The following is a 72,089-nucleotide window of genomic DNA, read 5'->3' on the forward strand; positions in this document are numbered from 1 at the left end:
TTTATTTCATAGACATACTTTGATGGTTTACAACAGCATGTAGCTCAGGGCTGTACTGAGGCAGATGCAGTCTCTTCTAACAAGACGGGAGATGGAGCTGCACATACCAAATGGGCACTAAAAGAAAGCTGGGAATTTTAAAAGAATCTGCATTAGCAATCTAAGCTTTATACAAGCTCTTAACTCTCTCAAATGGAATAATCTTCTGTCAGTATAGTTGCCATGAATCTTTGATCTGTAGCAGGTTTTCTAGCTGCTTTTTAAAACCCTCACAGATAATGAATTTTTAATATCTGGAAAAATAATGCTAATATTGCTCCGGTTGTGATGCTGAATGCTACATGCTGTCCAAATCATAATATCTTATAAGAAAAATAACAATGACAAAAACAAAAGAGAAGAAAAATGCTGCTGCTGAGAACAGGGTTTTCTCCAATGTACTTGCATCTCCACAGCTGTGTCAGTCAGGGACCACACTTCCTGAGACCCTTGAGCAGCACAGCTCTGTGAGACTGTTGACATTAGCTGATTTTTTTTTTAACTTGCCATTACCTCTGACCATGGCAGCACTTCTTGCCAACTTACCTTTCTGGGTGACTACTGTACGTAAATTGATGACACACCTGCTTCTATGCAATTTAAAGCTGGACAAGTGTATAATTCTATATTTGCAACACAAAATAAAGAGACACTAACAGTGGTTCCTTGCTTCCCATTCTGCTAAGTACTCTTTGTACACAGGTAAGAATACAGTCTGTCTTGCTGAGAAGGGTTGTCGGTCCTGACAAGTTGACTGCTTCTTCCCTATGGCCATACAAAACTGCCCAGTGGAGCTGTTAACTGCTCTGAGCCTGGCAAGTGCCTCTTCTTACACATGCTTTTATATGCTGTAGGCCATTCACTGAGATTTCTGAGACAGAGCTTACCTGGAAGGAAGCCAACAAGCATGGTGTGGGTCAGATTCTAAAGTTAACATATGCAAGGGTCTTTAGAACCAAGTTCCATTGTTAGCTTCCAGATGTCTTAGAATTGGTTTTGCTTTAGGAAATACCAGATGCTAAAGACTAAAAGCAAAAGAAACACGGAAATAAACAGGGTTTTTTCCCTTCCCTAAGGAAATTCTGGAAGAAAAGATACCATTCTTATGTGACCAATCACAGCAGATGTCTGTTTTCCTTCAGTCTCATTTATTTAGTAGCATACACACTTCAGAGTAACAAACACTCATCCAATACAGTCAATGTCAAAAGTGACCATGGTCAGCATTGCATTGTAGTGTTCAGAACGGATGCATGTGGATGATACAGGCCATTTGATCCCAGTACCTTAACAAATAATAACAACAGCAACAAAAAAAATAGCAAAAGCCCTCAGAAGTACTTAAGGGTTTGGTCCAACTCCCATTGAAATCTTTCCCTTTAACAGGAACTGGATCAGATGTTAAGTGAATTTCTCCCTGTACAAAACTTAGAGGGATTTAATTTTTACCACTGTGGTTAAGTTTTAGTCACATTTATATCCCTGTGGGGCCTCAACACTCAACATTTTTAAACTTATCTGCTGTATCTCTTTGTGCATTTTTTTCTATATTGCACCTTCCACCTAAGAATCTCACAGCATCTTGTAGGCAATAATGAAGGACAGCCTCACACCATTCCCGTGAGGTAAGTAAGCACTGTTCCCATCTGTAAAATGGGAATAAAAGTGATGCCTAGTTGTCCAAGGCAAAAAAAACCCAAGTCAATGACAAAGCGCAAGGAAAGAATTCCTACTTTCAGATTCCCACAGGAATGCAGCAGCTACAGCAGTAAACATTGCTGCATCTAACCAGTGAGTTTAGAGACCTTGGGGCCTAAGTCAGAGGTCATCTGTTCAGCACCAAAGTGCCTCTGGGCCAGCATATCTCACCAGAGTGTGGAAATACTCATACTCTCAGTGTCTCCAGAGTGAGCCACTATTATCTCAGAGGATGCATTAATGAACTACATTCTGGATTTGCACATGAACAAGTACCTTGGTTACCAGGCACCAGCTCTTCCATGTTACATGTCTGTGCAAATGCATCACATTGACCCTCTTGTAAATACAAGCTTATTCAAGGCAACTTAATCCATAGTGAAAGAAGGCAATGCTGCTTCCTCACACTAGCAAGAGTGTGATACAGACAGGTGCTCTGGGCCATCTGATGCCAAATGGTATCTAACTCACCCTGTGGTAGTTTGCTCATGAGCTCACAGCCTCACTCCTCTAGAGTTCCAGTGCTCAGCTGGAAATCCCGCCCTTGGCAGTTTGCCATGAAAAGCTGCCTCCCTCTCTCCTTTTCTATAACAGCAGCAGATGACTGAGATTTCTTCCTTTCTAATCCCTTAGCAAGGCAAAGAGGTCATTTCAAAACTAACTTGCTAGAACTATGCCTCATCTAGAATGAGTTTCCAGACCAGCACTTGCTTTAGCAGAGATTTTCATTTTCCCCTGACCTTTCCAACTACTGCAGAGGAACAGATCTTTCTCCATGTTTTCCCCCCAAGACTAGTTTTTTTGAAGCTACTGATACCACATTGCTGCCAGTTTTCTTTTAGAAGTGAACAGTCATTCTAAAAGTTTGTCGAAAATTCTCAAATGACATTTCACCACAAAACTTTACTGTATAAATCTCGCCTCTAGAAAATAAGTTACATTGGTGCAAAAGATTCACAGATGTGCTATCAGAAGAAAGAAATTTAACTCTGAAGATTAATTAGGCAAACCACTAAATTAATTATATCTTAACAGTGTTATTTCTAACTGTATTTTTTTTCATTATGGTAGGATTGCTTAGAATTGAAGTTTCATAAAAAAGGCAATGCTATTAAAGTCCTCCCTGTGAGACCTATATACCTACTATTCTCCTTAAGCACTCCTACCTGGTGGCTTAACCTGTTAGCTTCAGGAAAGGAGAAATACTTTGCTTTTAAATTGTGTTGAATTCACCACAGATTCATTTGCCATCTCATAGCACTTCCAAAGTTAGAAGGCATCTGGAATGATATTTGTGCTCACTGTCTCTTCAAAAAAAAAAAGCAGTGTAAACACATCTAAGTGGAAAATTTATTAACATACTATCAGGAATATAAAACTGAAAGACTTCAAGAGGCCACAGAAGTCATCTGAATTTACAGTGAACTGCAAAAATAGTTCCCAGTTTCAGACAACTTCTCGTTTAGGATAAAATGTTTCCACATGTCATTACTTTCTACGGAATACCTACTCTAAGTCATCTAACATGTCACAACCGAGCTTCAATTTTTAATACTGCTGTTTTGTTTGGAGGTGATGAAAAAGTAATTAAATATGACTGATCTTTTAGTACAGTAGTGTGTTATCCAAAGTAACTCCTTTTAGAAGTTATTTTAGGCTCTTCAGTTCTAATTACAAATGGTATACATAGATTTCATTCCAGATCTGGACTTTACAGGGTATTTTTTGCTCATCATAGTGATTATTATTGAAGTAGCAGTTTCTCAAAGCATAGAGTCAGCTTCTTATATCCAAAAGTTCTCAGAATCTCTCCTGAGCACAGGACATCAGCAAAAGACAGAAATTTTTTATCCATGTGCGTTACCAGCTTTAGATGTTGAAAGGGGATTAACCATCAACTAGTAATGCAAGTCTTGTCCACATTTTGGAAACTGCATCATCACATTATTAATATTAAAACCTAGAAAGCGAGTGAACACGTGACTAATGATATATTTATACTATTAGTATTTAAAGGCCTTAAGTATTTTAAGTTCAAGTGACTAGAAGAAACCAAGGAGAAGATGTGTGAAGCCATTACAAGAAAACACTTCAGTCTTTCTTGATTTTAACCTAAAAACTGAATTTTCTGTAGCTGTGCCTGAATCACTGCAAAAGAAGAATGAATCACAGAAAGCCCTGTGATTGCAGACAGGGACTTAGAGGATGTGATATATCTTCACCCAAACTGCCTGGATTTAACAGCTGGTACCTTGGAGGAAGGTTGCCTGGGAATTATCTCATCACTGTGTAATGCTATGAAGGCAGAAACATTACCTGATTGCTGTGCCAGTTTACACTTTAGTGGCAGCATGGTATTTGAGAACAGGAACATGGCCAAGAAGTCAAGTACATTAGAAGACAGTCAAACCATGATCTTAAGAGATCACAGTGGTTGCTGATTACTAGTACGTGCATATGCGTGCATGTGTATAGGGGTCTTACCTTTAAAAATAAACAAGCCTGGAAAAAAAAAGTTCCCTGATCTGTGTGTGAAAGATCATTAGTGATTTTCAGAATTGCAGTTCAGCAGCAAGAGGCCAAACTTGCCCAGCTACTAACATTTCCAACAGCTTACTCAGTTGGAAAGTCAAATAGTTTTGGAGACAATAGGCTGCTATTCTCTCCCTGGAGTACTTGTAATCTCCTGAGAAGCTACATAAAAAGCCAAGGCTGTTCCTGGATAGAACTGAGGCTAGGGTGGGGAAGAGGAGCAATGGTCAACAGCAGTTAGCCACATCAAACCACTACAAACTGCTGTCTCCCTTCGCTCCAAGTTTTTTGTGATTATCACCCATTTCCACCCTGTTCACACTGTAATATAATGCAGCAGAAATTGTTGGTCCAAACTGTAGTATACACAGGAGAAAGAAGACTTGGAATTAGAGAGAAAAAAACCAATCGTGTTTCGAAACTGTGCAGTTCCTTGAAAATTTGTTTTTCCTACCCTGAGTCTCCAAGCATTTACCCTGGTTCACTAAGAAGTAATGTGGAGTCCCATTGTGCCAGAAATTCTGGTTCACCACACAGACCTCTTAACTCATGCTGGTGTGATTCCCAAGTATGGAGATCTTCATTCTCTGAGGACCAGTCTCAAGCTTGTCTGGTGCAATACAGACAAATCTGGAGTTATTTGTCTAGGTCCATAGAGGGCTGATGCAAAGTAATTTTGATCACTAACTGCTGGGTTCTGGATGTAGCTTCCTCTGCACTGATGACCTCAGGAGCTTGGAGTTAAAGGTTTCTTTCTGAGTTTCCTTCTACTTCAGTAAAGCAGAAAATTACAGAGAAGCCCTGCAAGTTTTGTGCCATTCTCAACTCATCTTTCAGTGATGCTTTCAAAGATGCTAATCAAATTGTCCAACCCCAACAAGTACCCATCCTCCCTGTTGCCTTCTTGCCAGGGGATCCTGTGATCCAGTGTCTGCCCATCAGGGAGAAGGGTAGTCTTTCCAAAATCAATCAGCCACACATTAGCATTCCCACTGCCATCATGTACAAAAAGTAGTGAACTTCCAACGACCTGGAAGACAGATTGAGATAATGTGGTTAAAAATAGATCTTCTGCTCTTCCCATAACTTAACACTTCCTGCTAAGAAGACGGCCTCCTCGGATGACCTGTAATCCAACAGACCTTTGGGTTGCACTTCTACATTGACAATTTATATGCCCCATTTGCATAACCATATCAATCAGTAAGGTACAAACGGGCATGTAGATAAGAAGAGAGACTCAGTAGATAAGGGGAAGAAAAGCAATTCTTCATCTCACTTGGCAACAGGTTTCAATTTGAGCAATTCAGCAAGACTAATGACTACTTTCAAAGACAGAAAACAGTCCATGATTAACAAAAATATCTCTAGAAATAAGAGGACATCAACAAGGTAAAATAAAATGTCTAATTTCAAAATCGTGAGCTGTAACAAGCAGAATTTACAATGCTAATGATGCCTTCTGCACAGCAAAGCATACAGGGAGAACATATAAAGTAGAATTATACAGTATTTCAATGTAAATCCATTTTAACTAATACAGCCTTCATTGTCAAACGAGAACAATGCTACTGTACCAAATGCAAGCTTCCACATTGCCATTCCTCTGTAAAGATTCCCACTAAAACACACAATGATTAGAGAAACTGCAGGAAATTGGTATTAATAAGCCATTCTGTGCAGTGGCCGAGAGCCGTAAGTGCTCGGATATCAGACAGGAGGATTTATTTTCCCTCAATTAGTTTAATCTTCTGTATCATTCTGATCACGGCTTTGTGGTATGTGTTGTTAATATGCATGAGTTTTGTTCTACAAACTCCTTTCTACTCATCCAACAGGCTACTCTGAAGTACATCTGAATGACCAAACAAAGAAGCAATGCATCTCCACAGCATTACACGCTCTGCTCACCTCATGTCGCTTAAAGAAGTCTGAGGATTCTAGAATGACATTAATTTCCTGCAGACGCTTGAGGTATTTTTTCTGGAGGAAGAAAAAACAAACAACCCATAAGCATTTAACTGAATACTGAATAAAGATACTCTGTTTGCAAGAGTCAATATAACGAGATCATAATAATTTTAGGCTAGAGGTCCTTCAAAATAACAGGTTTGTCATTTGAAAGTCAATCTGGTTTTTTTTCCTTCTTCCTAAAGAGAAAAAAGTTTCAAGCAACTAAAAATCTTTCGGTTCTCCAGAGTGAAAAGAGAATGAAATTGTGTTAAGAGAGACCAGGAGCTTCAACCATGGTGGGGGCACTGGTGGTATAAAAAGAATCAAGGCCTAACGTATAAAGCTCTACAGCACATTTTTAATGCTTCCCTGTGTTACCATGCTCCTCCTGGAGGGCTAATCTGCCCTCATAATGGTTTCTACACTGCAGCAAAACACTGTGGCATCCTCTCAAGTTTCAAAGACAAAAGATGTGTTATGCCATCTACCACATGCCTGCTGTGGTACCCATGAAGCAGCATAAAGGAATGGCTCTTTGAGACAAGTTTCACACATGACAGCACAGCCACTCATCAATCTTACTTCCTGCCTCTATGTTCTGTTTTTGTCTTCTTCAGACATAATTCCAAAATCACAGGTTTTTCTGTCAACACAACCCTTGCTTAGATATCATCATTGCTCTGATGCAACTAACATCCATGGTGGAAGCTGATGGCAAGCCAGAAGTTAGCCTGAAAACATTTTGCTAGCACAAGGCATTTGGGGTGAACTAACGGCAAGAGCTGACAGAACTGATCAACTACTTCTTAGAGCCCACCAAGTCCCCATGTCCACTCCATATCCTGAAAGTAACTGGAAGTCAAAATCATTTACTTCCTTAGTAGTACGAGTCATATTTCATGTACCAAAGAAAGCATGGCCCTAAAGCAAGTTCACTAGGTCCAAGATCAGCTAACTTGAAGAGTTCACACTTACCAGAATAGTTGTGTTGCCCTCAATGAATTCCAGAAAAACCTGCAGAACTTGCTCCTGTGTCTTTGTAGTTTTGAAGTTTGTGTTACATGTTCCATCCGCTTTCTGCACAAAACCACACAAAGATTATTTATATACTACATGCATATCATTCTCCTCATCAGTCAATCCTCTTGAATCAACAGCTCAGCCCTTGCTAACCAGATAAAAGTGAGTAGTTGAACAGGAAGAACACAGATAAACCAAGTAAGTAGAAGAGATACAAAAGCTGATTGGATAACTTTAAATGGCACTGGCACTTCATTTCCTGTTGAGTGCAAGTAAAAAAAAAAAGCAAACCACCTCATGATATTACCAGCTTGCAGAAGGGTTTTCCCATATGTCAGTGCTAGCAGTGCAAAGTTCAGTGGGGCAAACCACTTGGTTGTCCTCTTGTCTAGATGTAGTGAAACCCTGGCTGAGGGCATAAAGGAACACTTCCAAGCCCAATTTTACCTTTGGCAAAGGACAGTGTAGGCATGCTTCATCCAAGTGGGTCCTGGAGAAATTCATAGTACTTTTGTGCTAGCACTAAGGCTCAGTACAGAATTATCCTGCTCCTGAAAAAAACAAGTCTTTTTTATGTGCTGGTAGTGACCAGCTTGTGTTTCTAGATCTACAAGTAAGAGCAGTGCATGAATTGGAGGCACCTGTCAACACAGACCTTATGAACATGCATGTCTCCAAGAGCATACCTGTTGCTTCAAGAGACACAAATAGGAGACCCTAGGACAATCATGTAAAATAAAGCAATTACTACAGTTGGTAATAAAAGTCCACTAAAATCTTGCAGGATTATTGAACTCTCCATTGCATCAGTCCAATGAAATCCCTTGTTTTCATTATAAGAGTAAATCAGCAGGTCATCAAAATGCATTCTCTCCTCTATATTAAGTCACTGTATCAAAACTGGATAAATTCAGCTCCAGACTAAGCAGGTGAAACACTATTTATTCCACAGTTGAACTTGGCTTCTAATGTGTACATGAAAAAATTCAATAATGCTAAAATTCCGTATCTTTCATGCAAGGGAATGAACTGACTGAATGGCAGAGCCATGTAGAACTGCCTCCCACCTACCAGACTTTCTAGAAGCAGAATAAACAGAATTTTATTTCAAGGCTGTGGGCCAGATACAAGTGTGGCGTGTCAGCCTGATGAGATGTGCAAGTTATGCAAGAGCAGTTCAGCAGGTAGGCAGTGAAAGTTATAAGCCATCTGATCTGATGTATGATAATACTCAACAGCACACAGAAATTTGGAACTTCATCTGATGCCTTGTACCTCTTCACTAGAGTAAGGTTTTAAAAATAATTTCTCCCTATGCCGCAAATCCCAGTGCAGAGTCTGGAATAGCTGCTGTGTTCCCTTTTCATGCTTTTTTGTCTGAACAGACTAGTTGCTTGCTTCCCTGCAGCTGAGAAACACTTCTATGATTTTGCTCCTTTTCAGTAGTTGGCAGGAAATGTAACTGCTGCCCGTGCTTAGCTGCTGTAAACAACACTCAGATTTTAAATGGTACCATCCCTAATATTCTAAACCAGGGCTCTGCAACAACTATGGATGTATCTGATCCCCAGGAGACACTTGCCTGACTCACTCCTGGAAGTCATACTTTTGTCAAGGACTCCACATACATTCCTGCACAGCAGAGCAGTGCATCACACAGTGCAGCTCGTAGGCCCCTTGCAACACTTCTCATTAGATGTGACAGTGACATGGCTAGTAGGAGGGCAGGTTTCACAGCTCCATAAAGCAACGCTACTTATCTTAACCCATGTGATCTTGCTCAGAGTTCTCTGCAGACTTCCCTTGAAGGAGTCTGGATTAACGTAATAGACTCACAAAGATTGATTAACCAAACCTGATGTCCTCCTGGGCATATGGCTATCCCTGATCTCCAGCTAAATGAATGGTATCAACTTTCCAAACTGCACAGAAATTCAGTGATAGAATGGGAAGCCAGAAATCCTAATTCTGGGCCCCACACATCTCAGCTCTGTGAAACTACCAGCTGAGTATTGTAGAGAAAAACGTTTGTGATGCCCAGCCTTCACACAGGCCCTGCCAGAGAGGAAACATGAATCAGAATCAAGCAGGCACAAGATAGCAAGTGTCAGGTTCCAGCTGTAAGAAAACCAAATGGTTTGAACTATTTTTGATAGAAGGAAAAATGATAAATCCCAGAAATGAACCTGACTTGATTTTAGATATATGGAAGCAAGGCAAAGAAAGAGACTGATCAGACTAATGAGAAAAGGCACCCCACTATGAAGGAGTGCATATGGTGAATCAGATCTCATTTATCAGCAGCTGCTTCACAAAAGGACTTATATGATTTCACTTTCTTTGCTTCCACTTCTTACCAAGCAGCCACAGAGCAGGAATATTTCTGAGTGACCAAACACAACACATCTTCTCATCTAACTCCAGGAGTTATCAGTGCGATCAGGGAGAACAGCCCCTTTCTCCCAATAACCACTAGCTGGCACCACTGACTTTTACAGGCTCTCATGCCAAAACAGGGATCCCTGCAGAATGGCTTTGCTTTTCTTCAAATATACAGAATATATTGTTTGGCTGCAGTAAAAGTGTAGGGAGTACTGACTAGCTATATTGTTTGAACAACTCACCTTCTGCAACCATTTCTCCATGTAAAAACATTAGAGAATGATACCTATGTTCCTCGTAACATCACAGAGAGATAGAGGGAAAGGTAATGAAAATACTGAAGTACTCCAAAGCATTTCCTGTGCTTAATCAAGGATTAAGTATTCATGTTTTGCAGAGTTACCGCACTGTCTTATGCAGTCTATGTGCCATACTGCTCCTACCCATTTCTGACAAGCAATAAAACCATAAAGAACAAGCCAGGAGCCATTCTGAAGCTTCCCTGTGCTCCTTTATCTCAGTCACTATCCAGGACTCAACATAAATCTGTACATCTACACTCACCAACTATCATTCCAAGAACATACATGAAAGGTCTCAAGATCATCTGGGTTTCTGATTCCTTTACACACAGCATACAAAGACCTAAGTGGTATAGGAATAAAACAATTATCTTGATAACACCATTAGTTGACTAAAGGGCAAGACAGGATCCTGTGCCTTGGCTGGACTGGAGCCAGATCATTTACCACCCAGACAGTTCCTGTATGATAATGCTTGTGTCTAAAAGCCAGGAGTGGGTGGCACAGTGTACAAGGGGCCAGCACACCATGAGCTGGAAGCCTCATTTCCTGTATTACAGCAGGAAAATCTGTGAGTAAAAAAGGGAGAATACAACACAGGGAAGCAGAGGAGAAGGGGGTATCTAAAGAGCCTCTGTCCATCATCATCACCCTCTTTTATTTGTTTCTTATTTCTATGAGCTTGAATTGTGAAATGGGAGCAAAACTAATCCAAATCATAATTTACAATGTCCTAATTTACGTAAATTAAATGTGTATACTTTGGGAACATTCTGACATTGTACATCGCCCACAATAACTTCTTTATAGCTGTCCTGTCATGGGTTTCAGGTAACAAGTACTCACCCAGGGTGCAGGTGGGTTTGGGAAGCCCTCATCATTCACTCTACTGCTACAGGTACACCTTTAACTAAACCCAAGAAAACTAGTTTAAGGTTGGTTGTGAAGGCCTATGCAAGCAGCAAGTACACTTCTGGATTCCAGCAAGTGCTAATATTCAAGTAACTGAGTCAGGGTGCTATTATGAGAGTAGGCTTTTGGGCAGGTATCTAACATTGCCATGGAACACAACACATGGAGGGCAGGGAGGTGATTCGAGACAGCCAGCACAGCTTCACCAAGTGAAAGTACTGCCTCACCAACCTAGTGACCTTTTGTGATGGAGTGACTACATCAGTGGACAAGGGAAGGGTTGCAGACATCATTTATCTGGACTTCTGTAAAGTCTTTCACATGGTCTCCCACATCCTTCTCTCCAAACTGCAGAGATGGATTTGATGAGTGGACTGCTAGATGGATTAAGACATTGGTTGGACAGTTGCATCCAGAGGGTAGTGGTCAATGGCTCAAACTCCCAGAGGACATTAGTGACAACTGATGGCCCTCAGGGGTCTGTATTGGAATGAGTGTCATTTAATATCTTCATTAAGGACATAGACAAAGGGATGAAATGTACCCTCAGCAAATTTGCAGATGAACATCAAGCCAAGTGGTGTGGTTGACACATCTGAAGGACAGGATGCCACCCAGAAGGACCTAGACAGGCTCAAGAAGTGAGCCTGTGGGAATCTCATGCAGTTTAAGTGCAAGGTGCTGCACCTGAGTTGGGGCAAGCCCCAGTATCAAGCCAAGCTGGGGGATGAACAGATTGAGAGCAGCCCTGCCAAGGAGGACTTGGGGTTGCTGATGGATGAGAGATTGGACATGAGCTGGCAGTGAATGTGGACTTGCAGCCCAGAAAGCCGATCGTGTCCTGGGCTGCATCAGAAGCAGTGTGATCAGCAGGGCAAGGGAGGGGATTCTGACCCTCTGCTCTGCTCTGGTGAGACCCCATCTGGAGTACTGGGTGAGGCTCTGGGGTCCCCAGCACAGGAAGGACAGAGATCTGTTGGAGTGAGTCCAGAGGAGGTCACCAAGATGATTAAAGGGATGGAACACCTCTCCTCTGAGGAAAGGCTGAGAGAATTGGGTTTGTTCAGCCTGGAAAAGAGAAGGCTTTGGGATGACATAATTGTAGTCTTCTGATACCTGAAGGGAGTCTACAGGAAAGATGGAGAGGGATTTAATACAAGAGCATGTAGTGATAGGACAAGGAGGAATGAATTCAAACTGAGAGTAGGTTTAGATTAGATATCAGGAAAAATTTCTTTACTGTGAGGTTGGTGAGGCACTGGAACAGGTTGCCCAGAGAAGTTGTGGATGCTCCACCCCTGGAAGTGTTCAAGGCTGGGTTGGATGGAGTTCTGAGCAACCTGATCTAGTGAAAGGTATTCCGGCCCACAGCATGGGGGTTGGAACTACCAGATCTTTAAGGTCCCTTCTAACCCAAACCATTCTATGATACTATGATTCTATTTAATATAAAGAATTAATGGGTAGGAAACAAAATTGCCAAGGTTCTTCTGTGGCTCTAACATACTATCCTAAGAATGGTACAGGGGCGCAAACTTATCCATCAAGAACAGCAGATGGACTTTGTTGATGGAGAAAATTTATTTTGAATTATTTTGGCTTTATTCCAGTTCCATCTATACCAGGTATTGTCATGTACTTAAAAGGAAAAGCAGTTTCCTTGATCCCAAGGGTATCTAAGCAAATGCTTTTAACATGCCTTGCAAATAAACATAACTGCAACAAAACTACTTTACTGTGATTCAGTTGTAATAAATATGCATAGTTCCTGGATAAAAAAAGTAATTGCCTGGGTAGAAGACGTTAATTCTTCTGTTCTGAATTGCTCCTTATAATAGTCTCATTTTCTTTCTATCTCCACACTATACTTCGTTGAGTCCTTCCTGCAAGGTCTCTGTGGTGGATTTAAATAGGGCTGATGTGTATTTGATGCTTAAATTCACTGACACTGCTCTCTTATAATTACAATGAATGTTTTGAAACTGCAATAGAGCAAACTCTATGGTTTCAGTTAGTGCATTTTCACATAATCCTTTGGAACACTCGGCTACTGACGTGCACCAGCTTTACAATTAATCAACATATCAAAGTTTGGGCTCCAGGAACAGGCAGAAGCGAAACTATTACCTTAATTCCTTCAATCCTGAAGCCCAGGTTGGCACTAGAGCTGATGGTTTCCCTCCACTGCATGTATCGGGGCTTGGTGACAGCATGCTGGGCATTCTCTTCAGCCGTGGGTGCAAGAGGATCCACTTCAACCATTTTTTTGTACATGTCCTTACGCAGCTTTGGTTTCTCTCGTGCCTTAGTCAACTCTTCCTCCAGGTATGTTCTGCAAAAACATCACATCTCAACAAAATTGTAGGGCCTTTCCACACATTCGTTTTTACAACTTACAAACTGGCCTCAAAAATATCAACAAGAAAAGTAAGTGTTACCATTGCCTGAGTTTTGTGTATGGGGAAACTAAAGAACACAGAGTAATGACTGTGCAGACATATTTAATGACAGTTGCAGGACTCAGAAATCATCATTCACTTCTTGTTCTAACTATACCTTTACTTACTCTTACAAGTTATTGTTATGTCCTGGTTACAGAATAGGAGAAAAATTAATTCCTACTGTGCCATGAAATAGAAAGAGGACATTAGGAGAGATCACTTACAATGAAATAAAAAAACAAATAGGCCTGTTGAAGACTTACTGCATTCTCTCATCTCAAAAAAAAATTACTACTATCAGTCATGGGTAATTTTTTAGGCCTCAGAAAGTTTAAGTTTTACTTAATGCATTACAGTGAAAGACATAATCACTCTTCATATAGTAAAAACTAAAGAGTAAAGCGGATTACTAGAGCAATTCCAAAGCAGAAGAGGTAATTAAGAACAGGAAGGTGAAAGGTCACAAACCTTCCCAATTTTGCTCTTATCACTGAATCCATTAATGAGGTAATAATGGACCAACCTGATCGCTTTTTACGATCAGGTGACCCACCTGGTGGATGAGGGGAAGGCTGTGGATGTGGTCTATCTGGACTTCAGCAAGGCCTTTGACACTGTCTCCTATAATATACTCCTGAAAAAGCTGGTAGCCCATGGCCTGGACAAGTGCACCCTCTCCTGGATTAAGAGCTGGCTGGAGGGTCGGGCCCAGAGAGTGCTGGTGAACGGAGCTGCATCCAGCTGGCGGCCAGTCACCAGTGGTGTTCCCTAGGGGTCTGTATTGGGTCCAGTTCTGTTTAACATCTTTATTGATGATTTAGATGTGGGGATTGAGTCCATCATCAGCAAATTTGCTGATGACACCAAGCTGGGAGGGAGTGTCGATCTGCTGGAAGGCAGGAGGGCTCTGCAGAGGGATCTGGATAGACTTGAGAGATGGGCTGATTCCAATGGGATGAAGTTCAATAAGGCCAAGTGCCGGGTCCTGCACTTTGGCCACAACAACCCCCTGCAGCGCTACAGGCTGGGCACAGAGTGGCTGGAGAGCAGCCAGGCAGAAAGGGACCTTGGAGTACTAATTGACAGGAAGCTCAACATGAGCCAACAGTGTGCCCAGGTGGCCAAGAAGGCCAATGGGATTCTGTCCTGTATCAAAAATAGCATGGCCAGCAGGACCAGGGAAGTGATCCTTCCCCTGTACTCTGCGTTGGTGAGGCCACACCTTGAGTACTGTGTTCAGTTCTGGGCCCCTGAGTTCAGAAAGGATATTGAGGTGCTGGAGCGAGTCCAGAGAAGAGCAACAAGGCTGGTGAAGGGACTGGAGCACAAGCCCTATGGGGAGAGGCTGAGGGAGCTGGGGTTGTTTAGCCTGGAGAAGAGGAGGCTCAGAGGTGACCTCATCACTGTCTAGAACTACCTGAAGGGAAGTTCTAGCCAGGTGGGGGCTGGTCTCTTCTCCCAGGCACTCAGCAATAGGACAAGGGGGCACGGGCTTAAGCTCTGCCAGGGGAAATTTAAGTTGGATATCAGAAAAAAATTCTTTACAGAGAGAGTAATCAGGCATTGGAATGGGCTGCCCAGAGAGGTGGTGGATTCACCATCCCTAGAGATTTTTAAATGCAGATTGGACGTGGCGCTGAGTGCCATGATCTAGTAAATGGACTGGAGTTGGACCAAGGGTTGGACTCGATTATCTTGGAGGTCTTTTCCAACCCAATAGATTCTATGATTCTATAATTAGAAAGGCACTACCTGTGTTCTCTACATTCCACTGGATTCCTAAAGCTGGCACTTTGTCAGGTGCCTGGAGCTTACTTGCTTCATCACAGTATAACAAATTAGGATGACATTTAGGAGATGCTGTCACTCACTCCCAGAATGTCACTTACTCTGCATAAAATATGAGCTTCTGCAAATCCTTCTCCTCTTTCTTCTGAGCACACCAGTGCTACATATTTCTACTTTGATTTAGCTGACAATTCATTTAAAATTCTGCATCTATTTGAAAAGGAGTATCTGCACTCCTGTAAGTAGAGTAACTCATTTATGACAATAACTCTTGTGCATCTGAGCTTACCCCCAAAAGATGACTCCGACAGTTCATACCTCTTTGTACTGTTACTACAGGCTCTCAAAAGATCCCTATCTATTTTCTATGCTTAGATAATATTTTTAAGGTTTGCCTCTTAATCATAGACAAGGTAACAGAAACGCCTTGAGATATCAGAGTAGGGAAAAATGCAAGAAGGTCCCAAGCAGATGGTCAACTTTTTACAGAAAAGATCAATACAAGCACTGAAAATGGCCTCTCACACTCCTATTCAGTCATTTGCATTTGGAGATGGGAATTTTACTCTTTGTGGGGCTTTCTGAATCGCTGCATACACAAAGGTTCAATAAACTGGCAGTGAATAAATCGTGTCATTTTTTTCCCATGTATTATTAGGCCACTGCAGAAAAACTTTGTTTTCCATCACCCCTGAAATTTTTTTTGAGGCTATAGATCAGTTAGTTTCCAGAATCCACACATAATCAGGCAATAACAGGACATAATGCCCTCAGGTTGTCCAAGGCCATTGCCACAACAACAGATTGTCTGTACTGAATCCCAAGGATCCAAAAATGTTACTGAACTCCTCCAGACAGAGCATGACCACATTCTTCACCTTCCCTCAAATGCATATGGGTTAGAAAGCACTTTCTTTTTCATTTGCCCCACCTGATCCCCATCTTGCAGTCCATCACACTTGGCCCTTCAAAATCAGTAAGCAAGTCATCCAGCTGAATGTAGCTCTCGCCATCTCTCTCCACCACACCATGGAAGCAAGGGACACAGGAGCGTAGTGGGTCTTTCATCAATCGCTCAAAACACTCCTTTTCGTTCTCTGAGAAGCGTTTGAGAATCTTCCCACTATCAGCTGCCTTAAAACTTCCTAAAAAAAAAGAAAATCAAACAAATGCTGACAAGACTGACATGGAAAAAAGAAAAACTTCCCCCACCACTCCAGCTTCATCTACCTCAGCCTCATGGCACCAGTTAAGGATTTCCTCTGAACACAAGAAACATGCTTTTCATAAAAAACAAAAACCAGGACAAACAGCCATTGGCAGTGAAAGTCCATTTGGATACATTCCCATGTTAGAATTTATAGCTTTAAGGAGTGCAGTTGCTCCAGGTCATTGGGCTACTTGTTTCTTTTCCAAGCTAAAGGTCTTTGCTAGGTTATTAAACAGTACTATACTTGCTAAAATGCACAGGAGGAAGCCACAAGCCAGAATTCATTAATCCTCTGGCTATTTTAAAGCTGCATAACACTGCCAGCATTGGCTTTGTCCTTAATCCTCACAAAGGGTATATATACCTGCTGAGTGTGTATGCACGGAGGCAGCAGTCAATCAGTGATAGTTAAACAACCAGGAACAGGCTGTTTAACTGAAGCCAAGCTGAATAGAAGCCAAGCATTGCCCTTTCTACACACACGCAGTGACCACACAAGCACTTAGCTGCAGGTACTGCCTCATCTCTGGAAACCTGCTAATACCCTGCAGGTACAGTCGGTAGTGAACTTGTGTTTTTTACAGCCCCGTGTCTGAATGGTATCTAGAACAAATGAGCCTGCATAAGCCAGTAGACTCCAGCTGTTTGGAGATTCCTGTCCAAACACTCTACTGCTCTGCAACCTGCCAATAACATCTGAGGAAAGTACACTCAGAGGTACCCTTTAATCTACACAAAATAAATTCGGCAGCAAAGTAGGAGCCTCTTTAAACCCTTGCATAACACTCCACTTTTATCACAGTAGGATCCTTCGGCCATTTCAAACCAGTTCTTCTCTGACAAATCACAGAACTGGCACTGCCTCAGCACAAGGGTGAGTGGTAAAGGCCCATGTTTTAGTTCAGAAAAAAAAGGTCATATGAGAGAACAGCTGCAAAAAGGATGGACTAAACACAACCATAGAAAACTGTTAAAGGGAAACTGGAAAAGTATCTCTCCTCATCAGCTTCTAGTAAACTCTTAACTCTCCTCTTCTACCCTACTACATAAGTCTCCAGAAGGTTATGATTACATGACCAGTACATCACTCCACACAGAACAAGCCAACTCCTTACACTCTGTCATCAAAACTGCACAAAAACATCTCCGCAATCTGTGTCATACAAATCAGCCCCACCAACAACACTGTGCAAAACGCAGCTACTCAGTTTCTAGGGCTAAATAAATTCCTCTGCACAGCTTTGCAGTGCACCATATTAGTGTATTAGCATATAAAGAGGTGGTTCAGGTACTCCATTACATGATGCAGCGTAGGTGCCTGCCCACATGTGTACTAATAACTCCCCCCACTAGCACTGCACAGGAATTAAATGAAGCACGAGAGATGCAAAGATGATGCCTTCCCTTTGTGGTTTTTTTGCCTTACCAATGAAACAAAACCTACATCAGGAACACATTTACCAACGTCTACAGACACAAAACTAGAACCAGCCAACTGAGCTGCTGCTTGCACACATACAGTGAACAATGATGGCCTCACATTTTTCCCCTCTAACATGTATTTTTCACACATCAACTTGTAAGGAGGAACTGGGAGCTTGGCCCCTCCCCAGAGTCTGACCATTGCTTCCCTGCTCATCTGATTATTCAGGTAAATCACTCCCTCTTCTCTAACCCCACCACAACTGAAAGATGTTCTAGGTCACAGATTATGTGATATTGGCTGCTACCTTTTTACCTGAAGGAAGTAAATAGAAAAACACTGTTTTCCTTGCTGCTGCCATCCTGAGTCCAGAGATAAACACACTGAAGATACCCATCTCACCTGTATGCCCAGCCAGCTGCACCCATGAGTAGCGCTTCTTGAAAGGGCTGATGACTGGTAAGTTAACCATGGTTTTAATAGTATGCCATGCCTTTTTCTGGAAATAAAGAAAAGGAACATTAAGTTGGGCAAAAGCTGAAATCCTGACATGCCACAAATGTATCACATAGCTTCATGCACATTGAATGGTTCCTCACCCATTTGTAAGTGCTCAAAGGTGGAACCACAAAGCAAACACTATGATCGCTGTTGGAAAAATACGCACACAAACCCAAGAATGGACAAACAAAGATAACACCCTACCATGCACAAGAAAGCTGTCTGTAAGAAATAAAAAAAAAGTCATACTGCACGTCACAGGCCTGTTCTTAGCCACACCATCCTCCCTGTGCCCGAGTCACATACTATGCAGACAGCAGATGCTGAATGAACATGCACACATATGCACATTTAAGTTTCCATGAGACATGCACATAAGCTGCTTGCCACCGTCAGCAACACTTCCTTTCCCAGAGAACTTCAGCATCGCCTCACAATTAACAGCTTTCTCCAAGTCAGCAGGTAAGTCTTGCTGTGACAGATGCATAGCAAATGCATCTCTAGCTGGACACAGAACTCACCCAGGTCCCTCAGCACCCACCGACAAGGTGCTGCAGAATCTACTCCAGGTCACTAATTTTCCGGTTACCTCCCCTCTTTTCCAGTCCTGTTACTTTTTAACAAAGCTGGGCATTGCTCTGGCAACCTTTGGTGTACACACAGTGCAGCTGTTTGGGTACCGCTGCAGGCAGACAGGGAAACAGAACAGCTGCTCAAAACACACAGCTGAGTCCTCCGTCACAAAAGCAGAAAGGAGAAAAAAATGCAGAAAGTGAAAAACTCTCATGCCCTGGAACTGAAATGCAGGTAGGAGAGAACCACAGCCCACCAGCGTTCATGTTACACTCTGAGGGATCCGAAAGCGCTTTACAAACAAGGGGAGAAGGCTTATTTCTTCTGTCATTAGAACATGACAGTCTGCTGGAGAAGAAAATTGGAGCTGCACAATGCTCATGCATGACAATTCAGTGTTGAGGGGGTTTTGTTGAGATCAAGTATAGCTGGGTATTAGGCTGCATTTACAGAAGTGCTTATCAATAGCCTAACTGGAATTCACAAAAATTAAGGGAGGTATTGATATCACTGAAAACAAGTGTAGGTGCTTGCTTATCATCTGAAAAATCCATACTCAAAACAACCATGTCTTCACTAGCATGAATATTGATCTGACAATTTAAGTGCTTAGGATACGTAATTTTTATTGTCTTCTCTGTTGTACTTCTGTAGAATTGAAAACCAGAAAAAGTGAAATTGCAGACGACAGAGGCAAAATGTTGCTCTCCAGATCCTACTCTGACGTTCCCCAAACTTGTTCAGTTATATCACATTTTCTATCCTTTAGCAACATTGGTCACCATGTGAGGGCAAAACTCTTGCAGCTATCTTAGAATGTATCATAATACCTGGATATGCAAACTCACAGACACAAGCTATTTTTCTTTCAAGAATTTGCTTCAGAAGAAAGTTTTAATTATCCTGCAAATTAAACTGACATAACAATATAATCACCATGTGAGCATACTTACTCTGAAATGACATTGCTTCTTCCTATTAAACTCAATTTGGTTTTGAACAGAGTTCAAGATGAAATGAAGTCTCACTCTCGGTCAGACATGTGCCCCATGCATCAGAAATACTTTTGAAAACACTATGCCAGTGCAAAGAAGCATCCAGAGAAAATCCTGGATGTTTTAGAATATGAAGACTTGGTTGCACTTTTTAGAACTTCACAGTTGTTACTAGCTCTAGCTAAACTCCACTTTCAAAAATAACTTCTGCAAGTTTAAATGACCTTTTCATAAACTATATTATTTGGATTTCGTATTTTATACTATTTGCCTTAAGCTGTTCCAAACTGCAGCCTGGCAGTGCTAAACAGCAACTTGTCTCTATTGCAGAGAGACTGTTTCACACCTCTTAAATATGTCCATGGCCTCTTTCTGGAGGAAACTGCAATGCAAATATTGTTATTCAAGTAGCAAAGATGTATTTATTATTTTTGTATAGTTTATTTGCCAAATTTAAGTCACAGCAGAAGCCCTTCAGTCTACTTTGCTGTTTCTACTCCGGAAGGACATGGCCACAACTTATTTAAAGAATAGTTGAAAGTAAACATCATTCAGAAGTAAAATGACCTCTTTGAATGTAGCTCCTGCTAAAAATTTAATTTTTGAAGATTCCAGACCAATTTTCAGGGTAACATTGATTTTTTCCTATCCCTTAATCAGAAGTCAGGATTGTTCCATAATTCTCCCATAAAGATCACAATAAACTCATCATAATGTTCCACTTCTAACACTTGCATCCTCTTTCCCAATGATATACCATACTGCTATATCCAGCAGTAATGAGAAGCACAGGTTTTCAAGGAATGCACATCAACTGTCAATGGAACATCACACTCCAGTGGCTTTCCCACCTCCTCCCTCCTACTAAACTCTAAGAAGCTGAAGCTTTTATTTGTACTGTGGGTGTAAAGGAGAGACAATGGGCCAAATTCAGCCCCAGCTCAAGTGGACTTTGGCTGCTTAGGTTACAGCTGCCTTGGATGAGTATGTTTAAGTTACTCATCCAATAAACAGACAGTGACAATTTTTATTTACTCTTTTTTTTTAATTTTAAATAATCTCTTCTTACAAACCTTTTTTGCTTCCTCAACACAGGAAAGCATAAGGCTCAAGCTAGATGGCAAAGGATTGCTTTCAGACCCATCCTGTGGAGCATGCTGCCATCGGCAGGGGTTCAGCAGTCACTCTTTCCTCTGCTGCAACTTCGAGTCTCCCAACTAATTCAACCCAGGATACAAAACTGCCAGGATGCAAGCAGGGCTGCATGCTGTTGAAGGAGTGGTATGAGTGGGAAGATGAAAACTTTGTGCCTGCTGTAGGAGGAATTTTTCTCACTTCTATTTCTAAAGCAAGATTTCTTCTTCTTTGTTAGCAATGGTAGTATGTGCTTTTCAAATCTCTGTTTAATGCTGCAATGGCAAAGAGGGCTTCCATCACTGCCCATCTGTATTTGCAGTGCTTTTCTCCCTCAGTTCCTGTTTCTTCCAGATTCCTGCTCAGTCTTTCATGATCTTTTACTCTGCCTGCATCTCTTCAAGACCTCATTTCTTCTGGATTCCCAGGGAAAACTCAGGTACCTCTGCATTGTATCTGCAGTTGGCATTGCCAGAGTCAGATTCTCTTGACATCACTGATGCTGTTTTATATGCCTCTTGAGATCAATATACTCAAGAGTTTTCCAACAGTAAAATGGAAAGCATTCCAAAAGGGTCAAGAGGCAAAGATGAAAAGTTTTGACCTTCTGAGATGCTGCATACAAGTTCCTCAATGTGAATTGTAACTGACACACTATACAAACCTCCTTAAGCAATAAAAGGTGTGCGACACCAAAGGAGATAAGCCAGTTTCCTGCCAACAGGTCAGCCCATGCAACAGGCTGCGACACAGGAAGTGTATCCCTGGCAGCAAATGGACAAAAATTGAGGAAAGAGAATGGGAGAACTGACTCACACAATGCATGTAAAAGACTGTGGCTTGGTGTCTGACTTTGAAGTGCAGTTCTGAAGAGAAGTGTACATACATGCAGCAACTGTGGCTCACTTGCTCTGTGTTAGCACAGCATATCCAGACAAGATGCTGGCCAGACAAGGTATTCCCAACCTATTCAACCCTGGAAAAAGGTGGCTGCTGCCATCATGTCTATCCCTTATGAAAGAGCAGCAGCAACTGAGCGCCACTGGTTTCAGTGAGTACAGCTTTCTCCAGGTCTTTTCTCATGATAAGTGCACAACTTAATCTGTTACTAGTATGGAGAAGCACAGCCATGACCACAGAACATGCTGAGTTGGAAGGAAACCTGCACAAATACACCAGTAGAATTTACCTGATGAAAAAAAAAACAAGAAAATCACTGGGAGGTGTTTAATCCATTTCAAGGGGTTCTAGCTCAGACCTCACTGTTTCCAAGAGTTAATCTCCAGGGACTACTAGACTTTTCTGAAACCCTTCCACCATTCAGGACAAGAACTATAACATCCTAAAAACCAACCTCACTGAAGAGATTAGAGAAAACTCGCCAAATTGGGCGGGGGTTTTTTGGTTGCTGTTGCTGTTTTACAGGCAGTATAGAACAACCAACATGTCTCTGAGCATATGCTGAATACCTCAGCAACAGGAAATCCACTCTAAATCATAAAGGCAATGAGGGATAGGGACCTGAATCATCTTCTGCTGTTCTGTGGAAAAATAAATAAAATCACTCCCTTATTTAAGGGTAAAATGAAAACAAGTATCTCAGCTCTTCAAATGTCTTAAACACATGTAATTACCCTCAGGCAAGCTTTGACAAGCAGGTAACATACACAAACATTTGTTTTACTTACTACTTTTCAGCAATTATGATAATTAAAACATCAATCATGTCTAAAGTAGTAAGTATTGGGGGAGGGGGTATAAGAAAAATCTTTTCTTCAGAAAAGAAAGTAATTCAGCTTTAATAGTTCCAGCACATCACTTGAAACTATAGTGAGCTAAAGTACAAAACAACACCAAAATGTAACATGAATCAACAAGGTCTTTAAAAATGTCCACGATTCCATCGGCAGCAGAGTGGAGGAGTAGATTCTTGCTTGAGCTCTTAAATTTTCATGGAGATTCTGCTAAACTACAGTAAACAATGACCCTTGAATCCTTCTTTTTCAGGGAAATTTCAGTCGTTCCTTATCTGAGATCCGGTTGTCTTTTTTTGTGCACTAGTACAAAGCCTACACAAGCCTACAGAAAGCTATTATGACAGCAAGAAACAAAAGGAAAAAATGAGAAGGTTTTTTGTAATTTTTTTTCCTAAAAGGCTTTAAGAAAGAGTACTTAATTGTCAGTCATCATAATTTCCTGTTCTCTTAAAGTCTCTACATCATTTAGGCTAAATTCTGCGACTCTGGGACACGGGGGCTGAAATGTGATCTATAATGCTGGTTGCCACAACCTACTCAGTGCCTCACTAACTCTTAGAAGGAACAAAGTTTCTCCATAGGGACTTGCAAGAAGTACAGAAACTATAATTATCAAAAAGTAACTACATGCATTTCAAAATAATTCTGTAAGAGCCATATGCCTAAAATGCAGAAGCACTAGAGGAACACCTTGCCTGGGAATCTTGGCCAACACAGTGAGCAGCAAGTGCATGAGAAGGTGATCAGTGTTGGCCTCTTTTGGGGCACGGTAACCATAATAATAGTAACTGGAAAAATAACACCTGAGAACCCATCAGACCAGTAGCTGGAACTGCCTTTTGCAAGCAGGCTCTAAGCTAAGAATTACTAACCTGGGTATCAGTTATGACTTATCTGTGCACAGTATTAGTCATTCTCCAGTGGTTCACCTTGCTGCTGAGGGTTTTATTGCCCCCCTTCTTTTCCTTGTTCCTTCCTGGTCACAAGCTAGCACCAACATTACTCTGAGTGACACAACAAAGTGTCATGGGGTCTGTGTCTTAAGTATCAGTGTGAGCAGGTGGTCACCCTCTGTTAAAAACTGTTCCTTTTAACCTCTGTGTCCAAACTCCCTGCTCAAGCAGGGTCATCCTAGAGCACACGATTCCATCCTGATGGTTCTGTAATATCTCCAGTGAGTGAAACTCCACAGCCTCTCTGGGCAATCTGTTCCAGTGCTTGGTCACCTGCACAGTAAAATTCTTCCTTATATTTAGGTGGAACTTCCTGTGCATCAGCTTCTGTCCATTGACTCTTGATCTGTTGCTTAGCACCACCGAGAAGAGCCTGGTCCATCCTCTTGACACTCTCCCTGCAGATACTGATGGACATCAACGAGGTCCCCTCTCAATCATCACTTCTCAAGGATGAACAGGCCCAGCTCCCTCAGCCTTTCCTCATAAAAGAGATGGTCCACTCCTAATTATCTTCATAGTCCTCCTCTGGACATGCTACAGGATGTGCAGTCTGTCTTGTACTGATGAGCCCAGAACAGAACACAGCACTCCAGATGCAGCTTCACTAGAGCTCAGAATTCTCTCTCGACCTGGTGGCAATGCTCTTTCTAATGCACCTCAGGATACCACTGGTCTTCTTGGCCTCCACTTTTACTTTGTGTAGTATATATTTAACCGAAAATGTTTTTAAAACCCTCTGAGTTAATTTTATTTACAAAACCCCTGTTTCATTTATTGTAGTTTATTAAAACTGAAATCAGTTTGAAACCTAGTTTGTTTTCTTAATTCTCTATGCCATTTTATTCAATTACTTAATAATTTAGAAAATGAAATTAACATATTCAAATTCGTTCTCTGTTTTCATTAGTGTTTGCCACTTTATTTTAATTGGCTTTGATCTGACATACTGGACCTATACAGGTAAAGAAGCTCAATGTAGTTCCAAAGCTACTAACTATATTATTTTAATGAATGCCTAGCCCCAAGAAAACTTTGTTTTCATTTGTTTCAATGTAATCAATACCTGCCACTGCCATAAAAAGCTTCCATAAGGAATACATTTTAAGAGAACCACAACCGAGACACTTAGCAGCCTAATTTAATTACTCTGTCATTAGATATGCTTCTCTCAGTGAGTGCAGTCAGTAAGTACAGCACTGTAATTACAACCTTTTAAAAACATAATCACACAACACTTCAGCCACTCAAGTGTATCTACTACCACTTTGTCAAAATCACAATACTCTACCAAGTTCTCATCAGCACCACTTTCTGCAGACTAATGACTGTTCCATGGGTGGAGCTTCACAGCACTCAACTTCAATGGTTTTTAGGGACTTAATTTTTTCAAGGGAGTACAGCCCTGGGACAGCCCATCATATGGTTTAATCTCATGGAGAGAACTGGGCATTTGAGTGATGTTATACATATATAAAAAATTAATAAATAAAAAAATAGTGAGAGTTGCTCAGCAACACAGTATCTTTCTGGTTACAGTCACAAAATTTGCTTACTGAGGGATTCTGGTTTTGAGTTCTTTCAGTTTGAGGCTTAGTGTAGTTATCTTTGCAGATCTGAAAGAGGGAGGTAGTTGACTTGGTCAGATCCAGATCCTGAAACAGCAGATATTTTTATGCCAAATGTAAGCAAATTATAATTAATCCTTGGTGTTTCTTCTAGTAATACATACAGATACCTACACACATACTCATGCACATTTTTAAATACCTAAAGTACATAGTAAAAGCTTTTCATTGCAGTTGATCAAAATTTCATTACCTTTTTCTTCAATTGTCCACACTGTAACAACTCCTAGGCTTGGGATCATTTGATAGTTGAAGAAACTTAGGACACTTAACAAGACATAGAGAAAGTGAAACACACTTCATTTTCCCCTTATTTGTTGGGAGAAATATAAATTAAATATCCACAAAGGTTCTGCGCATAGAAGCAAGGTGCAAGTTTTCCCACAGCTAAAATAAAAATGTTCCAAATAACAATAACAAAAATTCCTGAATTTGTCATACAAAGCACTTCCTTTACAATTTCAGCAGCTGGTTTCTGTGCTTTTGCCCCTTATTAAAGGTTTCTGGAATCCTCAAGCTAAGGAGATTCTTGCTGCCAAGTTTACTACCCACTTGGCTGAATCAGACATGAATCACAAATTGAGACAAAGATCTCAATGGGTGGGAGGTGAAAGAGCAAGTTAAGAAGAAGAATGCTCCTCAAGCATATGTAAGCAATCTCTCACACAAAGCTTTGTAACTAAGTTTCTGAGTGCAACACTTAAATCAGCTCCTAATATAATGTAAGGCTTCAAACTGACTTAGTCTCCTTCTTACCACATTTCAATCTCCCTTCGTCCTGGGCAGGAAACAGGTTCCTGATGCACACACACACTAATCCATACAGCAGTAACTGTGTACCACTGGACAAAAAGGTATTTCAGGCCAGAATGTTTCTCTGTGATAAGTACATCTGGACAGCCTGGTCAGAGTCCAGAGTTTTGAGCATCAGCTTTACGAAGTCTGTGCCCTGACATGCAACGGCATCATTCTTCACTGTCTGAGGTGTTCTGCCAACCCAAATGCCAACTGATAATGTGGCCAAATCACTGCAACTGGCCTTCTGCCAGGACAGCTGTGTTACTTCAAATGCTGTCAGCTGTCACTTAGGGAATACAAGCAATGTAACCAATGTCCCTGGTCAAGGATATCCCTGAGCAATCTCCACCTGCCGGATGCCTTGGCAGCCTTAACCATCATTGTATCTGCTACAGTCCCCCAAGGGAACATAACACTCATTGCTTTGTCACACAGTTGATCTTCCTGTAGTGTGTGAGTGCCAGCTGAAGCTGTAAGAGTGATAGCCAACAGCAAGAGGGAACACGTGTTCCTCAAGAATGGCAGTTTGCAAGCTACACAAGCAGCTTCCTGATCAGCACCTCTCATCAGACTGCCAGGCAAATTGTGACTACACCTTCATCTCTCTCTCCCTCCCTCCCCCTCTTTCACCAATCAGCCTCCAAACCTTTGAGGAGAAACAGTGCTCAGCCTGCACTTAGCGCTTGATGCTTCTGGCTTTGCACTCAGCCATGGGTGAGGGCCACAGCTGCTCACCCAGCATTTGGCAGGTGTATCCTCTGACTGCAGGGTTTCCATTTCCTGTTTGTTCCGCACTCATTATGGGCTGGGCTAAATCTTCAGTGTCTTGAGAAGAACTTAATGCAGTAAGCAGAACCAATATTGCAAGTCAGAAGCATGAGGTTCCTGTATTTTCTCCTCTCTTGTGCCCCACCATGCAGTGAGATGCACACATTATCTGGTTTTGCTACCCTTTAGGATATTTGGTAAGCTTGCTGGGTGTTCATTACATCTGGACCAAAGGAAGAGGTGAAGGCAAGAGAAATGGATGGTTGGTATCAGACTGAACTATCAGGAGCACAAAATCCCATGTTCCACTCCATAGCTGGATTATATTTGTAACTCCAGGTGCAAATTCCTCTCCAAATCAGAGGAAAATGAACTATGAAGAAGTGAAAGCACTGCGTGCCCTCCTGGAAACTTTATCAAGAGCCACAATCTGCTGACTATTCCGTTTCTGGTTATAACCAATTGAATTATCTACAACCTCTACATTATACCCAGGTCAAAAGACAAAATAATCAAGCAATTAGATGGCCTTAAAGCTGTACTGTGACAAGGACTTCCTTCACTTATCTCACAGATATGTTGACTGATACATTTTATTTCAATACGAACAAACACTTTCTGTTCTAAGGGATACTGAACTGTCTACCTTTCCTAGCAGGCATTAAGCATGGCCATTATGGTTACTTTCACAGCTCGTGTTCTGCTCTGAAAGATATTGGTACTCTAATACGATGGAGCTCTGCCACCTGTCCCTACTGAACACAGGAAAACTGAACCAAAGACATTCTGCCCATACCAGGGTTCCACCAGAACGTCAGTCTTTGCTGGAAACTGAAATCTTATTATTCAAGAAGTAAATGGAATGTTCCTTACTGTAGGAAAGTTGATTCACTTTCAGAGCCAGACATCTGAGATTTATTCAGGCTGTCCATCACCCAGAACAATTTTGTGATAAATCAAACATCACTTTAGCAGATGGTGTGGCAGAAGGAAAGAAATCTTTCTTAACCTCCAAAACAACTGCACTTTAAATCTTCAGAAACTGTTCAGCAATTTGACAAGTCTCTGCCCATCCTCCACTTCTCCTCCACCTGTTAAGGGTCACTGACTGACATTACCAGCCATGAGAAAGGAACATCTAGAAAGACAACACTCTTTAGATGATAAAATAGACCTAACATCCTATTAGGTAGGACACAGAATTACCAGTTCCAAATACGATGAATATTTGGGAATACTTAAACCCCAAACAGATCTATACTTCTCTATACACAGACCAATAAACAGGTTTAGCCTAAAGTGTAAGCACAATTTGTTAAGGCACAAACATGTCATTTGTGAACTGTGCATGACCTCAAATCCAAATGTACTACAAGTGCCAATCCACTTGAATCAGGTATAGTTTCTGCATAACATCAAGAGAGACTGTGTTCTGGCAACAAGCCAGGAAATAATTTCAAGAAGCTAATCTCCCCTGAGTGAACTCGGGAAGGAAGTTGAGTATGCGCTTCATCTTACTTGCTGTGGTGGTGCAGACTGTTGCCCAGAGATACAGCTCTGCTCTGCCTGCCCAGCAGCTCAGGGCTGGGCTCACCCCCAGTTTAACACCCCAGCGATTCAGTGCCCACAGAAGAATCTCCAGTCTGAACAGATAAAGAGAAATACAGAAAATTTTTATGCTTATCCTTTATTGCACTTTCCTACTCACCAGAAAACACTACCCTTAGACAGAAATTGCAAAATTGTCTTTACCTAAGTGGCCAGAGACTCCTCTCTTCCCTATACCTAGCAGCTTGGGTTGGCAGACACATGTTGAGAGCCTCCTGTGCTTTCAACACGTGGTCATGTGAGGGCCCCAGAAGCCGCAGCCTATACAACTTTGAGATTCTGCCTGTAAGAAATGTAACATTGTAACAGTGGAAGACTACTGTGCTACAATTAATTTTTTTCTGTAGGAAAGGATAGGAAGCACAAGGATAGAATTAAGGTTGCTGTAAATACGTACTGGTTATCTGTGACGATTGTGCTCCATTTTGGTCACTATTCCAAGAAAGTTTTGACAAACAGGATGAAAATTCGGGGAAGAATAACAAACATCATGTTGCTGAGGCAAAAATAATTCTGTTTGTTTATCCTGAGGACCAAGCATGGCAACTGTTTTCTACTATACAACAAGAGTTCATAACTATAAGAGCAGTCGATTGTTCTCCATGACCAGTGGGAAAGGCAAGAACAAAAGGCTTCAATTTGCAACAAACCCAAAATACATGGGTGAGAAATGAGAAAAGGACTTTCTGAAGCATCAGTGAGTTTTAAAACAAGCTTGACAAATGCCTGTAAAATTATAGTCTAGCTCAGACACAGGAGAGACCTGCCACCAATACAGAACTGGGCTGCACCCAGTGTCAATGAGTTGCACTGCTTTTAAAGGAGTCCTTGTCATAGGCACCAAGACAGTTCATCATCAATGGTCTTATGTCCTGCAGGACAGTGAAGAAAGTTACATGAACCATTTCTGTGCTTTATTTCCATTTCCTAAAAGGTAGTAAAACATTCATTTAGAAAATTAAGTCACTCACACCAGTATTTGTCTACAGATCAGAGTTTTTTTCATTATGGTACATGTATATATCCATATACATACACAGAGGTTACTGAAAGGTATTGATTTTTAAAATGTTCTTACATATTTTTTTTTCTTTTCTACCATGATAATTCAGCTTGTAACATCCTAAAACGTCAGACACTCATTTGTAAAAGATCTGAGCAAAGTCCACTGCTTCAATATGGGATCTAGGTCCAGACATGTGCCCTTTCTGCTCCAGTTCCCAAAATTGCAGGCTGTAACAGCTCTACTTCAGAACACTGTTGAATAATTTAATTAATGAGTAAACTAAATTAGAGATACTCAAACAGAACAGTAAGTACTCAAATAAGTACTAATGTAGTGTTAAGTGAAGAGGATTATTAGAGTCTAAAAATGTATCATATAAGAAACAGATCAGACATACAATGGTAGCAGCTTGCCATCTGCTCTTCTAATCTATCACAAAACAAAGTCCAGTACTCCATCTCTCCATCCTCATCTCCTCCAAACTCACACCTCCATTATGCTCTAAAGAAGCATAAGCAGTTACTGCTTTGCCTATCATGCATTCCACTGTTCAAACACGGCCCATCCTTTCCAATGGAATGCAAGTGTCAACATGTGATAAGCACTATCATTTAGAGGGGTGTGGTATTTACCTTGGGGAAAGCCACATCCCTCAGCAACCACTTTAATAACTTTGAGCTTTAATAGAGTAACTGTGAGATTACTGCAAACCACTATGCTGAAAGGATTTTAAAATAAAAAAAAATAAAAAGACAAACAGAAATCCCAAACACACAAATGGCGAAACCAACCAAACAAAAACAAAGCAGAAAATCCCCCAAACATAAACAAACAAATAACCATAATCATAACGCCAACAAAAAAACCCCCTACGTTCCTATTTAAATTAGCATCAGAACAGAACATGTGTTCTAGGCGGGATGGGAGCACATTAGCAGAACAGGGCAACGGTGAAGAAACCTAGAAATAAGGATCCTTCACAGTATACCACCTGAGGGAGAGGCTAACAAGGTAGTTGTTTCGTTCTGCAGCAAACCTAACATTAGAGAACCTCTTCCTGCCCCAAGTCAGCCCTAAGAACTATGCAAGGAATGCAGAGAAAAGATGCTTTCTCCCTTGAGCAAAACTATAGGATTAAAAGAGAATTTATGTTAACAGAACATAAGAGAGGCAAGCTGAATTCCTCCTCTGTATCAGTAGTAGGTAGCCCCAGAGACAAGGGATTATTTAAGATTTCAATTTCCATAATGCAGTCTTAAGAAAGAGAATCAAATTCAGACCTTACATAAGCAGCAGTGACTCAACGAAAGACTGAAACTGAAACACGGCATCTGTCTTCCTGAAGAGTTGTGGGTGTTTGAACAATAATGATTGTGTTTTACAGAGCATGTTTCCTCTGCCCTAAAGGTAAACACATGTGCTTATGATCAGGACACTGGAAATCTCACATTTTTAAAAGTACGAACATCAATTGCTAACTACTAATATGCAAACCTACCTAAAGAGAAAGTAAAATAAGCAGAGTGCAATTTAGATAAATCATTTATCTACCAAAATTTTTATCATAGTAAAAGAGACCAAAAACCCCCATAAAACTTCAAAGAACTTCATACTGTTGGCTCCTAGCAACAGGACTGGAAGCCACACTCCCGTATCTCACACAACCACCTACACCGGATTCTTGAAATATGATGCAAGCAGCAGCTTCTGTGCCAGATTAGACACAGGTAGCAGAACCCAAAAACGACCAACATCAATACATCAGGGCTCAACAAAGACAAGACACATTTGAAATGTCATTTGCAGGTGGTTGGTGACCTACACTGGGCACAGGTGGACAACCCATGCAGAGAAGTTACTTCACAAGCCAAGACTGTTTTTTCTGCCCTATCTGCTCTTTTTCTCGCAGAATGCAATGTAAAAAGAATACTGGCAACTTGGCTACATTCATCCTACAGCCATCCCCTGTCCCAGACTGGATTGTTGCCTATAAAATCAGAACTGAAAAGGCAGACTAGGATCAAGACACAAAATTACAGCAATGGAAGAGGATGTGTTTCTAGAGATAATGCAGAAAATCCCAATTGATAGAGACAAAAATATATGATTGGTTTTCTGTCACTCCAGTTTTAACATTGGAATGGGAAACCATGATTAGGCCAATAGCCAGTCCTACTGTTGGCAAAAGACTTGGAGACTGTTGGCATAGTGATTAACATGCACTGGGCTGTTAGAAAGCACAGGACTTCCTCCCTTCCTAGTCTCTTTGCTGAAGGCACACATTCTCTTTCGTCTTGCTATAAATTTTGGGAAAATAAGCCATTAAACTATTAGAGATGCCTAATTAGTACCCAGATTCAGACAGATCACTAGGCCAGAGAGAAGTCTAGAGGCTCACTTCTTTCTAACGTAGTTAAAATAAGACTTCATTATTTTTATTACTGATTGCCTTTGCTAGCTATGGTGGTGTGATGACCAAATGATAATCAAAAGCAGCTGGACATCAAGAGTCTCCACATTAAAATCCTTTCATAGGTTTGTCAGCAGAATGCCAGGATCTGTCCTGAAATGAGTACCTTGGGATTTAATTGCTTGCTCCTTCTGGGTTAGCACAAAGAAGGCAAAAAAAGTTCTTTATCTAAATTTCACAGAGCAAGACAATACAAACTGTATCCAATTATCAGCTTAAAATACTGATACTCAGCATTTACCACTAGGGAAAAGTGAGAGCTGAAGCACAGGAAGGTTTCCTAGTTTATTCAGATGATTTACCTCTAACCAAAGCTTACCCTTTTTGTAGGGTCAATGACATTGTTCCTACAGAAGATACATGGGTGGCAAAGGAGAAAACCCACAGCAAACAGAGCTTATCATGATTAGAACATTCAGGTCGAATGCACTTAACCAACAACCCACTCAAATCGTGCAGAAGATAACAGGCAATCTGCATGCAAGACACAGATTTTTATCCTTTCTAGTGCATCACATAAGCACACAACAACGGAGAAGAACACAAAGGACATACAAACTTGCTCTAGCTTTGTCTCTTTCAGAAGATCAGGGTCTCAAAACCCAGATGTCCTGTACAGCCATCAAAGCACCAACACACAAGAACTATTTATGTATGTTTCATCCTCTTAGGTTTTTTTTATTTGCTCTAGGTTACATCAAAGAAGGGCAAAAATGGCAGTAACTGGTTGTTTCAGACTAAACAACTCCAACAAAACTTGAGTGGTTTCCAAGGCTATAAAAAGATTCACATTGACCCAACTACAAAATTTCTAGTGAATCCTCTGGCAAAGCTTTTTAACCTTGAATTTTGAAGAAGAAGCCTGAAATCTAGGAAGAGAAGACTCTTCAAAGCAGAAGCAAGCCATATGGACAACGTAAGTCAAACTGACCAATTGTAGGAACCCCTAATTAATTTGCAGTAGGCCCTCATTAGTATTTAATTACCTTCTGTGGAGACTCGGGCACAGCATAGACAAGGGATCGATGGAGCTCAGTTATGAGGGATGTGTTCAGCCATCCCACTCTTCAGATCAGTGAGCTTGAGGAGGCTCAGCCGTGCACAAGGTTACCCTGATACAAGAGGGCCATGTCTCATGGGGCCTGAAGAGCCTCTCCATGTACAGCACTCCTGTGAGTGCCCCTCTAGCACAGGCACATTAACTGGCCAGCCAGCACTGGGCTCATTCTGCAGCATGTGCCTGGGAAATGGAAGGAGGATGAAACATAAGTGCCATATGTCAGCACTTGCAGCTACTGGAACATGTTCAGATGCAGAATTAAGTTTCCACTGGAACTTTAAAAATCTCTTAAATGCAAAACTGCGTACTCAAAAGTTAGTAATCTGCAGAATTTAAGTTTTTGATGCAAACAATTTATCCTCTTCGTGGCAATGTCTACCATTTTCTGCAGAGCTTATGACACAGCCTTTAACAATACAGTAACATACTGTAGTTCCTATTTATTCAGTGTAAACAAATAATTCCTGACTCTCAAAAAGCAATTTTTTATTCTGCCCTCATTGCCTTCACCGTTTTTACTTCATCTACTGAAAACCTACTGCAAACATGGCTACTGAGTTGCGCTTTATGACAGCCATCTCTGCAGTAGTAGAGCGTTTTCCAAATTTTAGTGAATCTGCAAATTGTAATGTGAATAGTTTTATCTATATCTTATAGAAAAAATACTGAAGGAAAGATAGTGAGTACTTTTCATATTAACCTAACCTTGAAAGCTTAATCTGAGGTGTCAGTTTTTGCTTTTCCTAATACCCAGCTCCCATTAACTTTGGTTGCATGTACACCTGTTTAGCATTTCTGCTAGTAAGACCCACACTCTCAAGTCAGACAGTAAGAGAATGAAAAAAATATTACTAGGGGCAATGGTGAAAGTCTGTATAAATAACTTGCCTATTTTTTTCCCAGGGACACTATGCAAGGCAAGTAGTTCTCCACATCAGCATTCAGCAGTATTAAATCAGGAAGTCAGTCTTTCCCCTCCTGTGATCTCCTGTCTACCTATCTGTGAAGAAACAGAGGTCGTCCTGCAACACATGTCGTCAGTCACTATGGAACTGTAACTTCTCCTTTGAGTTGATGGGAAATATGAGACAGTTGAAAGTCATGAATTCTGTGCATTGAGTGCTATGCCTGCTTGTAATTAAAGACTGTAGAACATTAATATACCCACGCTGCATGCACTTGAGTTCTTTTCTTACATGTATTTTCAATGCTTGACTGATGATTTCTTAATTTAGTTGTCACATGTTCTCCTGATCTGCTTTTTTTGAGAATGTATTTTCCTTGATTTTTAAAGCAATAATAGTCTGCTTACCACTAATTTTTTATCTTCCCTCTAGTCCTTCCTCTCTCACTTCCAGTGGCCTTCCCAAACACTTCCAATCACTCCCCTTCTGTCTGCCAGTACATATCCTGTACCTATCACAAGTCTCTTACCTCCCTTATGTCCAAAGTTTGCTCTTGACTAGTCTGCATTAGAACCGTGCAGCTACCCACCACAACATGTCTGCCCATAATACTGGTCATCTTAAAGCATAAGAGAACACTGTTACCTGTGCCACATGCTTAGTGGACCTTTGAGGATTTTCAGCAGGGGTGGTGATTTCAGAGCATCTGAAGAGGTTCCAGTATTAGAAGGTGTTGACACATGGCAATGATGCTCTCTCCATTTCCAAAGCACTTGCTGCAGAGTGAGCCAGCACTGGCTAGTCTGGTTAACAGGCCGGTGAGAGACAGCCCCTTGTGCACAGCTGCCCCTCCTCAAGCTCACCTCCTGTGTCTGGAGAGGGGTGGCTGAGTACAGCCCTCACAGCTGACCTGCATTGATCCTTTGTGTGTGCAGGACCTACAGACTTTGACAAGCACCAGCACCTCAAAGGTAAAAGTAGAAGCCTGCATTCAATTCAGCACTCCACCACAGGAAGCAAAGAAAGTAGAGCACAGAAAAGATGTGCTGTCTAGAGTGAACATCACTGAGAAAAACTGCTGCAGTGTTCTCAGCTACATGGAGCTGCTTCAAAAGAGCTAAGACACAAAGAAAGCTGTGTTCTCTCTAGTAGCTCAGAGTAGAGAAGGCAGCTATATCTAAAACTGGATCACTTTATGCTGGGATGTGGCAGAAACCAGGAAGGAGAAATCAGTTATATTGATAATGAATGATGAGTTCCTAACATCACGGGAAAACAACGGTATTCTGTTTCTATGCAGTGTTCAATGTAATTTATCAACAGGCATTATGCTTAGTACATGAAAGTTGTAGGAAGACTACAGCAGTTTCCTCTGATACATCACAAGTAAACTGTGCCATTCCCACTAACTTGCTTACATAGTTCTGCAACATCCTAGCTTCCTGTTAAACGGATAATCCTTTGGTGGACTGATGAATCACACACTTTGCAGTACCAATTACACACAGATATAACATGTATCTATAAATATTCTTTATCACCTGTAACCATGCCTCTGTTACAAATGTGGCTCAAGTACAGATGAGGTCAGAAGGCTGAATAAGAATGGTAGATTGAAGTTGAATGTGAGTAAAATAAGGTGGTATCAGTGGGCTAGCGCAAACAGCTTAAAGTGCTTGCATTCACTGCACCACTTCACTTGAACATTTCAGTCAGTAGCTATGGAGTGTTCCTTGATTCTGGGTTAATGCCAAGCTCCCACAAAGCAGCATCTGTGTCATGCTTCGTACAGTCACCAACTGGCTTGGAGATTCTGTCCCAAGCTCTAAATCTGGATGATGTCAAGTCTATGATAACTGCTTCAAATGACTGGCCAACTGGTGTTTGGCTAAGTTCTTCCCAATCTTGCCAAGGAATAGAAGATTTGGTAACAAGCAATAATAGCCAAGCCTGATGGGTTCAGAGTAGGTTTTCTACAGCATCAATATCATACCTCCATGTTTTGGAATATGAAAGAAAATTTCATTCCTTGTGAGAAGCTCAACATTTATCAATATAAAAATCCACTGAAATGCTGCTGGTTATGTGTTATCCCAAAAAGCACTTTCCATTACTGACAGGAAGGGATCAGTTAAGCATGAGAAACAGTATACCAGTGTATTTGCTAGTCTGACACAGGATGAATAGGTAACCTCTCCCCCTTCCCTATGCTTTTCTTCAGAACGAGCTGATGGAGACTAACACCAGCTTCCCTTCTCTTACCTTTTTTTACTGTATTTTTCCCCAGGTATGCTATGCTATGGACAGACAACGTCATCTTGCCCAACTTCTGAGCTTTTTAGATGAAGCTCTGTTGGTAGAGAAGGTTGAGAAGAGCTCTTAAAAATGCAGTTTAAACCTACACTATGTAAGATCCAAATTAGCATGGAGTGAGTGACAACCCAATTCTCTTTGCCTCAGCCCCCTTTCTCTGCAAAAAGTACACTGATGGAGAAGGTAGAAGAGAGACAGACAGTGAATGCTGCTGCACATAAGATCACTTTTTCTTTCCAAGATGTGTAAGGTTAATAATACCTTTTCTGTCATCCCATTTCATAGATAATCATCACAAAAGGCTGTATGATGATCCTTAGTTCTTCTCTCAGTTACTGCTAACCAAACAACTATCTAACACATAAATACAATGTGCATTTTTAGCTTTCAGAAATATTAAGTATATTAAAGTGACTCACATTGTGAGCATTTAATCAAACTGATTCACTTTAACCTATTCCATTTATAATAAACTTTAGATGTGACTTGAGGTTATTTTTGAATATGTTAACTACTACACTAATCAAATGTGGTAGTTAAATTAATCAATTAAAAAAGTTCACCCTAATTAAACCAGTCTAACAGGGTTATAGTTTCAGAACCCAAAAATATATAGACATACAAAATTTTAAAACTATTGCTCCAGCCACTATCCTTACTCCTTTTGAGACTGGCATACATTTTCAGCAATAAATCTGCTGAGTCAATGATAGCTTGAGAAAAATATGCTTAGGTATGACCTCTTTAAATATGCATTATCCAATGACGAGTAGTTACTGTTAATTTTTTCCCCTCTTTCCAGGGGTAATAAGCAGTATAAGGATGTTTGAACTGTAAAAGTGCACATATAAACTTCCAAAACATATGCAATCCAACAGGTCCATAAGAAAAAAAATCACAGAGCTCTTTCAATTTTAAACTTTATGCCCACAAAAACATCCTTTAACATCTGAAAAGTGAAATCTATCAGAGTGAAATTGATTCAAAAGTGAAGAATCTTGTAGCCTCTAAGTCACCATCTCATATACCCAGGATCAGAAACTCTTAACTGATAAGACAATTTAATTGCCTCTCTCTCAACTCACTTGGTAAGAGCTAACTCATTTCCTCATAGACAAGAATTCATATTATTAAGAAGACCTGATACTGCTGATGTTTTGATATACTTCACCACTTGAGTGTACAGTGGCAATGAATCAATCTCAGACCGAGAGAAGGCTCTCAATTCACACTTTTGTTCCAATTACTGTGCAATGTGCAAATGCGGACCATTACTGCTGTTCAACTTGTATTTGCTCAGTAACAATAGGCAGATTTCAGTACATGGGACTGTCATTATAAATCTGCAATTTTTTAGTAGTGTGAAATGTATTCCCTCAAAAGTAACTGTTTAATGAGCAGCAAAGTAATGAAGCCTGGTTCTATTTGAGTGGTATCTTCTGTCCTGCACCCTTATCAGAGTATCTATAGTCACTGTCCTCTATAAACTTGTTCAAAAAGCCCTCCAATCTTTCTCACATTTCCAGACCTCCTAGAAATGTCCTCATCTTTCTCCCCTGTCCCTCAATTAACACATTCCACATTCTCTAACTTCACCAGGCTGTAGCACTCCATACTTCCTCCCATGCTTTCTCCTAATTACCCACAGTACATGAGACTACCTGATGCAGCTGGATCAAGCATGTAAGCACCTATGGACTAGCCAGTATGCATATGCCAATTTGCTAGTCAACAAGCAAAACAGAAGACAATTGTTTGACTCCTCTTGTACCTCCTCCCCCAGAGAAGAAAAAGTATGCACTTGGTTTCCTCTCTTCCACCCAGAATCAGACCTTTGTGGAACTTTGAAAAGCTCTTGAAGAAACTTTGAGATGTCTATGACACTGCCAAATCAGGCTGAAATCTACTAAAGTTGTTAAAATGGATTTGATAGAGTGATTACACAAGCTTTCTTTCCTTTTGAAAGTAGGCTAAAACCCCATTAACAGTCTTACTTATGTCATCTCTTCATTCCTATTCTTCCTTTAAAAATAACAACTTTATTCTACCGCATGAGCTTATGTAACCCACCCCTGAGCCAAAGTAGCTGAAACTTTCAGTTTGTATTTATTAATTTATTTCATTAATTACTTACTAAGTGTGTGTGCCTCTCTATACATTTGTCCTTTCTAAAGTACTTGGTGTTACAAAATATAACAGCAAGAAGATTGGTGAAACCAAATATACTTTACTAATGGCTATGCCCCAAAGTTTCTGGACTGGTATCATTACAGGCAAGAACAGAACTGCTTTTTCTCTAGCAAACTGTCAGCTGTTCTCATGGTTACAGTTCTAGGAATTTGGAATGACAGGTCACAGTTATGAAAATGAGTAGATTTGGCATGTTTCTATCTAGTAAATAACATTCTCCTATGAAGCGGACAAGAGGCTGCTGTACATTATCATGGTGTTTTATTTTGTGTGAAAACCACTTTTTAAAGTCTCTGTCCCAACAAGGAAGGTGCTAACCAGACTTTGTATTTCTTAAAATTGCTCATTCACAGAATGAAGACAAAAATATATAGCTCTTGTACTCTCTCCATTACTATAAATGCACCACTGGTGTTTACACTGCAAGATTCGACTGTGTGTATACACCTCCCAGATGGCATGAAGCAAGGGTACCAAAGTATGCTTCCATTTCAATGCAAGAATAGGCAGGAATGTTAGCTGTTGCCATAGGGTAAAATCTATTCTGTCAATTCGCTATTTGAAAAATAACCAATATTTTTTCATGATTTAAGAAGCTTCAACTATTGGCACCATGTTACTTCCATTAGCACCGCTTTGCACAATTGGTTTTCACTGAACCACAAATTGAACAAACAGGACTGCAGCAGAATAGGCTTCTCTCACACCTCCAGCTCTGCACTGTTGGAAGGGTCTCCCTTCAGGAAAGGCAGGACAGCCCGGATTCCAAAGCCTCTGCTGATTACTACAAAATGACATGCCTAATGTATGCAGAGAAACTGGAACACCACCCACTGAGCTTCTCTCAAAGGTGGGTCTGCCCAGATGAAAAATGGCATTTTGTCCCAGAGGACGCGCTGGGACTGCACTAATCCTCAGCCATCAGTCCCAAGGTATTCATGCCCCCTACTCCTCGGGCCCTATTATGTGTCAATCCATCCAACCCAGAACGCTCTGTGAAATGCTTAACTGAATCACTCATCCTCCTGAAGAGCTGTTTGCTAAGTGAGCTGCCAAGGAAAACTGTCCTCCAAGGGGTACAGTCAGGGACAGCACTTCCAGGCATACCATCCTGGGATTTAAGGCTTGACAATTCCAGGACAGCAAACTATGGACACAGAGGAAGGGCTCCAGAGCTTCCCATCTCTCACACAGTCCTGCACAGGCACCTTGAGAGCTCACACGATTTTGAAGACTCATTGGGGTCTCAATCTCCAGATCAGCAGTAGAGGCCTTGGGAGGACCTTCTTCAGCTTAGGTCTGAAGTTCCTGGGTCTGCAGATGGAAGCCTTGAATCTCTGATAACAGGAACATTATCAGAACTTCTACTTCTGCAGTTGAAGTCCTGGGCAAATTTCCAAGGTCCCTTCTAGGTGCTGGGGAGCCTGGTAGGCTTGACTGCCCAGCAGTTCTCCAAGCACTGGTCTGAGCTTAATCATAAGGTGCCAGGTTCCAAAATAACTTCTAACATTTTCAAAGGAAAGTCTAACAGAATTCCCCAATACCAAGGAAATTTTAAAATGCCAAAACAGTCATTTTGGCCCACCTTTGATTTCAGTTTCCTTCAGAAAAGTCTCTATCCTTTGTGTTCTACTCTGAGAACAAGTCTTCATGTATCAAAATACACTAAAACCTGTAAATGTGCCAGAATACCAGCAACTTCAAAATATAAAACCTTTCCTTGGGTTATCCTACAATTTGTAGTTCTTTTCACATGTATGTGCCTGCCTTGAACCCAAAGCCTTCCATTCTAAAACACACACATTCATCTTGCCTCATTAAAGAGTAGAAAGGACACAACCTGTAAAGTTGAATCCTCAAAAGTTCAAAGCACAGGCTCTCCTACTTCAGCATGGTATGCAATGTTTGGCCCATCTAATTTATTAGGCAGTGCCATGAAGTTCTTCTGTTTTAGAGTTCTAGGTACCAGATCCCTGCTCTGGTTTGACGACTTGCCACAGGAAGCATAATGAAATAAAGAACATCAGTCAGAATGCAGGCTCATGGTGGGCAGTTTGCCTCATCCTCCCCTACCCTACAGGTATAGAAAAGTAACTCCAACTTTTAAAACATCAAGTATTTTACCAAGGAGACACTTAACTATCCTGCAGCTGCACTAAACTTGGCAAAACTGAAAAAACTTTTTCAAAAACTGAATTATTATAATACTATCAAAGTTCCAAATTTCCCACACACCTTAATGAATAGGATAGTCTCTCAAAGTTAAAATATTTATAATACAGATATTTTTAGTTTGTCTATAAATCATTGTTAAAGATCTGCTCCTTTGAATATTATATTTTCCTGTAATTAAAAGGTGACTGAAGTCTTTTAAAAGGCTTAAAAGACAGTAATACTGCTCACACCCATTTATGCTGTATTAGATACATGCATGTTAGGCCACAGGGAAGGACACACGTCTAATCATTTAGAACTCAATATTGCATACAATACCAAAGACTTGCAGAACCTCAGAGGTACCATGGCTTCTTATCTGCAGAATCCGTTTTGCTTCAGCCTATATTCACAGACAAGTTAACCAGATACTCCGATGCCATCCCAGAAGTTGTCCATATTGCTAAAGTGTCATCACTTAATTCTTTTTCCCCATTAATCACCCATACAGCCCACTGCAATAGCAGGGATATGGCCCTTTTTTATCTTTATTTTCTATTCTCCTGCTACTTTCACAAAATCCCTACTAGCACAGCATGTATTTTAGAAAAGAAAGCAAAATTACAGTAATTTTTCCCCCTACAAACCACATTCTATGTCAGAATCATAAGTACAAACTAAATGTTATTATTACAGGTTTCTTGATATTCAGCATGACAAAGTACAAAACCTTTTATGTTCCTTTTCCTCTTCCAGCAATAGGCCACAAGTTGATGCAAACAAAACCAATATTGTGCATGGCATTTTAGCTCCTGTACTATGTGTCCTCTGAAGCAGTAAACCCACAATTACCATGAGAAAAGTCCAGCTGGAGGTATCATCTATAAGTTGCATTACTTCTTCCTTATACATTTTTTATTAAAGCATATGTTCTGCTTGAAAACAATTCAGCGTCAATGAGCTGGCAGAAGAACAACAATTTAAGTTGCTGTGTCAATAAAGGTAGGAGGAGGAATTCACTAAAGCTACATATTTCAGGTACAAAAGCCTGGAAAACACACTGTAAAGAGTCAGGCAAATATACATTAAAGATCATGAAAAAGCAACTAACTATATGCCTTTAAAAGTGCACTTCGTGGATGAAAGCTGCCAAATTACAGAGGGGATTTACTGAGAAGAACGTGTTGCTGCGAAGGGACAAAAGAATGCATTCTATCCATTCCAAGCTCCTCCCCATCTCCTGTCATGCTCACAGCAAGAAGCAGCTCAAAAATTGACAACCGCACGCTCCAGGATTAAAGACACAAAAAATACCTGCCGGTTAATGCCCGGACAAATTTTATTTTTAACATCTGACACAGGAGACTGGGAAAAAAAAAAAAGAAAACACAACTCACTTAGGATCAAAAAAAATCTCCCCATATTCTTGGGACACCAAGCACAATTCCAGAGCAAAAAGAAACAGCGCACACCTGGCCGAGTTTTAGAAGAGCCAACGTGCAGGAGCGCTTTTCCAACAGGTGCGAACAGCCTGTGTACGGCACCGCACGCCTGCCGGCACCAGGACAGGAGTTTCCCGGAGTTTGCGTGGAGCTGGGTCACGGAAACTTCACTCCAAGCGGGAGCGCCCGGTGGCTCCGAGGCGCCCAGCAGCCCCGCCAGGCGCGAACCGCTCCCCCCGCCCCTCCCTACCTGGCTTGTGTCCTCGCCGTGCTCCAAGTGCACGATGCCCTGGCTCCTGCACTCCGTGTCGCTCAGCACGTCGTCCTCCGAGTCCTCCAGGAGGGACGAGGAGCCGGTGGAGGAGAGCGAGGAGTTGGACAGCCTGCGGGACTGCAGATGCAGCGAGCTGCCCGTCCTCAGCCCGCCGCCCTCCGGCTGCGGTGGCCGCGCCTGGGGGCTGCCCTGCGCCTCCTCGCTCTCCTCGGCGGTGACGGTGAGCCGGGGGATGACGGGCGGGAGCACCCCATTAGGGGGTCTACAGCCCCTCTTCGCCGGGTCGGGCAGCTGGCGGGCGGCGGCGGCAGCGACGGCGGCACAGCGAGCCTCGAAGAGGGAGCGGAGCTCCCCCACGCTCAGCCGCTTGGCCAGGCTGAGCTCCGGGCTGCTGTGCAGAGCCGCGCGGGGCTCCATAGCGGGGTTGGCGCCGGGCGCCTGCCGAGGATCGGCGCCCCAGGACCGGCGGCCGGAGGCGTGCATGGGGAGCGCCGCGCCGCCGCCGGGCAAACTTCTTTGTGGCTCAGTCTCCGGCCGCAGCCCGGAGCCCGGAGGCGAGGCGCATCCCAGCCTGCCTTCCCTGGGCAGCTCTGAGTCACCCGCGGGAATAGCCGGGGGCGGCTCCTGTGCCCGCTGACCCGCCGCCAAGGCCTTGGGGCACGCTGAGCCCGCCCGCCGCCACCGCTCTGCTCCGCCTCGGCGCCGAGGGGAGGAGCGAGCGGAGCCGAGCCGAGCCGCGCCGCGGGGAGCCCCTGCCCGCCCCTTCCCGCCGCCACCCCCTTGTGGTTTCGCTTTCCCTGGGGCGGCCCCCGGGGAGCGGCCTCGGGGTGTCCTGGAGGGATGTCCCAGTGTGGCGCCCCCGCCTCCCGCCTTACCTCCGAATGCTGCCGCCTCCGCCCGCCGCCCCTCGCCGAGCAGCGGCTCCCCGGGCACGGCGGCTGCGCAGCGCGGAGCGCCCCGGCCGCCCGCGGGCCGGAGGGGCGGTACGGCCCCCGCCAGCCCCCTCCCAGCCGTACGGACCGGGGGAGGTGGCCTTTGCGCTCTCGGGAATTCCACCCCCTCGGGATCCCCGTGGCGCTCTGGAGCCCGCGTGTGTCCCGCTCGGTGCGCGCCCTCCCCTCCGGGGCTGCCGTGCGGGACCGCGGCACCCGGCGGTGGCCCGGCGCGCCCCTGCGGGGCGGGGGTGGCGGGGCTGTCACCACCCGCGGGGACCGGGGCGTTGTGCGTGCGTGGGTGACCGCGTGGTGAGTCAGCCTCGGTGCTCGGCGCGGGGCAGCCGCCGACTGATTCTCCGCAGCACGGGCGCTACCCCGGCCGCGCTGGAGGGGCTGCACGCCCCGCGTTCGACACCCCGGCGTGCAGCGGACAGGCTCGCTCGCGTGTGCCGGCGGCTGCGGCCAGCGCCCGCCTCCCGGGAAGCCTCAATCTTCCGTCAGTCAGCGCGTTACCTGCTGAGCTGTGCTTAATCAGGTGGCCTTAAGCCGCATGTTGCCGAGCTATCCCAGCCCCCTTTACGAATTAATTTCAGCCTTTGACACCCCCCGCCTTGGTACTTCCTACCCCCTTAACTCCCACTCTTCACCCAAAATGTAACCCGTGCTGGGCTGAGGCATGTGTTGCAATTGTAGCTGTTAAGACCTTTGGAACAGGAAAGGCATTCTGATGTACAGTTACATCAGCTGAAATGATTAGTAAAATTAATAATTTTGGAACCAAATGCTAAAGTCTTTAGCTGAGTTTTTGTTCATTTATCTCATTGTTTCCTCGTATGTTCCCATCTGTCTCTCACCATCTGCTGTCTCTTGCCTGGTACTTGGGCTGTGAGTTCTTGAAGTCTGTTTGCTCCACACATAACACAGTCCCAGCCTGGGCCGCGGCTGGGACTCCTTGGTCTCTTGGTGCTAGGAATGATTTGTTAACCTGTCCTGTGATTTGTTCAGGTTATTCGGCTGCAGTTGACTATATTACTGCCCAATCTTGAAGGCAACCTTTGAAAAAGCCTGTTTCAAAAGGACATGCCTTCTCCTGAGGTGACTGCTGCACCACTCACAGGGCCTACAGCTTCTCAATGCTCTGGAGCAGACAGGAAGGCAGCTGGGAAACTTAAATAATAATTCAGGCATCTTCAGATGCTTTTCTAGAATTTGGTGGTGCCTAGCCAGGAATTTGGCAGTCTGAATTTCCAGTTTAAATGGCCAAGTCTTGTGGTGGATTTAGTGCTTTGTGTAGAAACATTTGTGGGAGTTCTCCCGAAATGTATGTGGTGGACAAGGCAAGGGTGACAACTGCTGCTTAACTATGTAAAAAGACTACCAGTAAAGTGCAGAGGAAAACAGTTGCCAGTGCAGCTTTTCTCCAATAGGCACAAAGAAAGCCAAAGCACCTGTGGGAGGGTATTCCTTGATGGTAAACTGTAACAGATTTAAGTTCTTTTTGAAAGAAGGTAGTCACTGCTTTTATTATTGACTTGTTAAGTAATTTCAAATTTCGTGGTGCAGAAAGGCAGTCTCAAAACAAAAAGTCTTATTGAGCCTCCTACGTACCTAAAGTCATAACAGTTTAATTAAATGCATGATTTTATAATTGATGGTTTTCTAAGAAGGCTCACAGCATTAAATTTATAGGTAGAGCAGAAAATGTAAAGGCCAGTTTTAAATATCCAGGATTCCACATGCACAGGTTGGACCTGTGTAACTATTTTTTGTCACTGTGGCACCTTCCATCTGTAGACAAGCAAGTTAGAAATATGTATTTGTTCACGTGAGGTGAGTTAAGTGTAAGCTTTCATAGGCTAAACAAGAACCCTTCAGAGGACCCCTGCTGAATTTGGAAGGACACTTCAGTTTCCAGTCTCTTTTAGCCGTTGCTCTGTCTGCTGATTCTGCAATTACAGGATTATGTGTGGTCTATGATTAGGAAACCTTATTTAGGAAACCTTATTTAGGAAATCTTAACCTTGGCAACGGCTCTGAGACTACCAACTCAGTTATAAAATATTACTTTCAGTTAATGAAGGTAGAAACAAAAATACCCTGTGCATTTTTATTTTAATAAATGTCAAAAAATAGAAAAATGTCTTCTTAATAATATTGGTTAATGGTGATTGGATAATATTAGGCAGGTTTGAATTCTTTTAGAGTATATATGCTTTAGAGAGCCACCGATCTGAAGTTTGTAAGATTTATTTTGACATCTTTTCAACACTGCCAGGAGAATAAAGATGTTCTTCAGTCAGTATCACCACATTTGCTTGTAAGTGTACAGCTGTTTTAACCAAAGGAATGGTTCTCTACGTCCTGGCAAAGTGCTAATAACTTGGACTTTCTACTTGTGAAATCCTGCATTCCTGACAGGACAGGGTTATTGGTGTCCATTAATGATGCTTGGCAAGAGTTGGCTCTGATGAGACACAGATATATATGTCCCTGTTTTACAGATGGGCAAACTGATAGACAGGATGTAAATTATCTACAGACATAGAGTTAGTCAGGGGCAGAAACGGGGAGCTTCAAATTTGCTCTGTCTCTGTAACTGCCAGATCACGTTCCCACCTCCAGGGGTAAAGTGTTTTGCTTATCGCAGTCATTCTGATTCATATCGGTACTGCTTTGCACTGCCGGGGTTTCACATTTCACACACTCCTGCTAGAAAAAGAGCTTTCTGCCTTTATTTATATTGGCAAAAACAAGAGTCTATTTCATTCCCATGAAATCCCTTTTAAACATTGTTACATTAACATATTGCATATTTCATCTTTCTTTCAGTTTGCATTCCCATAGGGTGTCTAAGCCTTGACAATACAGAGGCAAAGATGCGATGGACATTTCTAAACAGATTTGAAAGATTTCATGAAGACAGCTGTATAAATATGATCTAGAGGGGAGTCTTGGGTTTAACGTGGCCTGTGTAGCACAAAACACTTCGCTGCCCACATGAGATTTCTCGGAACCTCAGAGCATAACATCTGAGAAACACGATGTTCTTTAATTCCAACCCAAGCATGACATAAGAACACCTGAAAAGTACTTGAGAGCTCCAATTCCTGTGTCTCTGGGATGCAAGAGATACAAGCCAGATAACTTTTACAAGTAGTTATAATATCTCTTTCAGGATATAACTGGGGAAAGAAAAAGTTGTGTGTGTTTTTATACATAAAGGCCTTTTTTTCCAGAAGAAGAAGAATAAAGGCACATTGCCTGAGTGCTGGCTGTACCTAAGGAAAGATCTGAGCTCACCCACAGGCCATTCATGTCTGAGGCAGAGGTTCCCCACGGTGGCGGAGATGAAGACCACATCTTTTCCCAGGGAGTCAAGGGGGAAAGCAATGGGTGGGCCGCCTGCTCCTCAGGAGTGGTGCCAGGAGCAGCTCTGCAGAGGGTGGATGCCTCTGCACAAAAGAGGTGGGAGCAGAGCAGGAGATGGGGTGGCCAGCAGACCAGTCTGGTGCAGCCAGCAGAGTAGCAGCAGCAGTGACAATGACAAGGAGCAGCTTCAGTGGCTTGATATCAGCTATAAATGTGTTGGGGACCTTGGCCATGTTTTAGTTCTTCTCCCTTTACTGCTCATTAGATTAAGTGAGCAAGTTAGTACATGTTACAGTTGCATCCTCTTTTTGTCATATAAACACAACCAGATCAAATTATGCAAGTACACAGCTGCTGCATGCAAGAGGAGAATGAGACTCCAAACCAAGGTTACTTGATGTGGAAACAATTGCTTCAATAAATGAGAGCTCTTAATGTTTCTGATAAATTTTTGTAGGCTATTTGCCAAATTTCTGTATGGGGTCTTTTGGATATAAACTCTGGACACCTGCTAATTGAAAGACATATTTAAGAAAAAAAGAAATCCTTTTTTACCTTAGAAGTAGCATAGCTGTAACTGAGGCAGCAATTTTTAAAATCATACTGTAGCTGGATTATTAATATGTGCAGTGGCACAAACACTGCTTCAGCTGTCCCCCACCCTGGACCTCTGGCCCGTAATCTATGGATCAGAACAGGCAGAAATAACTTCTTGCATTCCCCAAGCCTGCTGTCAGCTCAGTATCCCATAGTATTGCCCCTGAGCAACCCAGAAGCTCTGGAAAGTTGATGACTTGAAAGGGAAAACCAGAGCTACTGGGGAAACACAGAAAAGAAGCTGCGGTGTTTATGCAGTGGAATAAAGTTGGGTGTGGGTTCCAAGGATATGACTGTTGACTTAACAGGGAGTAGTGGGATTGAACGGATCCTCAGCTAGGAGGGAGATGTAGTGTACTGGTGGATGTGAGTGTGGTTATACAGATCTAAGTACATGGATCAGATGAGCCTGCCGGAAAGAGACAATCAAATACGAAGGTCCCCTCGTGGCTAAAAGTAAAATTACATTTCAAATTCACATGCCTGCACGAAGTAACTCTGACTATTCAGCTACCTTATATACTTAAATAGAAGGAGGGGAGCTAGTGGGGGAGACAATATGTCTCAGACACAGCCAGATGCACTCCTTGGAAAAGGCGTTGCAAGTGTTTGAGATCATAAGGTGTTGGCAGTCATGACAGTGAGAGAACACACAAAGGATAAGGCCGGGAGGATGAAGGAGTGTGCAGGACATCTCTGCTACCAAAATGACTCAGAGTGGTCTGCTGGTATATAGAGCGTAGTGTTACTCTGTAAGGAAAGGTAGGGAAGTGCTAGGGCAAATGAGAGCTACACAGGAGGTGAAGATCACAATAAGAGAGAGGAAAAACCTGAGAGAAAAAACATTTTTCTCTCACATCTGCATCATCTCATGCTCCAGACAGCTGCTATTCTTCATGAAAGAGGAAGAGAAAGACCTTTTCTTCTCACTTCTCTCTCAGCCTGTTGCCACTACTTTTATCCCTCACATTCTTACTGCTGTCCTGGGGGCCAACATATCCAGGGAATAGAATAAGATGGAGAAGGAGAAACAGCCCCAGGTATACTATTCCATGATGGCAAATGTTGTGCTGAAAGGAGCAATCAGGTAGCAACATCACTGGCCACAGGTTGTTAGTTTGACATGTGAATTGTGTGCTCCCTCCTCGAAGTTCCTGTAGCTTTGCCGAGGAATATCTGAGGTACTCATGGTTTCTGCTTGCATTTTCCCTGTTCTTGTCATAAATTAAAGTTTTCTGACATTTTAGCAGAAAATCCACACAAAAATGTCATAACAAAATAAAAGAAAGTTTTGCTGTCATGTTTGAGATTATTACAAGTAACAGTCACCCTAACAAACAGGTCCCTCTTAGTTCCCTGCAAGCTGACAGGGGGAACTTCAGAATGAAGATTTGAATTAAAGATAATTACTCCAGTGAAACCCTTCTAGTTGTTATTTTTGGCAAACCATTTATGACCCCTCAGAACATTGGGACATATTTGCCTGTATTTACAGAGATGCTTACATTAAATTTTGTGGATTTATTCTTGGTTCATAACAGTGTAAAGAAAAGCAGGATATGTCTCATTGTGAATACAGACAGACTGTTCCAAGAAGTTTGAATTCACCTGTTCATCTTGCAATCTGTGGGTTTGCTTAAAGAATAAATCATGGTTCTTCCCTACCAGAAGAGATTAAAAGATATCTTAGCAAGGTGCTATTCCACTTCTAAGACATTTAAAAGAATAAAATATTGTGGTAGTTTGATCCTGACCTGATGACAGGTGCCCACCTAAGCTGCTCAAACACTCACTCTCCTCAATTGTACAGGGAAGAGAAAATATGATGAAAGTTCATGAGTTGAGATAAGAACAGGGAAAGATCACTCACTGATTACTATCACTGCAAAACAGACCTGGAGAAGTCAATTGGATTTATTACTAAGCAATATGGCAACAGGACAATGAGAAGTAAAACAAATCTTAATAAACATCATCCACCACCCCTCCCTCCTTCCTGGGCTTAACTTTATTCTCAGTTCTCTGCCTCCTGCCCTGCAGCAGTGCAGGGAGATGACAATGGGAGTTCTGGTCAGTTCATCACATGTTTCTGCTGCTGCGTCCTCCTCAGGGAAAGTCACCCTTCCCCTACTCCAGCATGGGTTCCCTCCCACAGGACAGAGTCCTCCATGAAATTCTGCAGTGTAAATCCTTTACACGGACTTCAGTTCTTAAAAAAATGCTCCAGTGTGGGTACCTTCCTATGGGATGCAGTCCTTCAGGAACCGGCTGCTCCAGAGTGTGTCCACCATGGGGTCACAGGTCCTACCAGTAAACCTGCCCCAGCATGGGCTCCTCTCTCCATAGGCCCACAAGTCCTGTCAGGAGCCTGCTCCAGTGTGGGCTTCCCACCAGATCCCAGTCTTCTTTAGGTCACCCACCTGCTCCAGTGTGGGGTCCTCCAGGGGCTGCAGGTGGATATTTGCTCACCTAGATATCTCCCAGATATTTGAGCTGCAGGGGAACAGTCTGCCTCACCATGGTCTTCAGCATGGGCTGCTCTGGAATCTCAGCTCCAGAGACCCTCCTGCCCCTCCTTTTGCACTGACATTGGTGTCTGTGTAGTTGTTTCTCTCACATATTCTCACTTCTTTCTTCTGTGTGCACAAGTACTTTTGTGCAGTAACATTTTTTCCTTCTTAAATATGTTATCCCAGAAGCATTACTATTATCACTGATTGACCCAACCTCAGCCAGTGGCAAGCCCATCTTGGAGCTGGCTGGCATTGGCTCTGTCAGACATAGGAAAAGCTTCTAGCAGCTTCTCAAAGAAGCCACCCCTGTAGCCCTCCTGCTACCAAAACTTTATCATGCAAACCCCATGCAATTATAAAAACCTCTCTAGATTACAGAAAAAATCCTGAAAGTCTCAAATAACTAGTTTTTCATGAGGATTAAAGCCAAATTTGATGTGTTCCACAGAAACCATTGCTAGTAGTATTTGTTACAACAATTTGGTATGGGAGCCAAATTGAAATAGTCTTTTCAATGAAGGGTATTACTACAAAAATGTGGTAAAAAGTTTATATCTCATCAGTCACAGGCTTTTATTTCCCTTTTCAAGAGGGAAATTTCTAGAAAACCCTTAAAAATTCTTACAGAACAATTGACTATCTGGAAGTCGGATGGGGGATCTTAATAGACTAAATATTTCTTTGTCCATGCAATTTGCTTTGTCAGTTCATTTGACAGTGCTGCACTAAAAATCAAATACATCCTGAAAAGTCTTAGACACACCCTAGTGAAATTAATGATGCCACTTGAGTGTATTTTAAGAAAAAGTTAAACAGAAGTAACTACTAAGCAAGGAGCGAGCAGCTTTGTTTTAACGTAAGGGCCTGATTAGTGTTTCTGCCAAAGTAGTCAAAATGGTTTGTAGAGGATTTTTTAGGATACAAAAGTTCTCTTTGGTGTGACTTAATTGTAAATTAGTGCCAATGTGTCTATAACAAGAATCACTTTTCCCTGCATATTCCCAGCATGCCTGTTGGTGCACATAATTGCCTAGCTTTGTGGACTAGACCACATTATGATGAAGAACTTGAAAGGGATTTTTATTCACAAGTCTTGATTATTTGTCCTCTGGAATCAACTGGAATATAGAATAAAAGTATAAATACAAGATAGAATAAAAAGTGAAGCAATTTGCAAAAAATATTTAGGAAAATCCTTTTGATTTTTTGTCATTATTGTTTCATAAAATTAAATATTTGCATGCTTTATATTTATTTGCCTCTAAGAAGTACTTTCTTCACTTGAAGTCATAGAAACAGATTTAGCACTAATACAAGTATGTGTACATTGTCACTCTTTTCAAGGGGTTATTCACAACACGATCTGGGAAATTTTTTAGGCTGAGAGTGTTGCAGAAGAGCTCATTGCATAATAACTTCCTCCAGTGGTTCATAAATGTGTCAGGGAAAAGCGTGACCTATGAAATTCCCCAAGAGCAGCAGAATTAAAATCCAGGCTGAGAGGAAGATTCCCACCCTGGCTGGTGACACCAGCGCCATGCCGGGCTGTGCCCCGCAGCCGGGCGGGCCGGCTCAGCACCGCGGACAGCTCAGCGCCGCTCCCGCCGGGACACCGCGGCTGCCACACCGCGCTCCCCACTCCAGCCTGAGCCTTCCGCCTCCCATACGAGCTGCGGAGAGCTTGCTTTGGGAGCGACAGGTATCACGACGCGATTGGTATCAAAGCAGTGTTTAAAACTGATGCAGGAAGGATTTTTGATCTTCACATTTTATAGATTTTAAGAACACAGTAGCTGTAGCAAAGTAGATTTAGTGGGTTAATATTTCCAGCAGCTTGAGGTTAATGCCTTTCTATCGCTACCCCTGTCCCAGAACACGGAGCTCAAATTCCACAGGTGTTTAGTCTCTTTTTCAAGGTACAAGATTGAAGTGTATCAAAAGAAGATATAAACACAGAGCAGAGTGACCCAGAAGAAAGAACATTGGAAGAACTCCAGGAGCCCGAGGAAGAGGAGGACTGATGAAGAGGGGGTCTCACTGCCCCCAGACCCAGTTCCTGGGGGGTGGAACAGGGGTGGGACTGGGGCAGGACAGAGGTGGAACTGGAAATGTGTAAAGTGATGATTGGATGGATCATATTATAAAAGCCATGGAAATTAAAGCTTGGACATGCACACGTTGACGTATTCCTGGGCAAGCCTGGGTACTCATTGAAGTCACTACCCTTTTATCTTATCTCCTGCCAAAATTTGGTTTGGAGTCTTTTTTACAGAATTTTAAGGCATCAAAACCAATGCAAAACTTAATGTTTGTACTGAGTTAGGTTAGTGGTTCTGTCTTCTAAACAGAGAACCTTCATTTTGTCCTCATCTTGAAATCCCCAATACTGCTTCTACTAGTGATGCCTCTCAAAAATTTCTTAAACAGTGTCCTCATTTGGACTGGGACAGGGTTAGTTTCCTTTGATGCTGAGTAGTGGTTAACCTAAGCCAAGGACTTTTCAGTTTCCCATGCTCTACCAGGGAGGAGATGCACAAGAAGCTGGGCAAGTGGGAAACATAGCCAGGACAGCTACCCCGAACTGGTCAAATGGATATTCCGTACCACAGAATGTCATGCCCAGTATTTAAACTGGGAGGAGCTGGCCGGAAGGAGCCAATCGGTGCTTGGGTACAGGCTGGGCATCAGCCAGAGGGTGTTGAGCAATTGTGTTGTTTTTTCTTGGGTTTTATTCCCCTGTCTCTTTTTGTTCTCCCTCTCTTAATTGTTGTTACCATTAGATTTTAACTTATTTAAATTATTATTTTATTCTTATCTCAACCCATGGGGTTTATGTTTTTGAGGTCTCCTCCCCACCCCACCCCAGGGATGGGGGGAGGTGGAGTGATAGAGCAATTGTGTGGTACTTAGTTTTCAGCTGGGGTTAAAGTACTATAAACAGCTGAGCAATGATAACATAATGATGCTGCTAATGCAAGTGTGTAAGTCACAATGGACAGCCTATTGCACTAAACCCTACAGGATTAAATTAGTATAAAAAGTGGGTAAAAGGTATGCTTAAGGTTTGGTTCTTCCAAGCTTCTTCTATGGTTATGTGTATGAAGTTTCAATTTTTTTTCTTATTATTTAGAAAGTATAGCAGGTAGAAGGCTGAATGGAAAACAAACCTCGACTTTTGCATTAAAGAAATGTTAACTCTCAATTTCTGCTGAAAAAGTTTTATAATGAGTGTTATGGGAAACCCTAGGACCATGGATCTTTTTCAAATCAGAATATAAATTATGTTGTCTTCTCGTTCAGCCTACAGAAAATCTTCTGAGATTTCCTACACCATTGTTCTGATGGATTTCTCAAATTATACAGGGCTCTGCTGCAAAAGTTAATGCTGCCACTGTGTGCTGATCTTGGTGTCTGGCACTTGTGTTTGGTGTTTCTGCCACTGCTGAGAGCACAGAGTTCTCTTCAGTAACTAAACTGGGATTGCAGATTGTTATGTTGGGTTTCCATCTCTCTTCTCTTCCCAAGACAGCAGATTGCTAGAAAAAGACACTGAAAACAAGACAGGATTAAGCCAACCATTCTTCCTTCTAAGGAACTACATTACTATATTACAAGGCAGGGGTGGTCAATCTTTCAGCAAATTCTTCCGATTGTCTCAGAACCAAGAATTCCTCCAATCTCCTGAACTCTAAGTGCTTTCCACCATTTAATCTTTTCTATGGGACTAGATGCACAATTTGTCAATAATGATAAACAAAGTAGCCCTGGAAAACTACTAGGGAAAAAAATATTCCAAGCTTTTACTGGCATAAAAAACCCCTATTAACATGGTCTTTAATATCATGGGGAAAATTACAACAAAATGAAGAATTGTCAGAGATATTTTACTTATGCATCCAATACATCAATGCCTCAGTTGAGTACAACTTTGCAAGGGCAGACAGGGAGCAAAGAAATACATATCTGCTTTGAAAATTCAAAGAGAAGAGCTCTGGTTCCCTAATGAGGTCTCCATCAACCTGAAGAAACACTTTTTGGTTTTAGCTTGGGGTTTTTTTGCTGTTAGTTCGATGTTTGTGTTGGTTTTTCTTCCTTTACAAAGATGATTAATTAGCTACGATATTTAATAACTGGCACCTAATGTTTTTGTAGGTTTTTTCTGTATATCAGTTGGAGGAATGATGAATCTTATTTCTTTTATAAAGTTCTTGCCAAAGAGTTTGAGAAATCACCACACAAGGATGTAAGGACCTTCAGAAATGGAAAAAGAGCTGAGATAATACAGATAATACAGAGATAATAGAGGGGATTTAATATCCAGTCTAGGAATTGCATTCCCCTTACAGGAAGTTTTTTGTAATTTTAACGAAAACATTTCCCCTTTCATGCACATGCGCATGGATTGCTCAAAACAATGTTATTTGCAGCTTTCATCATGTAAACATCATCAGAATTTTGGCTGACATTAATAATGGAGGTATTGAGCTGTATTTTACACAGAAAATGCCTAATGACAGGTTAAATGTTCATACATAACCATATCCATATGTGTTTTTCAGATTGTCAAATGAAGATACAACTCATAAAGAGGTATCCAAAGAGGGTGAATAGATAAATGTTTCCCTGAAAAAAATGACAGAGATGAGTCACAGCACACAAAAGAAAATGCCTTTCCAAATATAGTCAAGTGAATACTGTCTTCGTATGTCATTTTTATATAGCATTGAACCACAAAGTTCAGTTAGAGCTTAATTATAAATCCAATCCATAATACCATATTTCCTTGCTCAGTTGAAGGTGGGGAGGGGGGGAAGAAAAAGTAGGCTCTCACCATGGAAGAAGCTGTGGAACACAGAAACAAGAAGTTCTTGCTGGAGCAGCACAATGTAGCTTCCACTGTCAGCAGCTGGTCAGCACCCAAAACCCACCAAATTAGGGAGGAAGGCTTGTGGCAAACTGGTGAAAAAACTACTGGGAAGAAAGCCACTAGCAGCCAAGTTGAAACTGAATTCTTGTTACAAGGGAAAGAATGAGATAATCAGAGGGACAGGGATAGAGAAGCAGAGAGAGAGAAAGAATAGGCATGGGAGTCTTGAGATACAAAACTTCAGGTAAAAATAATTTCAATACAGCATCTGTAAGGTACTTCCCTCCAGGCGATCCTCTCTCACCGAGCCCCGCCTTCGCCACCAGATGGCCCCATAGGAGCGTGGATGACAATCTGTTACTTGCTCCAAAGACAGGGCGTTTCAATGTCTAATTTCCAAGCGTACTAGCTGCCAAAAAGAAAAGCAAAGAAAACAAAACAAATACAAAAATACAAAAGTCTGGCCTCATGAGGCTGAAGAGTTCGAACAGGTTCGGGTTCAAGAGCTTGGGCTGGAATACACATTTCAAGTCCTGAGTATCAAGGTGGAGTCTTTAAATCATAATAGGTGACACACTCACACGAAAGTTGACAATGAATTAACATTGAATGGACATAAGAAGTTAATTTGTGACATACCTAGGTTCATGTTTTCTATCTACATGGCACTCTAAGCTCACAAAATCCAAAGTTTATTAGAACACAAACTGGGGGGGAAAAAGAAAATAAACAAAGCAAACAGAAATTGCAATACTCTGTCTGGACAAAGGATGAAAAACTTAAATTCGTGTCAAGAATCTGTAGAGCCATTTACAAATGAAATTAGTGGTTGAAACAGCTATTTCAGACCCATTTTTTGTGTACATTACTACTATTTTAGAGGTACTAATAATTTTCATCTCCTAAAATTACAATTTGCAAAATGTGTAGACCAAATCTGTTTCAGATACAAACAATATCCCAAAACCTGATTACAATGAAAAGCCTTGGCAGAGGCTGTAAAAAATGCTGAAACATAGCACACAGTCAGCTCCTGGTGTGCCTGAGTGTCCTGTGGCATGTAAACCGCAGCAACAAGAACTGAGGACAAAAACACAAATGTTGACATGGTATACAGCTAAGTGGGAGTCTGGCTTTGTGCAGCAACAAAGAACATTGCTATAAATAAAAGCATCATTGTGACTCTGTGTTTGATATTCCAAAACCTAAAGGGCTCTGCATGTAGCAGTAGTGGTTATAATAGCAAGACAAAAAAAAAAGGCACACTCTAATAAAGACCAAAAATTGTACTATTCAGTTACCGAATACCAGAAATCTTCAGAATAATAATTTGCTTTTATTAATTTGATCAGTTTTCGCCTGTTTCTTACCTGTGATGTCTTTGTGCAACAGGATGGACCCTAAATAAATTGTTTGAAGTTTAGATGTCCATTGGACTCTCTCCTAAATTCATCACTCTACTTCTCCATGCTTTTCTAAAGCTAATAGTGTCGAGGAGCTCTTTTACCATGTAGGCATCCCTGAGGACCAGTCCCAACCAATCTCTGAGTGTTAACAAAACTCAACTCTGCAGAGAACCATGTTCCCTCATGAAAGAGGGTTTCCTGCCTCTTTTAGTGTATAATTAACAGAAGCCTCTGAGAACTGATGTCAATGATCCCAAAATTAGCTTTCTCCCTTACCCATCAAACCTATCTGAATGGAAGATGAGTTCATTTTTAGTAGGGAAATGCCTTCAAAACATCCTTCACTTTATATCTCTCAGCTTGTAGCAATATCTCACTCATGGAGCAGGTGCTTAAAGAACTTAATTTAGAAGAAGCTTTAGAACTTAAAGAAAAAGCCTTTTTACAATGGTTCCTGTAGCTCCAGAAACATACACCAGGCAACAACTGTACTGAACAAGTCAGCATCTGCAGCACTTGGAGGGCCCTAACTGTGGGAACTCAGCAGGAATCCATACATGCAGTTCAGGTCAATAATGAAGAAGGGATCTGGGAAAAAGAGGAAGGACAATGCAATCAAGTGAGGTGGGAGTCAGGATATTAGTCACAGATTTGTAGATAAAAACTTTCCCCATAGTTCTGCTAAATCATAGAAATATAAAACAGGGTATGCCTACCTGTCTTTGGGTACTCATGCTAAGTTCTGCTCTGAGCTCCACTTATATCTGTACTGTTGTTCCTTTGGTGGGACACCACAAATGCTGTACAATCTTGTTTACAGTGTCTCTACAGGGTGGGATGACGGGGTGTTTTAAGAAAGCCTTTTCATCTTTTAGAACTTTGGTGCCTCCAGAAGAAGCCATAAAAATGATCCTAAAAATACAAAAGGAAGTGTTTCTAGTAGTGATGACCAAAGGTGAGGTGTACGTGGGTAGTGCTGAAACAGTGTTGAGCCAGTTTCTTTTCAAAAACGTGATCCTGTGATGCATCACTCATTTTTGCTCTACTGATTCATTTGGAATTTTAGTCTCAGTATATTGATTGAGATTTGTGATCACTTGAGCTTTTCCTTTTACAATAGTTCTTATTAGAAGCAGCATTGTAACTGCCCACCTGTGTACATTTCATACTTGTCAGAACTTCCAGAAGAAACTTCCTGAAATTTCAGACACTTCTACTGATTAAATTTACTGACAGTTTTGATTTTATTTGGTTTGCATTGATTCATCTAAATTATGTCATTCACTAACTTTTTGTTTTATGCTAAATCATGACCTAATTTATAATTCTGAAAGGAAGGAAGGTAAGAACTGCTGTGACAGGTAGGAATCATGTCAGGCCTACAGCACAATCACAGAGCATTGGTGTCTTTTTTTTTTCCTGTTTCCTTTTCTTTTTCTACATTTATGACAGACAAGTCAAGAAAATGGGAGATTGTAGAACTAAAAGCTTTTGCCTTATTAACACTGAATGCAGGAAGGGAATAACCTTCTAGTTGTGAGCACTGAGCACTGCAGTTTGTTTGATGCACAGTGACTTGCACAAGTGGTGTTTACTCTTTTTCCTGTTAGTCAGAGACACTTCTGTGGAACAGTGAATGCTTGAAGTTTCATTGCTCACACTTTTTATTCTGCTCACAGCTGTTCTGCTTTGGAAAGTTCTCTGAACAAGAAACCACTAATCACAGTTTATCTGTTCAGACTCACATTACAAACTCTGTGAAAAATTAGGACTGCTTAGAGGTGGAACTAATCACTTTTAAGTGGAGGAAACATCTAATTCAAGGAGCAACTGATGACATGGTATCTGTTGCTGACATATACTGATCAACTGTCAGATCTGTTATAATTTCATGAAGAAATTATGATGTCAGGTTTTTGGATACCTATCCTGAAAGTGTGTGTGAGGATTTCCCTGGGAATGGGAAAAGTCTCTCTTATTTTCTCACTGTTGATAGATAGATTTGTAGGAAAGATACAAGCAAGATTTTTTTGGTTTTCTTCCTTTTTCTGCTTCCATTTTTATGTCCCTACTGGAGCACACATTAGTATTTGCTGATTCTTTCAATTCTTTAAAAGCCCCAAGAGACAGGTTTATATTAATGTAACTTGGCAGAGCCAAGTGGATTTGTATTTATTGTTGTCTAATAGCATGTGATCTATGTTATGATTTGATAGAACAATTTTGAGGTGGGTTTGTTTTTAGACAGATGTTATTGAGAAGGATGACCAAATAGATTAATGTGTTAATTCACTACAGTTTATTAAGGTAACTAGGAATGAAACATAGCAATGGTCATATTGCAGGTATATAACAATAAATCAGAAGATGAATTATGGAACTCCCCTATTCAAATCCACCCCAGGACCTGAGCCCTGAGCCTCACCACGCCACCTCCACCCTTACTCCCAACTGCAAGCACCCGTTTTCCTCACAGAAAAACATCACCCCAAATTAGCATCCAAAGGAAAGAAGCTCCTCTGGAGGTTCTCCTCTGAGCAAAAGCCAGGAGGGAACTCAGCTCAGCTTAGAGCCTTGTTCTGGGCAGTGCCCTTGTAGGGAAGACAGTAGAGGAAATCTCTCAGGCCACGAAGAGACAGTCATGTTACAGTTTTCATCATAAAATTTACAGCTGTTTTGCAGTTCTTGTGGACTGAGTAGCACAATGTCCAGAGCCATTGTCAACTTTTATTACATTGCAATATCAAGAATAATTTTTTTCTCTTTCCAACAGATATCAACCCACAATTTATACCATTTTTGTACAATGCTCTTTCCTAAAACTGCTGGTATATGTGCACACATGCACACACACGGTCTTTTTGACAGGTTTTTTTTCAGCCCCACACCAGCTAAAGAGCATTACAGCAGCCAGTGATTCAAGGCAATATGCTACTTACAGTTTCCTGTAGGCAAATGTCAAAAATCAAAGTCCATTGTGAATAGTTACAGAGATTTTTCTGCTTCACTAGATACCCTTCTGCTACTGACTAGTGCTTGTGATGAATGAATAGGCCACCAGTTTTCTGTCACCACTGTAGGAAGAATATGTGATCCTGTGTGAAAGAGGAAACAAGAATAGAAAACCACTCACATCTAACAGTAAGAAGCTGTAGAGGGTGTTAGCACTAGAGTGCTGATAGCAAAGACACCTATCAAACTCTGTCAGTGTAATTTCTTCAGAATTTTCCTAGGCTGGCTGGTGGTTTCAGGAAACTAAAGTATTTTTAGATATACTTACAGCTTCAGATATCCTTGGAGCTCTGGAGGACTCTATTATGTAGAAGCAAGTTATGAAGGAAATCTTATTCCTCTCTACCTTGCATGATGTGTCAAAGCAAGCAGGGGAAGGATGTAGCTGGAGTTGGCTCTGATTCAGGAAAAAGAGAGAGAATCTGCATCCTTCTGCATAGCCTTAACTTTGCTGGGAGTCATTTCCAGCTTCCTCTGCCTCAGCAAAAGTAAAAAGTAAAAGAAATTCTACAGGAACTTCAGGGTTGCCAGGGTGGCATGAGCAATCCAGTATTGGAGTATCACAGAGCTGTGGGGACACCAAATATAGTGAGAGTAAAATCCAGAACCATGTATCATTCCTCATAATATCGCAGGCTATTTAAAACAAAACAAAACAAAACAAAACAAACAACAAAAAAAACCCACAATTTTTTAGCTGTTCTTGTTAGTCTTCTCACTTTGGATCTCTCCTTGTGCCAAAGCTGCCCCTTTTATGAAATACAGCAAGGCAAGACCTGCCAGATGTACTGAATGGTAGTCCCTGTTCCTGTACCACTGCTGTCAAGGAGGGATGCAGAGAGCTTCTTTCTCTGGCCATCACTGTCTCCAGCTGATGTCTAATATATCACTGCACCTTCCCTCTGAAGTAGATAACCCCTTGTGGGGTGAGAGCCCTGATAAACTCTTGATGAGTTGAGGGAAAATGTCTCAGCCCCCTGGAGGGATGCTCTTGGGACCACTGTCGGAGGACAAAGACATCCCAGTTACTTTCCAAAGGTGCTAAAGCCAGACTGACAAGATTAATAAAGGGCAGAGTGTTGTGGAGATGACATGACCCTCCTTTGTGAAATCTTCTGGGAACATAAGGAGCCCTTCAAGCCCGTGTCATGGTCATCTGTCTATCACTCCAAAACCAATTATTGACTAAAGCCACCCAAACAACCTAAGAGAAAAAAAAGGTATAAAAGCAATTGGGCACGAGCAAAAACTGGGGAGAAATGCCACCGTTTCTGGGGAGGTAGCTGAGAGCAGCTGCCCTGTCTCCTCACACGTCTTCGGACAATGTAGGGGTGAGAAAACCATGTACACTCTATATTTTATATCTTACACTTTACTGTCTTACAAGGCCTATACCTTATATCTTACCTTATATTCTTATAATATGCTTTCACTTTTACCTCACAGCTACTCTGATGCTAATTTCACTGGGATATGTCTTTAAAGGCACTTTGTTTACTAACAGTGTTTTGCTACTTTAATACTAATAACAACAATTTGCCTTACACTTTGCAACTTAGTAGGTATATACCTTACTTTGTATTGGCTAGTGTGTTTGTTTAAGGTGTGTAGTTCCCTTTTTTTTAACACATGTGTTAGTGGGACACAGCTCTATTCTTTCCTTTTCCTTTGTGTTATAGAGAAGGTAGTGTGCAGGTCATTTTGTTGCTCCGTGTTACCGAGATTTGTGTTTTAGGTTGTTGTGTTTCAAGTTAGTAGTTTTCTGTTGTTAGTTAAGTCTGTCATGGAGGGTACACCGCTGTATTGAAACTTAAGTTTGGGGTGCTTGTCTCTGTAGAATGTGTTTTGTGCTGCTTTCTTTTGGGGTTTTTGGTCATCAGTTAAATACAATCATGCAGCTAAATGTTATCCCCGGCAACGCAAAACCCACAATAACTGACACATACTTGTATTAATAAAAGTTATTTCAGGACCTGCTGTGGAGAAAGTTATTTTCTTCACAGCAGAGTGTCAAAGACCCTTCAAGTCTGTGTGCTGCCCATTGTTTGACAGGTAGGGTCAGGCTTATAAGACCTCAATGTTCTGGGACGCTTATAGCTAATAATTTCATAGAGAAAGTTCTCCTTGGCTATTAAGTGTGGTCTCATGGCAGAGGTCAAAGACCCTTCCAAACTGTGTACTTCCCACTGTTGGCAGGCAGTGTTGGGTTCATAAGACTTCAATTTTCTGGAGATGCTTATGGCTAGTAAGTTCCCTGACTGAAGTGTGGTCCTAACAAGAGTGTTGATGAGTTGTCCCATGGTGTTCTGTCCAGTGTTAGACAGGCAGTATTGGGTTCATTTAACTTCAACATTCTGAGAGTGCTTATGGCTAATAATTTTGTATTAATACAGGTGGGACAAGAAACCTTTGCATTTCTGTCCCTCCTTTTCATGTGACACCCCTTCATCCCACTTTCTGCACTGGGAGGTCTCTTCACAACCCTCATAACTTAAATCCCATTGCATCCATCTTTCAGTCTCCTTTTCCCTCTCCCTTAGTCATGCTTCTAACAGCAAAGGCCATACATATTGCTGGCTGCAGTGTGATTAAGTTATTTTGTCCCTGCCAGTCTTTCTACACTTGCAGATATAGCTGAGAGAAACTAAGTGTGTTTGAGAGATTTTCAAGTGAGCTCCCCAAAGACCGATGCCCCCTAAATGTGGTGATAATAGTAACAACTAGTTTGTAAACATTCTTACAATCAACATGGTCACAAAATAATTTTTAATGTGATTAGGCAATAGATTAAAAAAAGAAAGGGACAAATCTCAGGCTTAATATCGAAGAAGATATAGACTCCTCAGTGATCTAAAACCAAAGCCACCTAGGAATATAAGAAGTGACTAATGGTTTGAGTTTCTTCTCTAATGTTTCATTGTTTCCCTTACCATAATTCCAAAAGTACTTGCACTCATTCTCCCGTGAAGTGAGAAAGCAACAAGTAGAACAAATGTATTATCCAAGGTTACCCAGCTAAGTGCCATGCTCAGGTAAGTCCCAAGGGCTCATGGGTTCCACCAACAGGCACAAATGGGAAAGCCCGAACATTGTCCCCACTGTGTTGAATGGCCAGTCACTTCACTGTGTGGTAAGTGCTTTTGGAGAATTAAATAAGAGTCACCTTTCCACTGAGATTTTAGATCCTGCACTACCCCATTTGTACAGTTTAGAAGGTACCTCTAACAATTTATTAAAAAAAAAAAGAACCATTTGTCAGACTGTCCCTCGAAAGTCAGACCATAATGCTCACAAAAGTGGTGAAAAGAGTTTCTAAAGTCACCATGAATACCAGATCTGCTCATCAGAAGATTTTTAAGAGCTTTAGTGGAAACTCTGTCTGGATTTCTGACAACTGTGCTGTGTGAGGGATGAGGCTGGTGGGCTGTGATGAGAACACAACTAGAAGGGAATATAATCAGGCATATAATCAGGTTCTGTGAAATTCAGCTTCAAGCATCTGAAGTTATTTGCTCTTTTCCTACATGATTCATGATTAAGGCTGTTGCAGATGAAGAGTGGTTTGACTTTGAAGCAGATTATTTATTGCTTCTTATGTCTTCTAATTAAAAAATAAATAAAAATGGTGTTCTAAAATATTCATCATTAAAAACTACATTCTTTATCCTTCCCAAGTCTCTTACCAAAGGACGAAAATCTATCACTTACAAACAGTTTTCATGACACTAATATATACCAATAACAATCAACAGGAAGACAATCATTTCAATAGGTTAAGTACTGTATGATACAAGAGATCATGTCAGGGATTTTTTGTAAGAGTGCTTAGGATGATAAACTGTATCTACAATCTCCAGGAAAATCTCAGCAGCATTCAGTCACCAACCCATCTGTCAAGCACCCATGAGTCAGCCCATTTTTGTACAAAGGAAGCTGTTCTTTGTTTATCCTACATTAGTCATTCAGGGAAAAATAATCCTCATATTTCATAGTATAATTGAACAAAAAAAAATCCATTTGATACAATTTTTTGATCTTCTCAATTTGTTCTGAGGTTAATTGTCTGAGATACTCCAAGGTGATATCACCATTTGTTCGTTTCTCTGACCTGTATCTCTTCAGGCTGGGGAACTGCAGGCTCTCTGGTGCTCCAATGACCTTCAGAACATGCTCAGAGTCTAATCCAAGAGTTTCATACTTACCCAGAATATCATAGTGAATGTTGCAAGGATCGCAGAGCAGAAACATTGGTTTCCAGTGAATGTCAAGAGTGTTTGGTGGTTTTGCTATTATGAAATTGACAAACTCCTGGAAACTCACTTTTTCAGAAGAATTTTTGTTTTTCCTGAACATTGCCCTAATCTCATTAGCAACAGCAATACTGTAGTATGGCTCAGAGTGCAGAAGTTTGTCTCTGTAAGCTGAAACCAGCCGTTCCAAGGGATGTCTGGTGAACATCACTTTGGTGTAATTGCTTAGAAACTCCTTTTGTATGGCAGGAGGGTAAGACACCAATTTTTTGATCAGTGAGGTTTGGTGAATGTGGTTATGCTCAATTTCAGAAGCTTCTGCATTCAAGTCTGCTTGCAGAAGAAAAATAGTTCTCTTCCAGTTGGAGCAGCCTACCTTGGGCACCTCACAGTAGATAAATTTATGCTTGTGCTCCACAAAGAGCTGGTTTGCAACACGAGAATCCAATTTGCTTTTTAATTTGTTAAGGTTGTTCTTCAGGCAGACAGAAGCCAGCATGCTTTTGCGATCATTTTGAATCGCCAGCCAATTTTCAGAGGGACTAGAAAAAGCACCTGTAATGAAGGAAGAAATTTAAAACATTTCTGTGAAATAGGCTTATTTAAGTCTCTTTATTTGTGACAATCAGAACACTCAATCTATCACCCTGCATATAAAAACTAATGAAGATGCTAAAATCAATTTTTTGTTTACTGTCACCAATCTCCACTATGGCAAACATGCAATAAACTACCTTGCTTAGTGAAAAGTTTGTTAAAATGAAAACTTCCAACATGTTAGCAGTATTAGGCTAAGCAAGTTTGATGTTCTACCATCATGTTTTTGTAGTAGTCTTCCTCTCACACGATGCTGTGACAGCTGTCACTATGACAGGGATACTTACACTAGTACTGTTTATCACTTAGGCTCCATAGTTACTTCCTAACATATCTGGAAAAGGAGTCCCTGATTATATAAAACATTAAGTCTTACTGTTGGTAATTTCTCTACTCACCTGTTAGGGGTTTTTGTCTCTTACAGAAAAACCCCAAAAGAAACATCCCAAATATAAAATTTGGGAGAAGGAAAACTAATACTTTCTGGTTCATATTATTTTCACAGTAGTATGGCGTGATCTTTAGAGTGGAAATCTGTCTTTCTGTCAACAAGGAAAGATAATACAAGTTAGATTTCATACGACTGATGTAACAAAGAAAACATGTAATTCTCTTACGAATTTACAATAGCAGAAAGACCTTTCAAGCCCTATAAAAATAGGCTTTGTTAATAGTAAAAATTCTCTTATGGAAAAGACTCACTACAATCATACTGTTAAATCAAACAGACAAATATTATGACCACTTCATAGTATTCCAAAATTTCCCCCTTTCTCAGAACAAAGAAATTATTTTGAGCAAATACTTCTTTCTTCTCTTTTAAAACTGTTGTTTCTGCTAAGCAAACTCTCTATCCTTTCACACTGGGTAACAATAACTTCATTTAGGATTACTCTTAGAATCCGGAAATACGAAGTTCTCCATAACCTGTGACAGGCATATCTGCAAAGCCTATGACACCTTCAGAATGAGTTTCTTTCCATCTCTTGCCCTGACGCTTTCCACTTTGTACAAATAAATCAATATTCACTGCCGGAGAAACTCTTCCCAATTCCTGCAGAGAATCCTAACAACTAACAGAGGATGAATTCTCCCATTCTCGTTCTCCAAAGACACTGAATCGTGTATGTGTTTGCTGCCATTGCTGGTGCAGTGTAAGAGCCCCAAAATGTTCATATGACAGGAAACGCACAGAAGCAGCAGAGAAAACAACAGAAAAGGAGATTTTCTGCATTCACAGACAAAAGGAGAGAAGGTAAATGCAGTCTAATATGACATATTCCTTTTCCTGTGATCACTCAGTCTGTCTCCTTGCACTTCATGGAGAGAACTATCTAAGTCGTCTGTGCAATTTTACTGTGTTTCCCCCAGTAGAAAATTCTTCATTGGTGTGCTTGTACTTGAAGTTGCAAAACTAAGTGCAAAACAGTAACTACTGGAAAATGTGAGATTCTCCTCCTGTCCCATAAAGTCTGCACTATCAAAAAAGTCAAGCAACATTGTTTTCTGCTTTTTGATTTTTTACCCTGAACCTGATGGCAATAAAAGAATAATTGCCTGGATTTCTCAAGGGTGCAACTTAACTTTTTTCAATTTTTCATATTTTGTTTTGATTTTATGAGATACAATAAAAACCTCTTGGAAGTTATTTGTGTGCCATCCATTGTGAGGATGTACATAAACCCCAGCCACCATAATGGAAACTGGTTTCCTGTGTGTTCTGAGGCAGCAGTAGAGGCAGCACTAGTTAAATTGCTGAAGTTGTACTTACGCTCAAGGCTTCTTCCTTTCAGGGCTGACAGGTGATTTTTATAACTCACATCTATACCAGAATGCCTGCAGACTTGCACAGTTAACAGCAGTAGTGGTGACTAAATCTCTCTTAATGTAAACATGACCTGAGAAATGGAGAGGGATGATATTTCACTATCTCTATATTAAAATTTACTTATATTTACATTAAACTGTTACAATACTCTTTCAAATTACTGCAGTACTCTTACACATAATGGCACTTCCTATATTTTCCTGGTTGCATAAGACCATTGTAAGGGCTATGAGGAAAGTTATGGGATGATCTTCTTCCTCTAACCTTTTCCTCACTCCACATCAATTCTCACTTCCCTGTGTGATACACTGAGTCATAAGGCACTAGAGGCTGTTTTCAAGGCCAGTTAAAATCAGTCAGATTGGCCATTGATCTCATGAGGTCCAAGACTGAATGTTCCCTTTTTATTCTTTCTTAGAAGCAGTTTAAAGACACAGTTTCACATTGTGTAGCAATTAAAATAAATATGACACTAAATTATTCTGTACAGGTACTCCTTGTTAGAATGTGCTTAGGAGAAAGAGGCCAGGATTCAGTCACTTTAAATGCTGTCACCTCAGAGAAATAATTGCTATCATACATGTCTCAGGAATCAGAACATGAACTAGATTATTTTTACCCTATTTAGGTACTTGTATCATATGTATTTGTTAATTACACTACTGGTAGAGAACAAAAGGTCTGCCACAAGGCATATTTCATGTTGAAACATGTCAATGTGTCACCAGAGGGTAATAGAAGAGATATGCTTCCCTGGGGGAAATAACCTTCTTAGGAGCTAGTTAAACACAGAAGACAACTCTTTTGAGATTTACACATATTTGTGGAAGCAAAAGAATCCTTAATTTAATTCAGAGCAGTCAGAATGTAAGGGAGGCTAGAATGAGCTCCAAGACGACAGATGAAATCTGTCTGGACTCCTTAGAAAACTTAAAAGTGCAGACCGGTGGTAAGAGCTATCCCTGACCTCAACAAATGAGGTCAACATGCTAATTCAGTGAAGTTACCCTAAGGTGAAGTCCAAAGGCTTCTTCAGAAGACATTTTCTGATGGGAGACCTCAGTACAGAATTCTGTGTAATGTAAAGCTTCCAGTGATGAAAATCACCTAAGAGAAAACTGGGGAATAGGAGGAAAGAAAATTCTCAGAGCCAGAATTTTGTCAGAAGAGGGACAAGTCACCTGAAAATTTAAAAGAAGGGAAAAAAATCCAAAATGAATAGCACCTTTTTCAGCAGGTGTCAGTGTCAGTAAATCAGATGAACTACTCCTTTTATTTATTATGTCTTTTCAGATGCTTTTAATTGTGTTTGCTATTTTAGATGTAATAAGGTAATACTTCTATTTGCATTTTACCTCATCCTACCTTGAATTAAGTGTGATTTTAGGTAACTACAAGGCATTCCTAAGTAAAGGAGTGGTGAGTCTATTAACAGACCTCCATATTAAATAGAGTAGTTTTGCTATGACAAAAGGGCAGTGGTATGAGCTCCCACAGGGAAGATGGAGAGGCCGTATCCTAAGATTCAAAAAAACCCCAAGAGAAACCTCTTCTAGTGAAAAGTAACAATGCAAGGAGACAGGGATCTAAATGTCTCTTTGGGGCTAACATATCCCCAGAGGAAAAAGTACTAAAAATTAAATATAAGACATTAATCTACTTTGTTCTTGTTACAAATAGTTGAGGCAGGGGGTGTGAATTATTGGAGAAAGAAATGGCAATCATCTCATGCACATCCATGATGGGAAAAAGACCTGAAGCCCTCATAAAATGAAAAATTTGTATTGAGTTCCAATCTTCTTTGGTCTGCTGGTAAGTCTACCATTTCCATCTACTATTCCATTGTTAAGATTCTTTTCTTCCTGATATACACACTCCTTGTGACAAAACAAAATAAATTGTATCTTGTTGTTCATATTTTGTTCTTATCTTTGCTGACCATAAAATATTCTTTCCATCCCTCTGTTTACTTCAAGAAATTTCTGGCAAATCTGCTTTTAATTACTTTCAACATCTCCCTTTTCTGTATGCTACACTGGGTATGGAGGAGCGGTTGGAAACCTACTTGCACATCTTCTGTATGTCAGGCTAAATTGTTCGACTCAGCAGAGCTCTCTGTCTCAATTATGAGATTGTACTTTTTCAGGGGTCTCATGAAATTGTCATATGCTGAAGTTACTGGATATTTTGTTCTGTTAAATTGCTTTCTCTTGGTTCATTTGTCTCATACTGGAATAACATTTGTGATACTAAACCTTCTGCACCAATCCCACACATCTGTTACCAGTCTGGACTTTAACTCTTCGACCATGTGTAGCTACACCACAACCACTCACACTTACCCAACCATCAGCTTTGCTTTTGTAAAGAGATCTTTTTCCTCCAACTGAAACAAGGCCTGATATAGCATCCCTAGTACTCTTTCAATTAGAAAATATTTAGACAGTCCAAAGATGATAAATGATAAAGTCATTTAATGATGAAGTCATGTGGTTACACAACCTAGAACTTCACACTCAGACTGCCATGCAGATTGATTCCTAGAACAGGCATCAAAAGAAAAGACTGCAAGGCCTTGAACAGGTATCACTGGTACATGGTTTTCTCCTTGAACTGCTGAAACAATCATTCATAATATAGCATTCCCTCATAACATAGCATTCCCTAATTCCTCTCCAAGAACTGCTGAGCTACTGCAATTGAAAAATCTGCAGTATTTAAAGAAATATTAACTTTAAAAAAACAGATTGAAAAAAGAGTATTGGATACTTATATAAACAATAAGAAGTATTATAGCTGGAAATATTGAATATTAGTCTTTATGTATGGCCTTTATGTATGGCCTCAGCTACAGAAACATATGTACACATGTGTGTGTGTGTGTCAAATGCATGTTTCATTCAGAAACATTAATATCAGTTACACTGGCATATTATTTGCTCCAAGTAAACTAACTAGGTAGATTGATAAGGGTTTAAAGTCTCCTGGTGATAAACTTACAAAGGTGTGTCTCAAGCTAATTTTTCACAGACAGACCTTGGTCAGAGCTGAGCATATGGGGTGATCCTCTGCACCCTACTTGATGATAAGTGGGACTTCCCAGATTAAAAGAAGGAAATTACAACAATACTTATTTGTGTTTCTGACACATTTGAAGCCAGAAGTGAAAAAAGGTACCATTAGGGCAACTCAGTAGGAAGGTAGGGAAAATCTCTGGAAACAGATAACATTCTCAGTTGCTAAGCCCTATTCTGTACTTAAGCTCTGTTAGTCCCTTCAAAAAGACAACTGCAAATACATACATACTGATATGTGCATGAGTACATAGAAGGTGAGGAGCAGATGACGTGTAGAAATCCCCCAGTAACAGCCAGAATAATATATGAACAGAAAAAACAGGCTCTGCTGGATGCAGTTCTGAGTGTGCTGTTGTATCAGGGTGAATTACAAGAGCAAAGACCTTTGCTCAACCAAATCTGCAGCCCCCTTGTTCCTGTATGATTTGTGATGGATGAACAGGAGGATTAGCTCAGTTGGTTAAAACTTGCTTGTAATAATGCCAAGGTCATGGCTTCAATCCCCTGTGTGGAGAGCCATCGACTTAAGAGTTGGACTCGATGATCCTTTGTGTGTCCCTTCCAACTGTGAATAGTCTGCGATTCTGTGATATGCAAAGTCTGTGAGACAGACCCCAGAAACCAGCAGCCAGGTTGGCCTGGTCTATGAAGCAGAAAATCACTAATGGATTAGGAGCCTCAAGGAGGTTGCAGACAGCCAAGGCCTAGAAAAACCATCCAATCTGGGTCATTTTGTCAACAAGAGACAGGGTCTGATATCGTCTCACTTGCAGCAGCAAGGGCTGAAAGGTGTTGGGTGAAAGCAGGTGCAAGCTCAGTGGGAAGGCAACATATGAGCTAGGCTGGGGGCTACTGAGGAAAAGCCTGACAAAAGTGTCCCTGAGAATAACACACTTCAGAGTACTGAGATGGGCACAAAATCACAATTTCCATTACAGCCACAAGCTAAATTCTTGTTTTGTGCAGTGACCATCTTAACCCTCCATTACTGCAGCAGATTTCTTTCTGGTCTCAGCAAGTGTAGTGCTACCTTCCTCATTGCCATCATTAATCTGCTTGTTAATCTCATTACACCACATCTTATGCCTGTCTTTTAGCTTCTTCTTATCTATTTCATTCCATGTCATCTTCTTATCTTGCCTTCTAAGATTTTTCTTTATCTACCATTTCTAATGCAGCATTAAAATCTCAGCTTTACCTTCTGATCAGTCCTACTGCTACCATTAGCCCCTGCTAACAAACAAATAGCTCCTGTTTTCCCCTTTGCTCCCCTTGCTTTTTGGATGAAGTTTATAAAGCACCTATAGAGCCACTACATTTTTCACCTAAAATCACCCCTTAAAGTCTTCCTTTTCAGGGATGCCAACACTAGTTAGGATGCCAGTGTGCTAAAACTGTTACCAACCAGCCCACAAAAAAGCAAGCAAAAGGAAGAGTCAATTTGGGTATGAAAAGATCCAAAGTGAGGAGAAAAAAAAGAGTACATGGGAAAAGGCAGCACTGAGTCTGACAGAAAAGCTCCCAGAGAGAGAGGGAAAGCAGCAATCTGAAGAAAAGTGGCAGAGCTGGGTCCAAGGGAAATAGAAAGGCTGACTAGCCAGCTCTGAAAACACTGTGGAAAAGGGAAGTTGAGAATTGGACTGAAAAACACACAAAGTATAATTCAGTGTAGTACAGATGGAGAAGAACAAACTCAAAGAAATAAGGATAGATATAAATTACCGTGAGTGTTTTAAGAGAAATGAGATTACATGCACTGCACTCACTCATGCATTGGAACCCAGCCCTTCCTATGTGATCAGACTTGTCTCTCTTTTCCTTCCTGTAGCTGTAACCAGAAAGGTCATGGACTTTTGATTCTCTGAGAGTGGACAGGTTCAGTGAAGAGTCCCAGCTCCTCAGCCCTGGGAAGCTGGAGACTGGTCCTGCTGCAGCATTGCTTGGGCAGGGACTGTGGCCTCAGGAGGCTGACCTGGGCCCCTGGGCTGGGGCAGGGCGGGGGCACCCCCGTGGGACTGGGCTGCAGTGATCTTGGTGCCTGACATCTAGTAATGGGCTGCCAGGCCTTCTTATCTAAACACTTCATTCAGAAACCCATGCAGTATCCAGCTGCCAATTAAACCACTGTGAAAACAATCATAGGAGTGCAAATCTCACCACTTTCTTTTAGGGAATCTAGATGAACCTTAAAGACTTAGAAAGGAGGAAGAAAGAGAGAAAAGGGAGTAGGGAAGAAAAGTTTAGAATGATGCACACTGGCCACAGCGGCAATGAATGATCTCCTCTGAGGCTTGTTTCATCAGAGATGGACCTCACAAAATCCCTCTGCTTTTCTCATGTATATAACTCTCTGCCTTTTCATATGTCTTACTGTTCCCTCTGATATTTCTCTTCTCAGTTACTGTCAGTAACAGCAATGTTTTCCTTGCCATTCCAGTCCACCCACCTTGTCTCAGCCCTAGATCCTCTTTGTCCCCTCCTGCTTTTCACCTCCCTGTGTAAACTTGATTCATTCATTCCTGCCATTGCACACCAAGTAGCAAAGCCACAAGTATCTGGAACAGTTCTGGTTGCTAGCACACAATCCCCAGACAACTTCCCAGCTGCTGTTCACCTTGTTCTATTCTTGTATCATCTCCACTATTACTCTCAACAATAATTGATGACAGCTATGATCTCTTTTTTACACTACAGTGATTACAAAATGTTTCTGCTTAAGTTATTTTCCTTTTTGTTCCCATTTCCTCCAGCTCCTTCTGTCGTTCTAGTCCAGATTTTGAACCTCATTTTCATGATCCAACATTTCTCTCCAAAACCATGCCATTACTCTCATTCCCCCATCTCTTCCTTTTTTATACTCCTCTAAACACTCCTCTGTAGGAATCAGATGCAAAACTTTATGCCAGTGATTTGGTGTCTGTTCTTTTACAGAAATAACCTCTTTGCCTGAAACATCCTAACACTTACTGGCAAACTGTGTATACCTTCTCTCTTCCTACATGAATCTAGGCCTATTTTTTCTTTCCTTTCTGCTCTCCACTGTATTACAGGGCAAGTTGTTCAGCAGAAATGTTATGTTTAAAGTTTGTTTTTATGAAACATGTTTTTACATCATGCTATGACACATGAGGTATCAAACATTAAGACATTTGGAAACAGTAGGATTAAGGTGGTGAGCTAAATCATAGAGAACATAAGATGAAATATCTGCTGGCTTTTGGCAGAACAGTCTTGAAACTGAAGACCTGACATTTCAGACTATTTGATGTTACTAAACACTGTAAGGTCAAAATAGTCTTGCTGATTCAGTTATAGATAGAAATGCTCAAAAGATCTTCAAATCTGGTTTCCAGAGTCTGCTCAAGTACCCAAATAATGGAAAAAGGACAGTCAATGAGTCTCTGAAAAA

At 41.4% G+C, this 72,089-nt stretch overlaps 2 protein-coding genes across 12 annotated transcripts in view; both read right to left on the minus strand.

The window, feature by feature from the left end:
- Positions 1 to 1,159: 1,159 nt before the first annotated feature.
- ITPKA (inositol-trisphosphate 3-kinase A) lies at positions 1,160 to 42,983 on the minus strand. Of its 2 annotated transcripts, XM_071558392.1 has the most exons (8): positions 42,206 to 42,983; positions 41,828 to 41,878; positions 18,103 to 18,199; positions 15,999 to 16,212; positions 12,966 to 13,170; positions 7,198 to 7,299; positions 6,181 to 6,252; positions 1,160 to 5,299 (listed from the first exon to the last, which is right to left on the minus strand). In XM_071558392.1, exons 1-8 carry the CDS (start codon positions 42,710 to 42,712, stop codon positions 5,096 to 5,098), a joined length of 1,452 nt encoding a protein of 483 aa, XP_071414493.1. In that variant the 5' UTR covers positions 42,713 to 42,983; the 3' UTR covers positions 1,160 to 5,095. The 2 variants fall into 2 exon arrangements, with proteins under 2 accessions (XP_071414493.1, XP_071414494.1); XM_071558393.1 differs by lacking the exon at positions 41,828 to 41,878.
- Positions 42,984 to 48,245: 5,262 nt separating this feature from the next.
- Positions 48,246 to 72,089, minus strand: part of LOC139673197 (carbohydrate sulfotransferase 8-like) — a 26,105-nt gene continuing 2,261 nt past the window's right edge. For 4 of the 10 annotated variants that reach the window (XM_071558396.1, XM_071558395.1, XM_071558397.1 and 1 more), the window contains 3 exons: positions 65,547 to 65,673; positions 64,174 to 64,317; positions 48,246 to 63,733 (listed from right to left, as the gene is read on the minus strand). In XM_071558396.1, coding sequence (XP_071414497.1) covers positions 62,883 to 63,733; positions 64,174 to 64,267 — 945 coding nt within the window. In that variant the 5' untranslated portion in view covers positions 64,268 to 64,317; positions 65,547 to 65,673 and the 3' untranslated portion in view covers positions 48,246 to 62,882. Of the gene's footprint in view, positions 63,734 to 64,173; positions 64,318 to 65,546; positions 65,674 to 66,610; positions 66,661 to 72,089 lie in introns of those variants that run through there. The other 6 variants (XM_071558402.1, XM_071558401.1, XM_071558394.1 and 3 more) reach the window with 4 other exon arrangements.

The sequence above is a fragment of the Pithys albifrons genome, chromosome 6 (genome assembly GCF_047495875.1).
Source record: "Pithys albifrons albifrons isolate INPA30051 chromosome 6, PitAlb_v1, whole genome shotgun sequence".
In the NCBI taxonomy this organism is placed as follows: domain Eukaryota; kingdom Metazoa; phylum Chordata; class Aves; order Passeriformes; family Thamnophilidae; genus Pithys; species Pithys albifrons.

Coding starts and splice junctions, on each gene's coding strand:
- ITPKA (XM_071558392.1), bottom strand. CDS start 42,712: ATGCACGCCTCCGGCCGCCGGTCCTGGGGCGCCGATCCTCGGCAGGCG. Junction 7,300..12,965: donor TCAGGATTGAAGGAATTAAG/GTAATAGTTTCG, acceptor GGTTTTGTGCAG/AAAGCGGATGGAACATGTAA. Junction 6,253..7,197: donor AGGGCAACACAACTATTCTG/GTAAGTGTGAAC, acceptor TTCTTCCTCCAG/AAAAAATACCTCAAGCGTCT.